Source organism: Lycium barbarum, chromosome 11, assembly GCF_019175385.1.
Source record: "Lycium barbarum isolate Lr01 chromosome 11, ASM1917538v2, whole genome shotgun sequence".
Taxonomy (NCBI): domain Eukaryota; kingdom Viridiplantae; phylum Streptophyta; class Magnoliopsida; order Solanales; family Solanaceae; genus Lycium; species Lycium barbarum.
Window position 1 is genome coordinate 8,175,268 of NC_083347.1, and position 72,089 is coordinate 8,247,356.

Genomic DNA, 72,089 nt, shown 5'->3' on the forward strand with positions numbered 1-72,089 from the left:
ACGAGATACATTGAGATAAAAAGGGTGAGATAAAAAGAAAACTGGCCACTATCAATGAAATGACAGGATACTTTCTTGTGTCTATGTACACTATTTGCTATAATTTGAAATGTCAACAGGGTATCTTACCCCCGTTTCTTCATCTTCGTTAGCATCCTTTTTGTTGTCTTCAGGGTTGGCAACAAAAGCCTTTTCTTTTCGACCTTTTACATCATTTTGAGATCCTACCCAAAAGAAATCATGGTCCAGACGCATGGGCCAACCTATCTGAAAACAATCTGGAGACCTGAAACAGCGAAGCAACCAGCAAATCGCAACAAATTCCCGACATATATTTAGGAGTCCCACAACTGAAATATAAGATTGGCATAGAGAGAAAGTCATCTCTACCAAAAGAATTCATTCAGATCATCATAGTTCCTCCATGTCGAGTGATCAGCTGTTCCATTTTCGTTTTTCTCTGCTTCCTTAAGTGTTTCACAGACAGTTAGAAACTGAAATTATGGAGATCAAAGGTATTTGCATGTCCAAACTTTGAAGTACCTCAGATATGACACGATACACTGGACACACTACATTGTTGAGAAAAGATTCTGAATCTCCTTGGTAAGCTGGCATGACCTTTTCTCCGGTTGTCATGCTTATAGCACCAGTTAGCATGCTATGCAGCTCATATGCCATCTGCAAGAGAGAATATGTTTATTGAGCATATTTGCATTATATTTAAACTAAAGGCAAAGAAAGAGAATATTTGTTGGATTTCGATCTCCAAAAGATTGTTGAAGTTTAAATCATGAATAAAGGACTCCAGGTGCTATAACATTTAATGGTGAAACTCATGATATTATGCTATATCAAGGATCAATGTGGATCCATCATTTTTTTTAGCTTAAGTCTGTTATAGATGGCTGATCATGCATGCCTAACTCTTCATAGTGACAAAATATTACTGACCATGAGCCATGGTTTTTATTTAAAAGAAGAGACAGATTTTAGCGTCTAACTGTATAGTGATTAATCATCAAACAAAGCAAAACCCAACAAACAGATGTTTCTATGAGCTCTTCTCTTTCCTTTTGTATTTTAATCCAATAAGTAAAAGAATCCATTCTCAAAAAATAACAGAATAAGAGGGAAGATAGTCTTAACAGTTTTCTTTCCACAGTTTGCCATCAACATTTTCTTGGCTTGCAGTTTCCAGTCCAAAATTGCATGAAAGCACTTTCTATATACATTTTCACCTCCATTTATTCTCATTTCTAACCAAATTTTGATATTTACAGCTACCTCTATTCTATTTACCAATACCGCAGAACCTGTCTCTGGGTGAAAAAATTAATTAGGCATCCCTTCTCCTAAAAATCAGGTCAGCGTGATGGAGCAAAACGCAATTAGACTCTTCTATGTCATTTTTAAAAAATAGTTTTGCGGCATTGTACACATTTATAGGATTCATCTTCAAACAAATAAAAGAAACTTATGCATTAATCTTCAAAAAGCAAAGGACATGGACTGATTATAGTAAATTCAAAGAATGAAATGTCCTTGAATACTTACTTATTTCCTTTCCTTAGATCCTTTAGAATCCGTTTTAGGTTAGTATCGGAAAATATAGCAATTTGCATCATAAGGTAAACACGCAGTACCATCACTGTACGACATGCAAGACAAGCTCTCACCTTCTCAAGGGTTTCTTCATAGAGGAAATTAGAACCAACAACATAAAGTATCTAACTTTTATTTGAACCTCAAAAAACAGTTTTCAGAGTTAAAACTACTTTCCCTTCTAGTCAATCTTATATGGAGTCACCTTTATAGAAATGGTATAAAATGTCAGCTTACATGGTGAAATATGTAACACAAGCATTCTGGCATAAACCTTAAATTAGCAGCCTCTCCCCATATCAGAAGATAAAGACCTATATACAGAAGTTTGTACTGCTGGGCCTCCTGTTTCAGATATGGCACCCTGAAGAGTAATGAAATAATGAAAAAGATGTTAGATAGTGACGGGAAGTAAGAAGAGAAACAACTACTTCAGAAAGCAACAGGAATTCAAAATCTATCTTACCTAATATTGCTTTTTCGTCCCAAAAATTTGCACCAATCTGTATAATTTTTAAAAAACTTCTTCATCAGCTCATCAACAGCAACATCCCCTAGCTAATACCAGGAAAACAAGCATAATGAATCCAATTAAATTGACACCTTAATTAGAAAGAGCCGGATAACACTAGTACAGCACCTTGGGTACTAATACTTGCTTTTGAGTCTGCCGAACATGCGTGTTAGCAAGTAATAAAATTAAATGCTCTCTCTGGTTGGCCACATTCCCTTTCTGACAAGAGAAAAGTGATATTAATTATGGATCCCATTATGGATCCCATAGACAGGGAGGATAAAATGCTTGAATTAGAAAGTCATGAAGTCCATAGGTTATGATGAAATTTCCAGCCTTGATAATGTTGACACAAAAAAGAAATGGGCAAAGAAAGAAATGGTGGTGGAGCAGAGAATGTATGAACTGAAAACGCTAGAAAGATTAGTACTTGAAATCCAAAGCAGAACTGGAGCCACTTGAACAAATCCAGGGTGGCTTCTTGTTTCAGACAATCTTCCAGGAAAGGCAAACCATGAACATCGCGAACTGCAGTAACCGCAACTTCAATCTGTGGAATATTAAGCTTATTACATACTACATATGAGCTGTCACAACTCACGGGGAAGGAAAGAAGACCAAATTGAACCAATGAATAGGCTTTTTTCGCCTAACATGGGAAAAAATGGGAAGCAAGTGCCACACTCAAAACCATTTAGCCAGTCAAACTCATATAATTATCTATACATACCTCTGGGAGTAGCATGATTGCATGATGAATTCCTCCCTGATCAAGAGGAAGAATGTTATATGACACAAAGAGTTCAGATTTGACATCGCTACTCTCACTCCCTGCTAGAGCCTAATAAGAAGACACATAGAAAGTTAGTAGCACGGAAACCAAGATTGAGCTAATCAAAATAATAAAGAGACGGAAATCGCATAAACAAAACCTGAACACCTGCTGCTCTGGACACTGTATCCAATACTTCAAATAATACTGAAGCAATGACACGTGCTTTAGTCAGCCTTTCTCTGTACAAGTAGAGAACAGAACACGAACATTACTGAAAATACTGATGAATTTAAGGACATTGGAACTTTTGGTGCCATACATAATTCCTAAAAGAGTGGAATCATTACCTATTTTCTAGATTACTCTCTCCACCATGTTTGATGATGAAGTGTTTATACTCGAGATAAGCAAGTCTAAGTTCACGTAAGTCAGTCCTTTCCTTCCTTTTCCTGAAAGTAACTTCATGATCCTGTAGTTGATAAAATTAGACAACATGGCAATCAATAGCATCGATCTAGGTAAAGTACCGGGAAACTATTAACTCTGTTCAAACAGTTTAAGATGGTAGGTCTGGGCATCAAACGAAATGGTGGTAAACGTAGACATGAAAATTCTTATTGTAAGTCTACCACAAAGAATTTAAGCAAAATTTGATATTGGCATTTCAAGCTCTGCTAGGGGGCTATAGAAGAGGACTTGGTCCAATGGTTTCTGTTTTAGAACAAAAAAGTGAAGTTTCTGTTTAGAAATTGAAATACAGATTATGAGTTGAAAATAACAAATATTAGATTTTCCAAAATATGTTTTTTTTTTTTCTCTTCTTTAAAAGCTTTTTACTACTTCAAGACATTAATGATGTCAAACATGACTGGGAATCCTGTGTTTCTATCTCACCACAGCAATCTTTAGAATCAGATTGAGTAACAGTCCTTTTTCTGAAGATAAGAGCGTACCTGTTCAAGCCGTTGAAGAAGCGAAGTTTTAAACTGTCGTACTCCTCGGCCATTCGAATACCTGTCCAAGTTATGCGCTACTTCGAAAGCATGAAAACGACCTGCTTAAGAAACCTGGATTAATAATCACTTATCACCGAAAATAAAATAAGAACCTTAACAACAACAAGAAGGAAAAATGAAAAATCCAAATACTGAACTATTTTGTTTTGGCACATTCATTTCCTTTGTGTACATTATGGTTGTGTATGGATGAGAAAAAGAAGTTTTGCCAATGCACATGCTACTTTTCACTTTTTATATTTCTCAAATTTCTATCCCTAACATGAAAACTAACAAAGCAAACGTAACAGGGCATACTGTTTGTGATATGCATAATCTCAACGATACAGAAATGTTTCCTAAGCAAACTGTAATTCGGACAACGTCCTTGTTGCAGGAACGGAACAATGTATGGTTGAAGGGAGATCCACATGCTTTTAGAGGAACAATTATACAAATTGTCAGATAACCAACAACTATTCAAGCTGAGTTGAAATTCTACAATTTTGACTCACAGTTATGTTCAATAACTTTACACTATAGCAAGTCAACAACAACAACTACACCTCAGTCTCATACAAGTCTAGGAATAACTTACATAGTACTATCTAAGAAAAATGTATTGGTAAATTGGAAAATCTTTAGCTTTTCACTACTTTGACTATTTTCGCATAAAACTACCTCTTCCAATTCAATGAATTACACGAATATTGAATAACACTCTGCCACTTTCACTATAACAGCTAAAACAAGCTATCACACATGAAATTTTTAGATAAATCCTTACAAAGGTAAGCCACACGAGGTTCCTCTGACTCGATAAGATTAGCTACTCGAAGAAATCTTTGAATCTCCGAAATCAGAGTCACTGGCAACTTCTCACTATCAAAGGGCTCAGGCACATGGTCACGCCCATAAGTGATTGATCTAGTGAAGGATCTTTCATTGTTTGTGGTATAAGCTCTTCTACTAGTACTAGCAGCAGAAGAAGTGCTTTCTTGAATTGGTTCTGCAGGAACAATTTCTGCCATTTTTGGAAAGCCAAGAAACACTTGGGAATGAAGAGAAGCAAGTATGCATGAGTTTGTTGAGAGTATAAAAATAGGATCTTGACTGTATATACATGTTGCTTGTTTGGTGTCAAAGTGTGAATTTGCTTTTTGGTTGCTTTTGGGATGTAATCTTTTTCACTTTTGCTTTTGCTTGCTGTGGATGTGTTGTGTTTTCTGAATGGGAGGGATCTTTTGGACTGTCGAAATCAAAAAAGGAAGTTGAATGAACTTCTGGGCGGGTATTTTATTGTTAAAATAATATAAAGAATGGGGCCAACAAACTCATTGTTCACCTGGTTAAGGCATGACATGACATGAAACAACCCAGAATTTCACAAGAAAACTCAACACTAAGTTTTAGTAATTAGGTTAAAATAAAATAACTCACCTTTTGTTTGGTTCTCCCTTTTCCTTTTTTAGTTTTTCTCTTTATCATCTCAACTTTTAGGCAAATTTAGTACATAGTTGAAACTACATAGAGAAGAGAAGTCATAACTCATCCCTTTGTAACAGCCCAGCCTCTAGCATATTGTCTGTTTTGATTCTAGGCTCGGACGGCTTTAAAACGTGTCACCAAGGTCTAAGACTTGTTTCCTTAGGAATATACTTTAGTATCTCTCATGTTTTCTCTTTGCCCACCATCGTCTAAATGATGTGGGATTCACCTAAACTCAATTGGACGCTGAAGATTGTCCCACCATCCCTCAAAATTACATGCGAAGTAGTTGTAATATCATCTGTAATAGCTCTATCCACCAGTGATATTGTCCGCTTTAAAACTAAGCCCACACGACTTTAAAATGTGTGTTGGGGTCTAAGGCTTGTTTCCATTTGCATCCAGCATCCCTCCCTGTTTTGTGGATGTAGGATTTGCCTAGAGTGTCACACCTTTAGATTGAATCATGTGATCTAGCAGTCAATGAAGCGAACAACTATCAAAATATTAGGTAATTTTTTCTCATCTACTAAGTTTTGAAAGGAAAAGTTATTACTATCTATGCTTATGAGGTAACCGATACTCGATGAAATTTTTAAAGATACCCACCGTCATGATAATCCTTTCAAATGTTTTTTTTTTAAATTTTTGTGATAAGAGTGATTAGCTACTTTACAAAATGAAGTATTATGTCTTGGCAAAGCTACTTTAACTGCTCAGTGGAAGAAACCATATAGGAAGAAGCCATATAACAGATTTATGGGTTACAACTTATCAGCCAGGCAAGATCCAACAAAATAAAGAGGAACAAACAAATAGGAAAGCCTGTGCTTAAGTGATACTTTCTCCATCCCATATTAGTTGTCCATGTCATTAAAAATATTCATTCCAAAATATTAATACATTGACAAAATCAAGATAAAATTAATTAAATTTTTTCTATTTTGTCCTTGACATTAATTATTTTTTAAAGTAACTAATATTGATTAGAGTATAATTTATTGGAAAGAGATAAGGGTAATGTATTAAAAATACACATTTATTTATGATTCTTAAAGGGCCTATAAAGGAGAAAGTTGTCAAGTAATATGGGATGGAGGGAGTAAAGACTAAAGACTAAGTAATTAAGCAAAAGCTAATAAAAGGGAAAAGCTTTATTTGGGTGGAAAAAGCTTCACTTATCTTTTTCTTTAATACTCACACCAAATAATTGACAGAAAAATGCTCTTACAATGTTTGAGTCCCGAGGGTGCGTGTGGGTATTCAGCTTTATTAACCTTTAATAAAAGGCTATGAGACTAATTTTTTTTGCAACTAAAAATTAGAAAACTATTTACATTATGGGGCAATCAAAAAGTACTAGCAAGGCATTGGAAAGGTAACTTGATTATGACTGCCTTTTGCTATTTCTTCCCTGTTAAGGATTAAAAAAGGTTCAGTGATAATCAGAGGCTACCTAACTGTTTTAAGAGTATTCGCCGTCAGAATAAGAAACTTTTATATCGGATTATTTTTATCGATAATCAATTTTATTTTCAGCAGCACAAAATTTCATATTTTAAAAAGGTACATGTAGATAGTAATAGGTACACACACGTGTCAACTTTAAGCTCCAAGCTAGTGCAATTTTTCTTTTAAAAAATGAAGTCAGATAGGGAGGCTTTCCCATAAAATCCACTGGGCCATCAATTGCATTGATATTCTTTGTTAAAACAAACGTATAGCAAATAAATAAACATTAGAATTTTTAAGGGTAAGAGACAAGTAGAATTCCTGTGGATGCAGATGAACTAGACGTTTAGATAGATGTGATCCCTCTACTTAATAAAAAAACTCGGGTTCAAATTCTGATAATGGAGAATTTTTTTGGTAGGAAACGGTTACTTCTATGTCATACTTCCTTCGGGGGACATTCACGCAAATGTCCCTATTTCAGGGCGGTCTTCAGCACTTTTCGTGCGGCAAAAATTTATATTTTCGTTCCCGCAAGTTATGCCGGACGCAATAAAACTTCAAAACTCAACGTAAAAATTGCCAAAAACACATCAAACTCTACAAAAACCGGCTTGTTGTTTAACTGAAAAACGGATGAAGAACATATGCCCCAAAAAGTGTAACTCCAGATCCTAGACACTACAACAAAATCTGAAAATACTACACAACTTATGCCGCATAGTTTAATTTCTAAAACTTATGCCTAGTGAAGAAAAAGTTTAGTTTCCGGAGATAAATGTTATATAACTTATGTCGAGCAAAGTAGGTCTTAATATTTTCATCAAATAAGCAGTAGGGACAAAAATTAAAGACCACAAATATGAGGGGCAACAATTAAAGACAGGTGGGCTTGAAGGGAAATCCGTGCAAAGACTTCCTTCAGAAGGGTATCAAAAGACAGGTCCATAATGAAACTCCAAGACAAAATTCAGAACATTCTATAGTGCCAACAAATTCAGTAATATCATCAATCTTCTCTGCAAAACAATCAGTCTGGGAGGTATTGACTTATATATCCATAAAATACGGAAGGAATTTACATCATATAAGATTCTGCAGCTAAATACAACCTTAATATTCTCCCCGCCCCCCCGCTATATATATATATATATGTATTACACGTTGACAAAAGCATAAAACTTAGCGTTTACTAAAAACTGAATTGTCTTGATACTTTCTAAGTAAAAGGATTTGCCAAAAGATACTAAGAGGGCTTGAGCCTTCACAGTATTTGCAGTCATTTATAGCATATTTAAGCCTATCTTGCTCCACATTTCTCGCAGAAAGCATAGCCATCACCGCAATGATCAGTCCAATACACATCCTTTGAAGTTGAGTTAGCTTGGTAAGGTCACCCTTGCTCTTCGTAAACCTATTTGACAAGTGGATCAAGAACTCTGCAATTGAGAAATATGACAGGTGCTACCCTAAGGATGTCAAAGCTTAGACATGCTTGCTGCTGGAATCCTGAAGTTCGCTATTGTAGTTTTCATGGCATCACCTTGCTCGACAAAGAGTCGTGCCATTTGTGTGAGAACTACCGTGTAAATAATGGTATATAGCTAAATTGGCAGCGATCTCAAAATACATTTGATCTATTAAATAAGATAGCTTGTGCAGCTCGTCGAATCATTCTCAAATCTTCTATTCTGAGGCTAAAAGCCGAGAAGCAATTATTACTAAAATGTGAATATTGTCTCTCTGCTGTAAATTTGATCTCTACAGGCAGTACCCAACTTTGCTGCATTAGTAAACTATATAGGTCTTCATTACTACAAGCTTCCTTTAATCCAAATCTCTCTAAATGGAAAACGAAAAAAGAAGTATCAAATTGTTGGAAAAATTGATAGTCACTCCGGTGAGGATCCAATCAATAATGGTGAGGTTCCGATCAATAATGATGTAGAGAAAATGAAGATATGAAATGCAGGAAGACAAACGTATACTTGGACCATTTGAAACATTCTTTTGCTATTTATAGGAACCTTGTATAGCCTTTACAGATCATCAAAATATAAAACAGAAATTTCAGATATCTTTTCCATTCTAATATGGTATCAGAGCAGGTGCTCTAATCCAGTGAAATTTCTGTTTTTTTAAATCTCACTTTTCACTCAGTTTTTCATTGTCCTTGAACACCAACAATGGCTGCTAACGCAGAGGTGATACCAACTGCTGTGGTTGCAACTGAAGCTATAAATGCTTCACACCCCTATTTCATTTCCCATTCAGACACACCAGGAATGCAGCTGGTGAATGCTCCATTTGATGGCAAGAGTTTTGCTGGTTGGAAAAGAGGTATGCTGATTGCTTTTGCTGCAAAGAACAAGTCTGGGTTCATTGATGGAACCTCACCAAAACCAGCAGAAGACTCAGATCTGCAGAGTGCATGGTCAAGGTCAAATAGTATGGTAATTTCTTGGATCCTGAACTCACTTTCTAAAGAAATTTCAGAGAGTGTGATCTATTTTGCTACTGCTAAAGAGATTTGGAGTGACTTAGAGGCCAGGTTTGGCCAGAGCAGTGGTGCAAAACTGTTCCATCTCCAAAAGGAATTAAGTGACCTAACACAAGGATCAAGTGACATTGCTACTTACTATACCAAGATGAAAAGACTTTGGGATGAGCTTGAAAGTCTAGACTCTTTCAACTGCAGCTGTGTGTGTACCTGTGAGGCAAAAGCAAAAATGATTAAGGCAAAACAGGATGAGAAGCTGGTGAAGTTCCTAATGGGACTGAATGACATTTACTGTGGTGCTAGAGGAAACATACTAATGATTTCCCCTCTTCCTTCTGTTGCTAATGCTTATGCTCTACTAATGCAAGAGGAGAAACAAAGAGAAATGCATTCTACAACTAAGTACCCAGGGGAATCCTCCTCCTCTTTCATTGCTGCTGGACAGGGTGGTCAGAGGCCCTTTTTTAATGATAACAAGGGTCAGAAAGGTGGTTATACCAACAAGAAGTCTACCCTTGTCTGCAGATACTGCAAGAAAGTTGGTCATACTATTGACCAATGCTACAAAGTTAAGGGTTTCCCCTCTAATTTCAAGTTCACAAAGAACAGAAACCAACAAAACTTTGCTCAAGGAAATGCAGTGATGAGGAATGGAGGAGATGCAGACCAATTTTTCTATAACACTGATTCTGGAGACACAAACAAACCACTAAGCCAAGAACAACTGCAGCAAATTGCTCAAATGCTGAGCCAAATGAAGCCAAATGATCAAAATCAAAATGCAGAACCAACAACTGAGGGTAATGGAAACTGTGTTGGTATAGAGCCTATTTCTTTCTCTTTCAATACAAATGCTCAAAACAGTCAAATAAATAGCAATTCATGGATCATTGACTCAGGTGCAACTGAGCACATGAGCTTTAACATAAATTTTTTTGTTTCTATTCATCCTTTGCCTAAACCTATCTTAGTCAAGCTTCCTAATTCCCAACATTTTAAAGTCGCACATGCAGGTTCAATTAGGTTATTCACTCAAGCTATAATTCATAGTCTTATTTATTCCTAGTTTTCATTATAACCTTCTTTCAGTTCATAAGTTATGCCTACAGTTTGACTACTGGTTAATGTTCAACTCTTCTCACTGTTTTTTGCAGGGCCCTTTAATGAAGAGCCCCATGGTCCTTGGTAAAGCTCACAAAGGCCTCTATGTGTTCAAGTCTCCTCCAGATTCAAGTCAACTACCAGTTTCTAAATCTTTCCAGTCTTGTAATGCTTTGTCTGTTTCAATGTCACAATCAAAAGGCACTAGGCCAATAGCTTTATCTTCAATTTCCTCTCATGAAACTAGCAGGCTATGGCATTTTAGGTTAGGCCATATGCCCCTTTCTAATATGAAAACTATCAATGAAATTCCAGTTTCTTTTTGTTCCAAATTTGATGTGCCTTGTACAATTTGTCCTTTAGCAAAGCAAACTAAATTGCCCTTTCCTAACAGTAGCATCACTACTAAATCACCTTTTGATTTGATACATATAGACACATGGGGACCCTATAAATCACCTACTTATGATGGTTTCAAATATTTCCTTACTATAGTTGATGACTATAGCAGGGGCACTTGGACTTTTCTCCTATCAACTAAAAGTAATGCATTTCCTATCCTCAAATCTTTTATACTCATGATAGAAAGACAGTTTGAAAGGAAAATTAAGCAAATTAGATAAGATAATGCTTGGGAGTTAGGATCCAGTCATGCATCCTCTGATTTTTTAAAGTCCCAAGGCATTATTCATCAAACTTCTTGTGTTGAAACACCACAACAAAATGGAATCGTGGAAAGAAAGCACAAACATTTATTAGAAGTCAGCAGGGCCCTCTTATTTCAATCTAACCTCCCTCACAAATTCTGGGGAGACTGTTTATTGACAGCAACTCATTTGATTAATAGATGTCCTACTAAACTGCTCAACTATCAGACTCCTTTTGAAAGATTATTTGGGACCAAACCAAAGTATTCCTCTCTAAAAACCTTTGGATGTCTTGCTTTTGCTTCTACCTTGGTTCAAGGAAGATCTAAATTGTGTCCTAGGGCTGAAGCCTGTATTTTCTTAGGTTACCCCTTTGGAAAGAAGGGGTACAAACTCACGAGTATTAAAAATCAGAGAATTTTTGTGTCTAGAAATGTGGTTTTTAATGAAACAGTGTTTCCTTTTTTCCAGAAACAACCTGAAGCACCTATATTTAATATTCAACTTGCAGTCCCTAGTCTCACAACTCTAGATCCAGTATCTATCCCTACTCAACAAGACCATAATAATCAATCCTCTATTTCTGATCCACCTTCTGTTCCCACACAGCCAGCAAATGATCAATTCCAGTATACTATATCTACTTCTCCTTCTGATTTCACTCATACTACAACCAACTCTCAACCAAATTCAAAGGATGCAGTTTCTGATCATACCACACCTTTCATAGTTCTAACTCCTACTCTATCACCTTCACCTTCTTCTAGTACTCCTACACAACCTAATACTGCCATCATCAGACAATCCACCAGAGCTACTAAAGGAAAAACTCCATCTTATTTAGCAGATTATGTGTGTGACACTCTGCACTTAGCAGATGTGTCTACTACATGTTTTCTTTCCCCAGTTTCCCCCTCTTCTATGTCATTTACCTCTCTTTCTTCTACAAATCAACATTTCCTTAACTCCTTATCTAATCTACAAGAACCCACCAGTTTCTCACAAGCCAGTTTACACCCAGGGTGGCAGGAAGCCATGGCCAAAGAGTTTGATGCTCTAGTTTTAAACAAAACTTGGGATGTGGTACCATTGCCTAAAGGGAAAAAGGCACTACCCTGCAAATGGGTATACAAAGTCAAGCTTAAATCTGATGGAAATGTTAAAAGACTTAAAGCAAGATTGGTCATAAGAGGGGACATTCAACAGGAAGGGATTGATTTTAATGAGACTTTTAGTCCTGTTGTTAAAATGACAACTATAAGATGTTTGCTAGCTGTGGCAGTTAAAAGAGATTGGGGTTTATTTCAACTAGACGTTGACAATGCTTTCCTACATGGGGAACTAGAGGAAGAAGTGTTTATGAAATTCCCTCCTGGTATGGAGGATCCTGATCCTACTTTGGCATGCAAGTTGAATAAGTCTCTCTATGGCTTAAGACAGGCCTCGCGCCAATGGTAGGCTAGGTTGACTTCAGCTCTCAATTTCAAAGGGTATTCTCACTCTCTTAATGACTACAGTCTATTTTTCAAGAGAAATGGTTTAACAATCATCATTTTAGCAGTCTATGTAGACGACATTGTCTTAACGGGCAATGATATGATTGAAATTCAGTCCATCAAGGCATTTCTGGACTTGGAATTTAAAATCAAAGATTTAGGAAACTTACAATATTTTTTGGGTATGGAGGTAATCCGAGAACCTCAAGGTCTGATTTTAAGCCAGAGAAAGTTCACTTTGGATCTGCTCAAGGAGTTCAATTGTTTGAACCTCAGACCAAATTCATCTCCTTTGGATCCCTGTCACAAATTAAGCCCAACAAAAGGGAAATTATTACCAGATGCTACTATTTATCGAAGACTAATAGGAAAATTGAACTTTCTGACACATACCAGACCCAATCTTTCTTTTTGTGTCCAGCATCTGAGTCAATACATGCAATCTCCTCGACAACCACATTATGATGCAGGAGTTCACGTTTTGAGATATCTCCTTACAGATCCAGGTCTTGGCTTATTCATGTCTTCTTCTCCTTCATTTGCGCTTATGGCATTCTGCGATGCCGATTGGGCCACTTGCCCTGAAAGTCGACGACCTATCAGTGGATTTTTCATCAATTTTGGAGATTGCCCAATTTCTTGGAAATCCAAGAAACAACCATCGATTTCACTCTCTTCGGCTGAAGCCGAATATCGGTCAATGCGTCGAGTAGTCGCAGAAATAACTTGGCTTGTTCGATTGTTTGAAGATCTATCAATCTCCCCATCTCTTCCAATTCCATTACATTCCGATTCACAAGCTGCAATCCATATTGCTAAAAATCCCGTGTTTCATGAAAGAACGAAACACGTGGATTTAGATTGCCATTTTGTTAGGCAACAGTACTTAGCCGGGTTGATTTCACTATCGTTTGTCCCATCTTCTTCTCAAATTGCCGACATCTTCACAAAACCACTTTCTGGTCCTCCTCACCGACGTTTATTGAGCAAGTTGGGTTTGCATGTTGCCCCCTCCAACTTGAAGGGGGGTGTTGGAAAAATTGATAGTCACTCCGGTGAGGATCCAATCAATAATGGTGAGGTTCCGATCAATAATGATGTAGAGAAGATGATGATATGAAATGCAGGAAGACAAACGTATACTTGGACCATTTGAAACATGTTCTGGGCCTATCTACACTTTCACTTTGGGCCAGCTACTTCTCAAAACTGCCAGACCACACAAAACTGGCCCAAAGTGGCAGCTGTCATACACAAGTATACACAATGTATACGTACATAGTAGATTCTAGAATTCTCATAGGTGTACATTCTATTTTGTATAAATACCACATAGATGAATAATATGATGACAAGTGTAGAGGTACATAGTACTATAGAATTAAATCAATTGTACAGTGACAAGTGTACAGTACTATATTTAGGAGTAGAGCAATGGTACATTGCCAAGTGTATAGGTAGTTAAAATTAGATTCCTTTCTTTTGCTATTTGTTAGACCCCATTTTAACCCAGGAGTTGAAGCGGAGTACAACATATTGGAGATTCCTAAATATGCTTTGTTTTAAGGAGTCGCCACCTAATTGATTTTACGGTGAATTAGGACACCTAATTATTAACTAAGATAAAGCTAGCTAAACCTCCGTTAATAGTCTGCTTAACCAGTGTGATTCTAGGTAAGGGTTCTATATTATCCTAAAGGGAAGGGGTTAGGCATCCTTTAGAATCCGTTAACTACGGCTATCCGACCAAACTTAGGTTAATTAATCAAGATTAAATATAGTGTTTAAATTTTAAGAAAATAGCTTGTACATATTACTAAGGTTTCAAAGGAAAATATAATAGTGCCGTTTGAATTAACTTGTAGAAAAATATAGTAATTTTATAAAGGAAATGCTGAGACTTATAAATGCTGTTAAAAAAAAAATTTGAATGAGAAGAGTAATGCTATTTAAAAAATATGACTTGTAAAAAATATAATAATTTGTGTAAAAGGAGAATTTAAATACTATTTAGAATAAGGTTTATAAATTGTTGCTAAAGCTTTAAACGAAAATATAATAATGCAATTCAAAATGAGACTTACAAAGAAAAATAGTTTGCATATAAGTAAAAGCTTTTTTTTTAAATATAATAGTTTGCATATAAGTGATAGCTTTTAAATAGAATGCAAAAGAGGTAAGTTTTCTTTTTCTTTATTTAACTATGTTTGGCTAAAATATGCATAATTGGGTGACTCTTAAAAGTGTGTTCATAAAATATATTTGAATTTATATTTACACATTAGTGACGTTTTGGAATTTCTAGGATAGTAAGAATAAAATATGATTCTTTTAACTCAATATGTATAGCCATGCTATTTTACAAATCAATTAAATAAAACCAGAAAAGAAGAGAATAAAACTTATGGAATTAATTGTTAGTCTTCCTTAAACCAACTACCCGTTACTAAAACTAAACCTACTGATTAATTAGGATTTATCTAAAACTAATAAAAAACAAAACAAACAAAGAGTTAGTTGAATAATATAAATTTATATGCACAAAATAAAACAAAGGGGTAATAGGTATCAAATGGGCCAGCCCATTCGGGGACTGCTGGACCCATTTCTGTTGGGCTTCCGCCCAGCAGTTTTTTTTTATTGCTGGGCTGCTGCTGCTGTTCCTGTGTATCGGGCTTTGGCCCAGAATATTGATTTCTATTTTTTGCTGTAGACAGGGATGGACCGAGAGAAGATCTCGTTGGGCCTTTAGCCCAACACCGGATGCGGAGAGGGACGAGTCCTTTGGACTCGTATGCAAGGTTCATGCGAAAAAGAATGAAAGACGGAGATTAGTATATGATCAACAAGGTTAAGCATACAAACATATAAATTCAAAACAGACTCCGTTAATTATATATGCTATGTATATCCAAGTGCATTTCACGAACACAACTTCAATAGGCATTGATATACAGATCTCAAACTGACATATACTTGCAACAAAAGCACAAAATTTAAGCAAACCCAAAACTGAAATATAGACTATGCTTTTCACGCAAATGACGTATATATATATATATATATATATATATATATATATATATATATATATATATATATATATATATATATATATATATTAAGTATACGTCGAGTATACATACGCATAATTCGTAAGCAGACAGCAATGGTGCGCACATACGCATTATTGGAAGTTAACTAGAGACTTACTTGGAGTCACACAGCATATAGAAAAGCAGTAGAGTAGTCAAAGAGATAAAGAAGACAAGTATGAGCACACATGTGAAGTTAGAAAAGCAGAAACAAATGGAGGGCCCGGAGTATTTATTCAAATCAGTGATATTTCACCAGATTATAGTAATCTGTTTTTTTTTTTTCTAAGAAGGCAACAAAGTTATAATAACAACCATTACATCAAGTGTAGCATATATGCTCATTCTAAAACACTAATCCATTAAGAATACTTTAAGAGTGATCAGCATGCTTGACAAACAAGGAAGAACCAAAAAATGCTACAGCTCAGAAGATATCCCAGCTACAGGAAAAACAAGTCCTGGACACCTATCATGCCCAATACACTTAGAGAAACATGTATATGGGAAACTTGAAGGGTCATTTGGAGTTTGCACATTCAATCTTTTACTCAGCTCTAATGCATTGTGATGTGTGATCAACTGATGACCAAACTGCAATCTTGTGACACACACAGAAAGAGAGCTGGAACTAAACATAGATAAAGATGCATATTCAGGCTTCAACTAAGACCAGTTCTAGAAGTGGGAGGCAGTTGATGGCACAATACAACAATAAAAGGAATCTGTATGGTTTAAGTTCACTTACTACTTAAATGTAATCATCAACTAGCCATTTCGAAATAGATGAGCATAGGAGTTACAAACACAGATTAATACAAGCAAGAGAGGAGAAAAGCATAACTAGTTATTTCAAATCTATTTTTTAATACATAGAGGACCTGAAGACTAGATGGGATTAATATCTAATTCTTATTTGGATCATGGTTAATGAATGAACCAACAGAAGTCCAAACCTTTGCACTTAGAGCATGCTTGCATGGACACAAGGCTTTTAACAGCAAGTTCTAAACTAGACAAAGTTAGGGTTCAAGTACCTATATAGCCAGTTAAAACTCTAGTTTAAATCTTCAACATGATCATGTCAAGCTATTTAATGAATGTCAGACACCAAATAAAACACAATAGGAGTGTTGCCAGCTCCAGAATATCCTAGAACAAGGCACTAACATGAACATGCATTTGGAGAGAATAACAGGTCATTTTTTAATGGCAATACCATCTGTAAGCTAATGTGGATTTTCTGCAAGCAACATAGGTGGCATATTTTAAATCAAACTTGACACTACCAGCTTAAGATTTTTTCTTTCAACCTCTCAAGAGAAATACTAAAAATGGTTTAAGGTTTCTAAACTTTCTTCCAGAAACAGCATTCGAAATTCAATGAAAAGAAAAAAAAAAGAAACAAGTTGGAGTTCTTACTTTGGGAGAACAAATATAAGCTAATGTGGATTTTCTGCAAGCAACATAGGTGGCATATTTTAAATCAAACTTGACACTACCAGCTTAAGATTTTTTCTTTCAACCTCTCAAGAGAAATACTAAAAATGGTTTAAGGTTTCTAAACTTTCTTCCAGAAACAGCATTCGAAATTCAATGAAAAGAAAAAAAAAAGAAACAAGTTGGAGTTCTTACTTTGGGAGAACAAATATAAATTAGTTTTAGATCAAAGCAGCCTCATACCAAACTTGTACATAACTTATTATCAAGGTTTAACATGCAACAAATTTAAGCTCCTTAAGAATTAACGTCATTTGAAATAACCATTCTATATTGACCTGCAACCAGACATATACATGCTTAACTATGACTTTATGCCACCAAATACCAAACAGCTATTTAGGAATCAGGTAAATCATCAAAACAGGCTACATAAGCATTTTCAGTGATTCTGACTAACCAAGACATCCAAGCCAGTACAATGCAATCAAACTATTCACTTACACAAATCGACGAATCCCTAACAGACAATGTGATAAATGCAGGAGCAGAAACAGCATACACTTCTATACTTTATATGAGCTCACACAATTCCAACAAAGCCATACACAAGTCGATTCTAGCTCATTAACTTAACTAACATGCAGCCAGATTCAAGTGATTTAAGACCAAACCTATACTTAATAAAATTTAAAACTAATAACATCTAACCCATGTCACATAATAATTTAACTGAAAACCCACTTAAACCATGCTTAACCATAAAACATATTAACCTAACAAGTAACCAACTACTAATGACGAAAGAAACCAAATGATAAAAATGCAAAATAAATGAAAGGGGTTTACTGACCTTTTGCAAGTGCAGCGAAATGGGTACGGGGCTTCAGATCTACCTTTGAAACTACCAAATCTGAGCTCGCGAGGCTTAGATTCCCAACACCAACAGAATCAGATAAAAAAAATGTTTGACGTATCTTTTTGACTCGATTATTACAACGAACTACAAATTTGATATTTGGGAAATTCTGTGCGTCTGAAGACTGGTATTTTTCAGAAGATTTCCGTTGATAACAGAAAAAAAAAAACTTATTTTTGTAGGGGGTTTTGGGGGTTCCAGAACTGTGATTCTTCGATCCTCCTTTTTCCTTTTTATAGCTTTCTGTTTCTTTTTTGTGCTGAGGAAAAGGGAAGGAGGAGCGGGAGAGAGAGAGGAAGTGGGGAACAGGGTATGGTGGGGGACAGCGGAGAATCAGGGAGAGAAGAGGAGCGGCGGGAAAGGAGGAAAAGAGGGAAAGAAAGAGAGAGCGGCGAAAGGGAGGGAGAAGCAGCGGCGGAGGAAAGAAAAAAGAGGGAAAAGAATGAAGGGGAAGGGTTTCCCTCATTTTGAGCGGAAATGGGCCGGACCCAGTCCATTTGTGGACTGGGTCAAATTTTGGACTGAGTATGGAAAGAAATGGGCTAGAATTAAAAATATAGACTGGTCTAAAAATTAGGATAAAAGATATGGGCTAGTCCAAAAATATTAGGAGTTAATCGGACTTTGATTTGGAATCCGATAAATCAAAAATACGGACTGAGTGCAAGAAATGGTTCAGCTTCTAAAATTTGAAATAAAGACCCATATTGATTAGTAATATACTGAGTATGACAAGATACAAAATGTGTAATTACTAGGACTCGGGTAATAAAATTATACGATGTTATGATAGCCGTGCAATATCATTTTAACAATAAATAAACGCTGTCATTTAATTGTGCGAAATACAATGCAATACGTACTGTTACATCCCGTATTGTTTTTTATACATTAGGACAACTCGGATTAACTATGATAATTTAAGGCCAAGACCATTCCGGGATTCGAAGTCGGGACTTTTGACCATTTGATTTTATTTTGAGATATAAGTTATATATGAAATTGTTGGCTTTGAACACTTAGGGAAAATTGGGACCACAATTCATAAAATTGGAATTTAAAATGTGGTGCCAAAAATGCCATGGGGGCCGTGTGAATTAAAAAGGGGTCCCACACATTGTGTGACCAATTTTAATTGGTCCAACACATTGTGTGGACCCAAGGCAATGTGGATATTTTGTGAACCACTTAAAAGATGAAGACCAAGTCTTCATTCCTCATTTATTCACTTCATCACTTAGCACAAAACAAGAAAATAGAGAGCTCCTAACCCCCACTGTTTTCGGCCCAACCTTAGGAAAACCAAATCAAATTCTAGCTTCCCAAAAATTATTTCCTTGGTGTTAACCCACTATATTGAGGTCCCTAAGTAGCGTGGAAGAGTTGTTCAGGTCATCCAACCATTAGTTGTACCCATTTGCAAACCCTAACTATTTGGTGGATTGAAGAAGAAAGGTATGTTTTGCTCTTGTTTTTGTGTTGTGAACATTTATTCATGTTATGGTATGTTAATAGGGATGGAAATCATGAAATATAGTATGATTGGAAGTGGGTTGTGTGATGGGTGTTCTAGCCGTGTATATGGGTGTGACAAATGGAATTGATGAATTAATTCTATATTATGTTAGATTGGTATCGAGTGGGGAAAAGAATAAAAATCATCGATACATGTATATGTGTAGTGTAGCCGTGTTTATAGCCTCCAAATTGTAGCAAAGAAGGAATTAATCTCGCTTAGCGTCGTAATGGTTATGGTGGTGACTTGTAGGTTAGAAATGAGAATTTAATGTCCCAAATTGACATAGTAAGCGTTGCGGACTGATTTGGAGAACTTTGTGCATTGAATAAAATTTGTATATATAAGAATCATTAACATGTGTATGTGTGTGGCGCGGGCGAATGTGAGTTTTATAATGTGTCGAAGGTCGTAATACTATCGCTTAGTATTTTAGTTATCGTCGAAACGAATTCTAGTTGGAAATAAGTGTTTAAGTGGCTCAAGATTGATGTTGAGAAATTGTGGGCTGTTTTGAGGCTAGTTGTGCGTTTGACGTAAATTGTATATTTTATGAAAATCATATCGTTATATTGTGGATTGTGGTACAAAACATGACCTGAAAATGAGGAATGGAAAAGGGGACTGTTTTCGGCCAAACAGTGGAAAAAATTTCGGGTCGTTGGAAATATTATGTGGATTGTTTAGAATGTCCTAGAATATTGTGGTAAACACTCGGGTGGATAATTAAATGTGTGAGCGATGTGGTGGCTTGAATGTGAGCCGTTGAATTGAATATTTAGAAAGTTGTCGAATGATGAAAAAGAGAGCTATTAATGTTATTTTGTCTTCCGAATTTATTATTGATGTTGTTAGGTTGGTTGGTTGGTTGTTGTTGTTGTTGATTGATACGGCCGAGTTAAATTCTCGGGGTAGCCTATTTAAAGGGGAAATGCTGCCCAAATTTCTGTAGAATTAAGGGCGAAATTGGAATTTAATGCCCAAAGAGTCTTTAGCTAATGTTTGGCATTTTATGGCTTATTTTTAGATCGTGGGCAGCCCGAATCATAGTTTGGACTTAGCTTGAGTTGGATCATATTGGAGAGCGTTTGAGGTATGTAAAGCAACCTTCCTTCTTTTGGCATGCCTTAGTTTCACATAGGCTAGATTAGAGCTTTAAGGGAATTCCAAATTCGAGATCCGAGCATGTTATGATCCATATATATATATTCTTTGGCACTCTTATGTATGTTTTTATGAAATATGAACCATGATGTATTTGAAGTAATCGCTTTCCGAAATTCGCATAGAAAATGTTCACTTTAAGGAATTTTGTAATCTCTGAATGCCATATTTTTCGCATAGAGGCTCGGATCGCTCCAATAATTTTTATAGGAGTTTGCTTGATGTATAATGTGTATGTTTTTCATAGGCGGGCTCAGTTCGGGTCTATACTCATCCGTGGGTCCCGCGACGCCCTTTATGTAAATTCGACAACTTTGAATCAAAAAGTGATAATTATTATTCCGATTTCGAATATGACTATTTTACTTATCCTTCGGATTTATAATAATGATTTTATGCATATGATTCCTCACTACTCCGCTCGTGCCTACTATGATATCGTTCGCCGGTTCCCGGGCCGGTTCTGTTGTCGTGCGCTTTTTGATACATTCCGGTGTTATGCTGTGTTTATGGTTCACCGTGCTCCTCGCTCGAGGGCCGGGTTCCACTTATGTTTGGCGTTATGCTGTGTGATGGGGATTCGGAGATTTGAAACTTTCTGGTGTTATGCTGTGTTGTGGCGCCATCGATAGGCGGGCGACCACATTTTTCAGTGCCCTATGCATAATTTATACTTTGGAAATAAACATTTTGATATGTATTATTTTCTGTATATCTGATTCGATTATTATTCAGATTTATTTCTGTACCTTCTGCTTTGCATACTCAGTACATATTTCGTACTGACCCCCTTCTCCGGGGGCTGCGTTTCATGCCCGCAGGTACAGACGCACAGCCTGGTGATCCACCTGTTTAGGACACCCTTTCTGCTATTCGGAGTGCTCCTCTCTTTCCGGAGCTTATACTTTTGGTATATATATTTATTAGTGCATTTGTATATATTCGTTCATGGGTACGGCGGGGCCCTGTCCCGTCATATGATTCTGTCGGTCTGTTTAGAGGTCTGTGGACATGTTTGTGGGTTAGGGTCTTTCTGTATAGATGTATGTACATGTCGTTTGGGCGATCCCATACGCCGAGGCGGCCGGTCCGCATATGTCGTTTGGGCGATCCCATACGCCGAGGCGGCCGGTCCGCATATGTTGTTTGGGCGATCCTATACGCCGAGGCGGCCGGTCCGCATATGTTTATATATTGCTTGGTTAGCCCTGTGTGGCTTTTGTTGGTATTTTCTGCGTGCAGGGTATATTGGATAGTCCGTAAAACAAAGGAAACTCTGCCGAAATTTTCTGGAAATTACCTAAATTTGAAATAAAGTCTTGTCGGCTTCCGCCATATACTAGAATGAGTTGATAGAATTTGAGATAATATTTGATAGATGGGTTCGGGTGCCCAGATCGGGCACTAGTCACGGCCTACGGGGTTGGGTCGTGACACGTACGCAGAAACTGGTAAAAATGCTGAAACGTAAAAAATTATAATAATACTGATACTAAAATGAGAGTAACGAATAGCGGTGGTAACAATGCTAATAATAACAATTAGTAGTAATAATAATGGTAATAATAATAATAACAATAATAATAATAATAATAATAATAATAATAATAATGATAATAACAGTAGTGGTGACGGCAGTAAAGATAATGACGGGATAATGAAATGTTGGTATAAATAAAGCTAATAATTATAGTAAAACATAAACATATATTTTTTTTTAATTTTCCAAAATATTAGAAGCGTAAATAGGTATTTCGGAGGAGAGGCGGGACAAAATTGGGTGTCAACACTATTTATAGGAACCTTGTATAGCCTTTACAGATCATCAAAATATAAAACAGAAATTTCAGATATCTTTTCCATTCTAATACAAATTAACTTAATAAAGCTGAATACCCCACGCTCACCCCATGATTCAAAACTAGGGCCGTTCAGGGTTTGGTTAAAAACCGATCCAAACTGAAATTCGAATCAAACCGATTAAATAAACCGACACTCTGTTGGGTTTGGTTTGGTTTTAAACTTTTAAAAACCGATAATATTTGGTTTTAGTTTTATTAAAATAAAACCGAACCGACAAATTATATACATATTTTTTATGATTATATATATAAATAATATATTAAGTTAGATCGAAAAAATGGGAAGCAAGTGCCACAATCAAAATCATTTAGACAGTCAAACTCATATAATTATCTATACATACCTCTGGGAGTTGCATGATTGCATGATGAATTCCTCCTTGATCAAGAGGAAGAATGTTATATGACACAAAGAGTTCAGATTTGACATCGCTACTCTCACTCCCTGCTAGAGCCTAATAAGAAGACACATAAAAAGTTCGTAGCACGGAAACCAAGATTGAGCTAATCAAAGTAATAAAGAGACGGAAATCGCATAAACAAAACCTGAACACCTGCTGCTCTAGACACTGTATCCAATACTTCAAATAATACGGAAGCAATGACACGTGCTTTAGTCAGCCTTTTTCTGTACAAGTAGAGAACAGAACACGAACATTACTGAAAATACTGATGATTTTAAGGACATTGGAACTTTTGGTGCCATACATAATTCCTAAAAGAGTGGAATCATTACCTATTTTCTAGATTACTCTCTCCACCATGTTTGATGATGAAATCTTTATACTCGATATAAGCACGTCTAAGTTCACGTAAATCAGTCCTTTCCTTCCTTTTCCTGAAAGTAACTTCTTCATCCTGTAGTTGATAAAATTAGACAACATGGCAATCAATAGCATGGATCTAGGTAAAGTACCGGGAAACTATTAACTCTGTTCAAACAGTTTTAAGATGGTAGGTCTGGGTATCAAACGAAATGTTGGTAAACTTAGACATGAAAATTCTTATTGTAAGTCTACCACAAAGAATTTAAGCAAAATTTGATATTGGCATTTCAAGCTCTGCTAGGGTGCTGTAAAAGAGGACCTGGTTCAATAGTTTCTGGTTTTGAACAAAAAGTAAAGTTTCTGTATAGAAATTCAAATACAGGTTGCGTACATAAAAACTAACAGACCAGACCAAAAATCAGGCCATACCGTTTATGATATGTATAATCTCAACAATACAAAAATGTTTGCTAACCACACTGTAGCTCGAACAAGGAATAATACATGGTTGAAGGGAGAATCACATGCTTTTAGCAGAAAAATTACATAAATGTTCAAATAGCCAACAATTATTCACGCTGAACTCAAATTCTACAATTTTGACTGACAGTTTATGGTAAAATGGAATAAGTTACATGGTGGGAGTACTAGTTAAGAAAAATGTATTGGTAGAGTTGAACTGGAAAGTCTTTAGCCTGTGGCTGCTTGAATCTTTTCGAATACACACACATCATCCTAGGACTATGAATTATACAAATTATATTTTTTACAACCCATGACTGACAAGAATAACACTCTGCCACTTCCAATATAACAAGCTATGACACAAGAAAAATTTAGATAAAGACTTACAAAGATAAGCCACGCGAGGTTCCTCTGACTCAATAAGATTAGCTACTCGAAGAAATCTTTGAATCCCCGAAGAAGCCAAAGTCAAAGGCAACTTCTCACTGTCAAAGGGCTCAGGCACATGGTCACTCTCATAAGTGATTAATCTGGTAAAGGAACTTTCATTGCATGTCGTATAAACTCTAGCAGCAGCAGAAGTACGTTCTTGGATGGGTTCTGCAAGAACAATTTCTCCCATTTTGGGAATGCAGAGGAGCAAGAATGCATGAGCGTGAGACTATAAAATAGGAATCTTGACTGTATATACATGTTTGGTTTGGTGTCGAAGTATGAATTTTGCTTTTGGGATGTGATCTTTTTCACTTTTGCTTTTGATTTCAGTGGATGTGTTGTGTTTTCTGACTGAAAGGGATCTTTTGGACTGTGGAAATCAAAAAAGGAAGTTGAATGAACTTCTGGGCGGGTATTTTAATGTTAAAATAATATAAAGAATGGGGCCAAAAAGCTCACTGTTGACCTGGTTAAGGCATGACATAACATAAGAAATGACTCAGAATTTCACAAGAAACTCAACACTAAGTTTTAGTAATTAGAATGCCATATCTACAGTTTTGTCCTACCATAACTCAAGGTTGCATGCGGAGTGGTTGTAAAATACCATACGTAACAACCCAGCCCACTAACAATATTGTCCGCTTTAAGTCTAGTTCGCACGACCTTAAAATATGTGTCAGGAATGTAAGGCTTGTTTCCTTTTATATTCAACATTACTCCCTGATTTGTAGATGTAAAATTTGCCTTGAATGTCACACCTTTAGACCTCTAGCAGTCAACGAAGTAAACGACCACCAAAACATTAGGTCATTCTTTCTCATTTGCTTAAATTTTGGTCGGCGAAGTTTTCCCATATCTATGCTAATGGGGTAAGCCGATCCACACACCACTTTAATAATCCTTTCTAATGATTTTCTTGATTTTTTATGATTATAGTGATTAGTTACGTTACAAAATGAAGTCTTATGTCTTGGCAAAGGTACTTTAATTGCTCAGTCGAAGAAGCCATATATCAGATTTATGGGTTACAACTTGACAGCAGGCAAGATTCAATAAAGTAAAAAAGAGCAAACAAATAGGAAAGCCTCTGTACTTAAGTGATATTCCCTTCGTGCTAATTTATGTGATATAGTTTGATAGGACACGAAGTTTAAGAAAAAAGTAAGATTTTTTAATTTTATGATCTAAAATAAGCTAAAGATATTTGTGTGGTTATAGATCATCTCGTTAAGCGTAAAAGGTAGAGTTTAAAGTTAAATTGTTTTCAAATAAGAAAATGTATCATCCTTTTTGGGACGGACTAAAGAGGAAAATGTATCACATAAATTGAGACAGTGGGAGTAAAGACTAAGCCCCCATTTGGCCATAAAAATTATTCACTTTATTCCGTAATTTTTTTTCACTTTTTTCCGAAATCAGCATTTGGCCATGAGAATTCCGAATACAACTTAAAGTTATATTCCGGAATACCAAAAACTCAAAAAAATTGTTTTTCAAAAAAAAATTCACTTTTTCCACTTTTTTACAATTATATTTCACCAAAAATTACAATTTTAAAAATTATGGCCAAACACAACTCCAACTCTAAAATTCCATTTTTTTTTTTTTTTTTTTTTTTGTGTATCTATGGACAAACGGGGCCTAAGACTTGGAAGCAATTAAGCAAAAGTTAAGGAAAGAAAAAGCTTTATTTGGATGGAAAAAGCTTCACTTACCTTTTTCTTTAATACTCACACCAAAAAATTGACAGAAAAAAATGGTCTTACAGCATTGAGTCATGGCGTGGGTGTGGGGTATTCAGCATTATTAACCTTTAAAAAGACAATGAGACTAATTTTTTGCAACTGCTATAAAAAACGAGAAAAATAATTAAGACTTCTCACTGATAGGCCATCAGACAATCAAAAAAGTACTAGTAAGACATTGGAAAAGTAACTTATAATATGACTGCCTTTTGCTATTTCTTCCCTGTTAAGGATTTAAAAAGGGTCAGTGATAATCAGAGGATCCCTAATGGTTTGAACAGTATTCACTGTTAAAGCAAGAAATTTTTGTATTGTCAGACTACTTTTACCTGAAATAATGGACCTATCTGATGGGTTCTCCGGTAATGGACATAATAGTGATAGGATTTCAGCGTAAGAGACGAATAAAATTTCTATGGTTGCAGATAAATTAAACATTCAGCGTGGACCGCCGCGGAGCATGGTGGGATTGATGTGATCCCTCGCTACTAATAAAAATCTCGGGTTCAATTCTGGCAATAGAGAAATTTTTTTGTAGGAAACGGCTACTGCTATGGCATGCCTTCAGAAAAGTATCAAAACAAAGGTCCATAGTGAAACCCCAAAACAAAATTCAAAATATTTTATAGTGTCAACTACTTCAGTAACATTATCAATCTTCACTGCAAAATAATCAGTCTTGAAGGTATGACTTACATAAACATAAATACAGAAGGAATTTACATCATATAAGTTTGCAGCTAAATACAACCTTCATTTCCCCATTTATAGAAATATATATACGTTGACAAGAAGCATAAAACTATATAGTTGATAAGAAGCGTAAGACTTAGTGTTCACTAAAAACTGAATTGTCTTGATATTTTCTAAGTAGGTGATTTTCTTTTCCAGTTTGGGACATTCGAGTCAAGGAAACATGGTAGTATCAGTACTTCTGAAGAGATCAAATGCTCTTTGAGACTGCTGCAGGTTTAGTATGTACCGTTATTTACTCTGTAGTGTTCACGCAAATGGCATCAATTTTTGTCGAGCAATGCAATGCAATGAAAACTACAATAGCTAGATTCCAGCAGCAAGCATGTCTAGCTTTGACATCCTTAGTATAGAGCAGCTGTCATATTTCTCAATCGAAGAGTTGTTGGTCAACTTGTCAATAGGTTTAAGAAGAGTAAGGGGGACCTTACCGGGCTAACTCAACTTTAAAGGTTGTGTATTGGACTGGCCATAGTGCTGATGGCTATGCTTTCTGCAAATACTAAGGATGTCAAAGCTAGACACGCTTGCAGCTGGAAGTTTGCTATTGCAGTTTTCATTGCATCACCTTGCTCGACAAAAAGAGATGCCATTTGTGTGAAAACTACAGAGTAAATAATGGTACATACTAAACCGGAAGCAGCCTCAAAATGCATTTGATCTCTTCAACTTGTGAAATAGGGCAGAGACGTCATGGGCTGTGATCACTCTGCTTCTGGTTGTCAAGTTCCTTAAATGTCACCATAATAACTGCTCTGACTAAGAACCTGCAACATGAAAAAATGATAGTTTAGTGCATCATTAGAGAATGCTGAATAGACTATCTATGGAATAAGCTCTATGTGCTCTGACTTATGAATGACAAAGTCACAACTATGAGATTTTGTTGACATAATGGATTGAACTTCTAATTCCATTTCTACTTCACTTGAAACCATTTGTGTTGAGTATCACCAATTATGGAGTTCTCCACTCTTGCACTTGTTTGTTGCCGCAACTAAAACTTGAGCAAGTGAAGTTGTGATGCTAGAGCTAATAATTCCAATCTCTGTCAATTAAGTTTTTTCAAGGACTACTACAATCAACACTACTGATTAAGAGGAATAGTACCTGCGCAAGATGATGGTAGCAATATCAAATATTCTGCATTCCAATGGGTATTTAGTATCTACATAAGAACCATGGAGGCGCACTCAAGGGTTTGGCCTAGCAGTCTATGAAGTGGCCAAAAACCACGGGAGACTAAGTTCAAATATCGATATAGAGAAAATGTTAGGTGATTTCTCTGTGTTAAATCTTGAGGGACAGAGTTACTCAATGCAGTTGGTGGAACATAACAAGTACCCGGAAAATCATTCGAGATACGTGCAAGTTGGGTTGGGCATCACCTTTATATAGAAAAGAAATAAGTCCAAAATTTCCTCTAAACTATACAACAACAACAACCACCCAGTGAAATCCCACAACGTGGGGTTTGGGAAGGGTAGAGTGTACGCAGACCTTACTCCTACCAAGGTAGGACGGTTGTTTCCGAAAGACCCTTGGATCAATAGACAGCATAAAAAGAGGTCAGATAAGGTCAAGAAATTCAAAGCGATATGGAAATGAAAATAACGAAAGCGACTAAGCCATGATGAAGCAGTTTGCAAAGGGACAGTAGTTATCACAGAAAAAATAAGATAATCAAAGTACTGGAAATAACAGATAGTAGCAGGAATCAAAGCACAAGAAGCTATAGCGCGATAATGCGACTACTAATATGAAAGGATAAACGAGACTATCTACTAGCCTTCTACCCTAATCTGAGTCCCCCATGCCCTCCTATCTAAGGTCATGTCCTCACTAAACTGTAACTGCGCCATGTCATGTCTAATCACCTCTCCCCAATACTTGTTCGGCCCACCCCTACCTCTTCTGAAACCATCCATGGCCAACCTATCACACCTATGCACTAGGGCATCTGTGTCTCTCCTCTTCACATGCCCAACCCATCTTAGTCTCGCTTCCCGCATCTTGTCTTCCTCTGAACTATGTGAAATGGTTTAATTTACCCTTCGTTAATTGTTTGGGTCAAATGAGCCCCGCCATTAGCAAAAGAGTTCACTTATGCCCTTATTCATAGATGGAGATTATTTTATCTAAATTAATTTCTAACTAATTTAATACCCATGCAATGCGTGGTCAATATTGCGAGAAAAAAACCAACAATATATGGTTAGGATGTATGCAAACCTTACCCCTACCAGTCTACCACGACGGTAAGAGACTGTTTCCATAGACCCTTGGCTCAAAAGGAATATATATATATATATATATATATATGTGTGTGTGTGTGCGCGCGCGAGAGAGAGAGAGAGCATACCTAAGCAGAAGAAGGAAAGGGACCATTTGATATCTTCAAAATCAAATTTTAAGGCGGACGGGATGAATTGTGTGAAGAAAAGAAGATACATCTAAAATAGTACCTTTAGTGCATGTCTTTGGACGTATTTTTTTTCTCTTTAATAAACTAGGGTTTCATTTTGCTCCCCTAACCGTCGCCTCCCTCCCCCTCTCTCATCTGTATCTGTCTCTCAATTTTGTATCAATCTTGCCATTTCTAAGTCGTAATCACCGCTATTTCTGTCTCAAGATTGATATCGCTTATCTCAATTTCCAGTATGTTGTTGTTGTTGGAAAAGGAACAGATAAGCGATATCAATCTTGAGACAGAAATAGCAGTGATTACGGCATAGAAATGGCTAGATTGATTGAGAAGATTGATTGGAAATTGAGAGACGGAGAGAAAGAGAGATGAGAGAGGGGGAGGGAGGCGACAGATAGGGGAGCAAAATGAAAACCTAGTTTATTAAAGAGAAAAAAGTCATTAAAAAAAATATTATCCTATTTGCTTGACCGCATTAAATTTTTATTAGTTGATCAACTGTGAAAGTTTAACCATTTGATCTACGAACGTTATAAGAAGGCCACCAGGGAAGAAAAAATTCATTTTCCTCCACCTATACTTGTTGTAAGATCCTATTTTATGTGCAACAAGATTCAAAGGCGATCTCCCAGGATAGGGGTAAGGTCTGTGTACACTCTACCCTCCTCGGACCCCATTTTGTGGGACTACACTGGGTATGTTGTTGTTGTTAAAATTCAAAGGCGGTTGATGAATTCATAAAATTTCTCGAGAATTGGTTTCATAAGCTACTCAAACTAAGGTTATCAAGTACAGTCAAACTTCTCTATAAAAGCATTGTTGGGTCCGAAATATTTTGGTTGCTATAGAGAATGGTTTATACACCTATAAAAGTATTGACATTTAAATAATTTTTTTTTTTTTTGATTAGCGCCGGGTGTCCGAGTCTCTTTGAGCCCCGACTAATCCCCGGGTGCACAAGCCCTCGGCAAGGAGTTTCCCGCAAGTGCACCACGGGTAATTCAAGATTGACATTTAAATAATATTGCGCTCTTATAGGCAAAAAAGATGCATAAAATCTAATTTTTCATTTTTTATTGCCAAAATTTAAGCTTAATCACATTTTGTATAATGAAACAAAATCTTTTAATGATGGAAAATATATATTCATATAATATTCTTTGTCATAAATAGTGTATATCAAAATATTCGGTCAAAATCTCTAGACCTATTATTGGTAATCTTAGAGATTCTATTTCTATTAAAGATGATTAATCATTATATTATCAAAAAAAGAAGATCGTTGTTATAGAGGGGTAATTTTACAAAGAGAGTACGTTGTTATAGGTAGAAAGTAGAGGTAAATATAACATAAAAAATCGGTTCCAAGAAAAACTTAGTTGCTATAGAGAGGTGTTGTTATATGAGGATGATGTTATGAAGAGGTCTGACTGTAGCAAATTATTGTCTTGGTTTTCAACATGTAGCTTAAATAGATTCCAGCTAAGGTTACCAAATCCACATACAAAAGCAGTTAAATATTAAAGAGAAGTAAAATGCTCATTCAAGTATTCATAGAAAGAGAATTACTTACCAAGATTAGAGAAAAACTTCTTCCAGATTGTTGAATAGAAAGATATGGGTACTCCAGATCTCTAGCTCTTCACACTATCACATTCATACCTCTTCTGAATAATATTAGCCATTTGTTTTAGACCCTGCAAGGAAAGAAAATTTGTTCTCATAAATAGGAAGACTTATAGTTTAACTTCTTAAAGGAAACCTTCTAACTTTTGAAAAGCTTCGTGAAATAAGAGCTCTATCTCAGAGAAACTATAAACTGCTCGGATTTAATAATTGTGATGAAGATGCTTTAACCTATTCACACAATCATTAATGACCTCTGCCACTCGTTCAATTAATTTTTCTCAAAAACCACAGTCCAAATAATCAGATGGAGAACGTAGATAAAATACCGAAAAGAAGAATAGATCATAGAATCATCCATTAAATTATAACAGAAATAAGGTTAAATACAAAGCTGAAAACAATGATCAAGGAAAAAGAAAACGATAGCAAGTAATTGCATACCAGCTTCTTCAAGTGGCAAAAAAGGTTTTAAATCTCCATATAGCTAAAACATGTCAGGCATTGGACTTATAACCACTTCAGAATGTGCTATGCTTGTACATGGTTCTAATACGATAGCAATCTGCAAAAGTAGCACAAATCTAAGATTAGCTTAGCTTACTCAGGAACTCAAAGGCAAAGCACCAAATCCCATCTTGATGTACACTCATTACAAGTTTACAACCCCATAAAATTTTTCTTACAAAAAACTTGTGAGCAACAGAAGAAAATGACTGAACTTCGAGAAAAGATGTGGACTTGAACAGGGTAAGACATGACAGAGAAGAACTGTGGGAATTAAGTGCAGCAACATGTTTTTTAATTGGAAAAATTTGAAGGAACAATTGACTTTAATCTTAAATATATTTCAAAGGTCACAATTCAGTTTCCAATGGATTTCGTGACATTTGAACAGAGTTTAAGGTTGAGTTAATTTTAGAACAGAAGCAGAAAGGAAACTAAAATGACGAAAGGAAAAGAGACCATGATGAAGATTGGATTAAAGAGAGAATTTGGAAAAACGAGAAGCTCTAGAGAAATATCAAAAAGTGAAAATATCATAGATTGAAATATAATGAACAGTAATATCTACGCAAGAGCTGAAGCAACTCTAGGAATCAGTAAAATATTTTGTAAATACCTGATGAAGCCACCATGTGGATATCTGCATCAAACATTTCACACCTATCTGGATCCTTCGTATATTTCTCAAAAGAATTGTCAATATGGTCCAATGATGAGATGAAAGATATAAAACAAATATAAGTAAATGAACTATCTATACAGTGTCATTGCACTATGCTTTGATGTTCCATAGAGTGTTTTAACCTGAAAAAATAGATAAAATGTACGATAGAAGAGCATATATGAAACGAATATCTGAGCTTTCCTTTACCGCACTCTGAGTATGTCTCTGGTTCTAGGGCATTACTGCTCCTCCGATGGAACACTGCTCGATGTTTATAGATGGGTATTCATATGCTGTAAACGTTACATATGAACAATAAAGTATTACCTAAAAGATTCATTTCCAAAAAAAATTATGTCACACGTTCTGGCTGTATTTTCAGAGAATATCTTATGATTGCAAAAAAATGTTATCGGGATAATATTTTACTTTCAAGCAGCTCAGGCTCCTCCCTAAAAGAATATTCATACAATAGATAAAGCCTAGTGAAAATTTATCAACAGTTACTAGAGTAATAACTAACAACACAAAGTTCCATTTTCTCCAAAAGCAATGCACGAATACAGATGGTGACTAGAAATCGACCAAAATCGCCTAGTTTTATCATACAATACAATTCAAAGTGAAATATGCAAAGCCATTGCTGATACACTTTCTCTTCTAAAATGGAATTGACCCTTTCTGCCCAATGTTGATATATTACTCAGAACTTTCAGCACTCTCCTCCACCTCACCACCTGAAATGCAGCAAATTAACGAGTTAGAAAAAAAGTTCAAAAGAAATTTCAGACCCAAAATGAGGCAAAAACTAACTAGAGTTAATGGTCAAAAACACACCTAAACTATCATTTTTTCGCGAGTTTCATACCTCACCTATCCATTGCTCCTTTACCTCTCTAAACTATCACTCCATTTGTATTAAAACACAAACTCGATGCTGAGTTGGCCAAATATTTGGAATCAATTAACATCAGGCACGTGGAGTCCAACTCAGCATTGTAGTAAAGGGAACAATGGATAGTTGAGGCAAGAATTTCATATCTCAACTATCCATTGTTCCCTTTACGTACCTAAACTATTACACTCTTTGTATTAAAACACAACTCGATGTTGAGTTGGCCAAATATTTGAAATCAACCGACAACAGGCCACGTTGAGTCCAACTCAGCATCGTAGGTAAATGGAACAATGAAATAGTTGAGGTATGAAATTCGCGAAAAGGTGATAGTTCAGGTACGTTCCAACAACAACAATGTATTCCCACAAGTGGGGTCTGGCGAGGGTACAATGTACTCACACCTAACCTCTACCTTTGTGGGGTAAAGGCTCAAAAGAGACTTAGTCAATGCAGGATTGCAAGATAAATAAGACAGCAAAATATCAAGATGCAAACCAAACGAAGCTAACACATAGTAATACACACATAAGGTGTGTTTTTGATCACTAACTCAATTAACTAACTATCTTCTTCTTCTTCCTCAAACTCCCATTCATTATCATTATCATTACCATGTCGTTCATTCAAGAACTCCACAACTGATTTAGTTAAAACACACCTCGATGCTACACGGTACCTAAATAATACTACTCAATAAAATAAGACAGCAAAATAGCAAGATACAAAACAAATGAGGCAATGGATAGTAAATAACAATGCAGAATTGCAAGTTAAATAAGATAGCAAAATATCAAGATGCAAAACAAACGAAGCTAACACCTAGTAATACACACATAAGGTGTGTCTTTGATCACTAACTCAATTAACTAACCATCTTCTTCTTCATCCTCGAACTCCCATTCATTATCATTATCATTATTGTGTCGTTCATTCAAGAACTCCACAGCTGATTTAGTTAAAACACACCTCGATGCTACGCGGTACCTAAATAATACTACTCAATAAAGTATGACAGCAAAATAGCAAGATACAAAACAAATGAGGCAACAGATAGTAAATACACATTGTAGAATAAGAAACTACACGCTAACTAAATAACGAGCTAGGAAAATGTCGAAAAGAAATTCCAAGGCCCAAAATGAGCACAAAAACTAACCATCTTGTTCTTCTTCCTCGAACTCCCATTCATTATCATTATCATCGTTCCCGTATCGTTCATTCAAGAACTCCACAGCTGATTTGGTGAACACCAACTTCTCAGAATCCAAAATATCAAACAAATTCAAAGTTCTTGGTGTCAACATCTTCAATGTCCTAATATTTCTACTAGAAAGAATCACATTTTCATCAACTTCAGTCATTAAAAACAAAGCTTTCTCTTTAGGATCCAAACCCCATCTCCTCATTAACTCAATAAACTCTTTAGTCTTTGGTTTATCAAACTTATCACCAAATTCTTCAACAACAATAGCATTTTCAACAGCACTTGAAAGTGCAGTTGAAATAGCAAGTCTTTTTTCTTTCTTGTTTATCTTAACTGACCAATCTTTAGGCTTAGGCCCAAACACAACACCACCACCGGGCCTCAATGGTGTTCTCTTCGAACCTTGTCGAGCCCGGCCCGTTTTCTTCTGTGGGTATGGTTTAATACCACCACCACGTACTTGAGCGCGTGTGAGAGTTGAAGCAGTACCAGCGCGTGCGTTACGGAGGTCTGTTGTGAGTCCACGGTGGACGACGGCGCGTGCGGTGTCGAGTGGGGCGGATTTTATGTTGAGCGTTGTGGACCCCACTTCGGTGCCATCGAAGGATAGAATTGGAATTGTGGCTGTGGCTGTGGCGTTTGCTTCTGAACGGATAGTGGTGGTGGCAGTGAGGGGTTTGAAAAACACGCGCTGCTTTTGAGAGTGGATGTTGCTTTTGGGGTTAGAGAGGAAAATGGTGGAAGAAAAGAAAGATAAAGAAGTAGACATTGTTGTTGTTGTTGTTGTTGATGTTGTAGTGAAGGAGCAAAATTGCAAAGCTTAAGGATAGGGAGGTGATAGAATGTGTTTTGTTATCCACAAAGGATGGAGGCTATTTCAAAGTGCATTCATATTCTTTGTTCAAATATAATTTAGCAAGTATCGAAAACGGAAAAGTGTGAAAATATGACCCTAAAGTATATGTCTAATTGAACACATATATTATTGTTAATATAGTGATGTAATAAGCAAAATTGACCAAGTGTGCCTTTAAAGTATTGCGAAATTGCGCAGGAATGTTAAATCATAACGGACAAAGTATAAGCTCAATTTCGTATACCTTTTTCGCTTATTAGTCAATTAATCGAGTTAATTGGGGGATTCGGTTAAATTGAGGATATATTTGGACCCACGATTAAATAATAAGGACATATGTGAGCTACACTATTAACGAAATATTTATTTATTCAATTTACAATACTTTAAGAACATACTTGGATATCTCTTGTAGTCTCGTGTAAAAAAAAAAAAAAAGGTTTTTAATTAGAGGGTAAGAGACAAATAAGTAGGCGTTTGGCCATAAGAATTATTCAATTTATTCCGGATTTTCTTTTCCACTTTTTTCACTTTACAGCGTTTGGCCATAAGAATTCCGAATACAACTTGAAGTTGTATTCTGGAATACCAAAAACTTGTTTTTAAAAAAAATTCACTTTTTTACAATTACATTTCACCAAAAACTATAATTTCAAAAAATATGGCCAAACACAACTCCAACTCTAAAATTCCAAAAAAAATGTTTTTTTTTTTTGGTATTTATGGACAAACAGGGCCTAAAACTTCTATGAAATGTGTTTTTCATTTTTCCCCTTTCAATGCTAGTCCTATAGAAGTTCTATAGTGCGTTTGACTAAGTTTTTCAGAAGCTAAAAAGTTAATTTTTCCCTCAAAAGCACTTTTGACACATTTGTCTAGCATAACATGCTGTTTTAATATTGATTAGCCAAACGCAAATTACTATTCTTCAAAATTATTTTTTCAAAAGAAAATTTTGGTAAAAAACACTTTTCGGCATAAGTAGATTTTGAAGTTTTGGCCAAGCAATTTATTAGACCCAAACAATGAGAGAAGAGAAAAGAAAAGAAGAAAAGAGAATGAGAATTCTCAACTTTGACGAAGTGGGTTTCACTTTCAACAGCATGCCCTCGTGCTCAGCTACACCATCATGAGCCCAGGACCTTCATTTTAATTGAGGCCTTTTGCTGCTGCATAGCCCATAGGAGAAATCTATTGATTTCCTTTCAATTTTGTATGATATATGCTAAGCCCAATCCTCTGGTTCCTAGCATGAGAGCTAGTCAGCCTGAGGAGCTTTTGGGCCGCAAGCTGCTAGACTCAATTAAATTTGGGGAAAGACCACACATGCCCCCTTAAATTAAAATAATTATCCGCTCATGCCTCTATTATTTTCACATCCTCAGAAAAAATCAAAAATATTTATTTGAGATGCCCCTAGTTATGATACCAACATGGTATATAAATATACTGAGATGGTATCATGCAAGATACTTCGGTCCTTCTCTTAGTCCTTCATGATACCATTATGGTATATAAATATACTGAGATGGTATCATGGATGATCATTTTCATTTGTTCAAAAAGACACTTTTCTGAAGAAAAAAAAAAAACCCTCTATGATACCATCATCTATATACATATATTGTGATGGTCTGAAAGACTGCTTCAGTCCTTCAATGTGACACTCCTCAAGACCATGGTATATAAATATACTGAGATAGCATCATGGAGGATTGTTTCAGTCCTTCTATTAGTCCTCCATGATACCATCGTGATAGATAAATATACTGCGATGGTATTACGGAGGAAGGGATTTGGCCAAGGGACATGTCGGGTAAATATTTTCCGCCGGTGGGGGTAGAAGCGAAATTATTTTAGAAGGGATATGGAGCGGGTAAATATTTTATATTTTTGGGGGATTCAGTGATGTTTTCCCATTAAATTTTGAACTCATAATTTAATTGTACAATGAGTTCTCTATAAGAATTTTAAAGCGTGAATACATCAAATTTAAATTTGTATTTGCTTCTGAAACAAATGTTCGACTTACAACAACGGCTAAGTTAGGAACTTCCTTAACAGTGTTCAAGGGTGTTTATATTTGTATAGAAATAATTTTTGACCGTGTATTACATAGTTTTTTGACAAAAAGTGTTCAATTTGTAGCTATGCCCCTGCTTTGCGGAGGCCGGAGAGTCAAGGCACACTAGCCTGAACTTTGTTGTGCAAGTCGCAACCATATGAAACCTTGAAAACAAAATATGTTGCTTGCTACAACATGTAAATATGATCTGATCATGTTAAAATTTATTTACATCTATTAAGTACACCACTTAAACTCCATTTCGTAAATAAAGGAGGAATTTATATCATATTAGATTTTCTAGCTAAATACATCCTAAAATTAGATAAGATATTTCACATTAAGGATGGCCATTCTGCACTGATATCTAGAAGAAGAAGAAAGTTGATAGGTCCTTAAAAAGAAATTTACATTGATTTGGGATTTACAAATGCCATGGCAACTTCACATGATTATTATCTCAATGACTATTCATAAAGCATAGATTCACAAGGTTCTTCCCATGACAATTCGCTACATGCACCAAGAAAGTTTGTCAAATCTTCAGTATAATAATCAGTGGACCAAATATTCATATCATCATCGCTTGGAGTGGAACAGTCCATGTCTGAATCAATCCAACAATCATGTTCAAGATAAGACAAGTTAGTTGAATCTTCTGCTTTCATTTGCTCTAAGAAAATTGAATCATTGGTATTAACACCAGTAGTATTCTCTCCTTCTAAAGACTCAATCACACTTCTTAATAATTCTTCATCACCTGCCTCAAATTGTGGCTCTTCAAGAAATGACATGAGAAGATCATCACTAGAGTCACTTGTTGAGTATTCGAAACCATTAAGGTCACTATAATTTGAGAATTGCCCGAGATTTTCATTTGTGCATAAGGCTGACATGTTGAATATGGGATAAATAAAAGGTTGAAATTGGAAGAATCGGAGAAGATTGGCTGCAATTGACAAATAAAATTTAGAGAGGAAAAAAGAGTGCAAATGACTATATTTCTCTGAAGAAAAATTGGCCTATAAGTATGCATATAAAATTCGACAGCTTTGATCCTAACACATGGGGTGGATCCATTATTGATGATCTAACAAATCATGTGCGTCTTAGATTCTAGATTGACAGATTGTACATTTTCGTGGAACTCAATTACTAATCAAATAATTGTAGACGTGACATTGAGTTGTCCTTTAGTACTACAGAAACATAGTTGTCTTCATTTTGCCAAACATGATTTTCGTTGCGGTTAGGGTGAGTTGTCATTCAAGAATCAGGAAGGGACTTTCAAAATAATAAGCACATGTAGACATCATATGAATTATTATTGAATTAGAGAACATTGTAATGAACTTGGAATAAATTGTCTGTCTTAAGGCTCAGCACTAATAATACTGTTTTATTTGACACGGCAACTGTGAGACAACATAATTCAAAATTGTGTTTTCTACAACTTCGTTTCCTTTTTTTTTTCTTGTAACCTTGGCATGACAAATGAAGAACATTTGGATGACCTTTAAAATTATGATAGGGCCTTTACAGCAGAAGCTTCTTATTATTGAATCTCACAAAAACCTGAACAAAGTTTTTAAACTATGCAAGTATCAAATGTATCTCTAGGACACACAGATAACTAATGAGAAAATGTGGGAACATTTCCAAGTTGGAGCACATTATTTTAAATATTTTGTTTTTTTATTGACGAAGAGCGGAAGAAGGATCAGATATATTGATTTTAAAAAAATTGATAGGTCAAGATTGTTGGATGTGTGTGAACTAAAGTCCCACAAGGAAGGTAGAAAAGAAAAAGAAGCTACTAATAAGGTATTGGTTACTCTTAGTGGTGTGAGGTCTTTGTAAAACAGCGTGCAAACCTGACCCAAAGCGAACAATATCACATTATGCTAAGAGTATATTTGGGTTGTTTTAGCCCAACAATTGATATCAACGCCAATGATTCGGCGAGACAAGTATAAAAATGACGGAGTAGTGCATATGTAAGGCTCGGCTAAGTGCCTTTGCCCATCTACAAACATGTTTGCTACCTTTTACATGTAGCTTTGCAGACGCATATACAACCAATGGACCTCGGCGATCATCAATACTCAGTTGATATGGATGGCACACAGACACATAGTTAATATCCAAATTAGCAATGAATGGTGATGGGTCATGTGAAACTTAGTTCAAGGGAGAGCTTGTTGGGGGTGCGGACAAGGTTCCACATGAAAAGTAGAAAAGAAAAGGACGCGCAACTTATAATTAAGGTGTTGAATATTTTTAATGGTGTGAGACCTTTGCAAAAAATCGAGCAGGCTTGGTCCCATGATGCTAAGAGCATCTTTGGGTTATTTTAGTCCAACAAAGATAACTCCACTTTCTACTAATGTAGGAGGTAATTTTGTTATTTACCTGAAAGTTCAAGGATGTAAATTGAAATTTACTCTTTTTTCTTCTAGTATAGTAATTTGAGACCTCAATTGTTGAGTGATTAATAAATGAAAAGCATGCAACAGGTATGCCCTCAAGTTTTTTTACCTACAAAAATGGAGTAACGGTGTCTTTATAATTGTGCAGGTGATATGCTCAACCTATGATCAGGATGGTTGCTGTTAGGTGGAATTTTCCTGCACTTGGAACTTGGAAATTGAACACTGATGGATGCTCCAAAGGACATCCAGGGCCAAGTGGAGGGGGTGGACTAGTCAGAGACCAAAGAGGCAATCTTATAACTGCTTATGCATCCTACTTGGGCAACATTACAAAAAATATGACTGGAGCATTAGCTCTTAAAATCGAAATTGAGTGGTGTCTGAATAATGGAGTGAATAAGCTGAAAATTGAAAGTGATTCAAAATTACTGGTGGATTGGATACTAAACAAGTCCAAGCCTCCATGGAACTTGTCAAATATAATAGAGCAAATCCAACACAACCTTGAATCCATACAAGAGAAGACTATCAATCATTGCTGCTTCATAGAGTGTAATAGAGCTGCAGATAGTTTGGCAAACGCTACTTCAAAACTGTCAAAAACCGACGAAAAAAACCGACGGGAAACCGACCCTGTACGGTCCGTCGATTTACATAGCCTCGCTTTTTGAAAACCGACGGACCGCGTCGGGTTTTTGCGACGGACTGTGTCGCTTACATGGTTTGTCGGTTTTTATCCAATAATTTAAAAAAATTAAAAAAACCGACGGACTAAGTCCGTTTTTTTAATTTCAGATTTTTTATCTTAAATAAAAAAAATATAAATTTTATGAAAAAACCGACGCAGTGGGTCGGTTTTTTATTTAATTTTTTTATTTTAAATAAAAACCGATACTGTGCATCGGTTTTCTCGAAAATTTTAAGAATTAATTTCCAGAAAACCGACGGACTGAGTCGGTTTTCTGGAAAATTTCCAAAATTAATTTTCAGAAAACCGACGGACTGCGTCGGTTTTCTAGAAAATTTCCTGCATGTAATTGCTGCATTTTCTGCAGCCACACCTGCTCAAAAACCAGTACCAAAAGCTGCTCAAAACTAGTATTAAAATGCTCCAAATCAATTCTAAAAGAGCTACAACACATAAAATCACCCTAAGTAACAATCAAACACATCAAACACTATCTAAACACATTAAATACGATCTAAATAGACCTTCAAAGTTCAAAAATATTTAAATGTCCAACCAAAAGTACCATTAACTAGTTCTACATAGTTTTAACATAAGTCCATAAAGCATAAAACATAAGTCCATTATGAAATCCAAACTAAAACATAAGCCCCACGACTATATAAATGAACCCTAACCGCTTCCGGTTTCAAATACTTCTTACATCGGCAACGAGAACAAGCACACCTAATTACCCCTTCATTTTGAAAAGGGTGAAGTGACATTGCATGTGTGTAAACTTGTCAACAAATTCATCGTGTACACCCACACGATCACTATTATTTATATTATACATCTACATACGATCCATCTACAAAAATATACCCACAAATTATTGAGGTTATAGAAATATATTTTAACTTAAGAATTCTAACTTAAAATATAACTTAAGAAAACACAATCCTAACCAATTCTAACTTTGAATTCTCAATAACAATTCTAACTTTAATAACTTATGGATTCTAACTTTAATATAACTTTTAAAAGCACAAACCCAACCAATTCTAACTTTGAATTCTCAATAATAATTCTAACTTTAATAACTTATGGATTCTAACTTTAATATAACTTTTAAAAGCACAATCCCAACAAAAAAAAACTAGTCAAATAAAATATACATTTTTGCACGAATTCAACATCAATAATATTACAAACAATGATAACTAAGCTAACACAAATACATTGACAATGAACATAAAATATAGCACAATCTCAAGCAAAAAAAAAAAAAAATGAAAAGTAAACTAGTCAAATAAAGTTTACATTTTTTCACAAATTCAACATTAATAACATTACAAATGATGTTTAACAAAGCTAAATAGACTAACATTAGGCCTAAAATCTACAAATAAAACTAAAATTGAAAGAATTTTAAAAGCTCTAATTTAAAAGAAACTACCTCAAATTACAAGTTAAAAACGGGGCTGGGGTAGGTGGGGTTGGGCAGCGTAGGTAGCGGCGGGTGGGCGGCGGCTAGCAGCAGGTGGCGGGCGTGGGCAGAGGGGGGTGGGCGGCGGGTTAGGGTTTTTTATTTTAGAGAGAAGTGGGGTATTTTTTTTTGGGGGGGGGGGGGGGGGGGGATGGCAAACGATATGCCAAACCCGTTTCTATCATATTGTTAAAAAAAAAAAAAAACCGACGAAAAAACTGACGCGGTCCGTCGGTTTTTTTAAAATTTTGACCAGCCTTTTACCAAAAAAAAAATTAAAAACCGACGTGGGACGTCAGTTTTTGTAAAAAAAATTTGGCGGAAATATAATTTCAAAATTTTGAGGAAAAAACCGACGTTGTCCGTCGGTTTTTTAATTAAAAAAATAAAAATAAAAATAGAAATACACAAAACCGACGCACTGCGTCGGTTTTTCAAAGCGACGCAGTCCGTCGGTTTTTTGTCCGTCGAATTTTGCCAGTTTTTTAGTAGTTGAACTGAGGCCTTAACTGTGGAGGCAACACTTGGATGAATAGTTTTCAGCAGCTACCAAGAATTACTAGGGGAGATCAAGATAGACAAGATGCAATTACCCTCGTTCATAAAGTCTTTTCTAAAAAATTCTTTTCATGTTCATAGATCAATGTATAGGAACTATCTTTTTGATGTACCTTGACCCCTTCAAGCTTTAGGAATGAGGAGATGAGTCATCTCCTCCACTTAGATAATTTTTTTAGAGCTTGAATGAAATCCTACTTCAAATGAGATGGAGTATGTTCCATCAAAGTAGGTGCAAGGGATTATTATCCTCTGTTAATGTTTTGCTGATATGAATAAAATTAAGTCATACTCCTAGTATGGGGGTGGCTAATTAATTTACTAAAAAAGATAAGCTTTAAAATTCAGATTTAATTTTCAAGACAGATTGAGAAAGCACAAGTTACACAAACCAATTAAGTTGTGGGACAATTAATTAGATGCAATAGTACTTCTTTATTGAAAACTGTGAAATGTGAATCAATAAAACAATATGATAAACAAAATTTACAGATGAACTAGCAGTAATGATTCGAATCGAATCAGATATTTTACACTAAAGAAAAAGGGAAAGGAAAATTAAACAAGGTTCTCATACTATTGGCCAATATCTACCATTGACAAGTCAGTTTGTAGCCATAGAGAATCATATATTTCCTCCTCAATAGGAATGCATGTTAGTATTTGAGAATAATCACTGCCAAATTGAAAATCAACCATTTCATTGTTATTGGGACTAGTTGAAAGTGACATCTCCATATCCATCCAGCTAAAATCAACATCAACTATTTCTGAGCTATTTTCATTGCCCGTATCGTAACAATCTAGATTTAGAGCAGAAGGGTTATTCATGATGGTAATGGGATATTTAAGCTCTGCTTCTAGAGATTGGATTAAACTTCTTAATTTCTCATCGTCACAGTATTCCATCTGGGGTTCATCAAGAAATGACATGAGAATGGCGCTATCAATTTCTGGTAAGTCAGTGTCATCATGAGTGTCAACATTGATACAGACGGGGCAGTTTTCTGATGCCAAATATGTCATGATCTATAGAAGAGAAATTTAAGAGAAAAGAAGGGTTGGGAAATTGAATAATGAATTCGAAGAAGTTTAGAATAACAAGGAGTTGCTTGAACAATAATGGTACGTGTTTGACAAAACTTTAGAATGCCTATGTCAAGAAAGCAAAGGTTTATATATAGATCAATTTCTTAGGCTAGCAGCAAGTAATAAATAGTAGTAATATTAATAACGAGTATCTTATTCAGTTCTCATCCACTACTTTGAGAGTGGAGAAGCTGGTGGGACAACTAATTTTAGGATTCAAGTAAATCGACTATACATATTTTAATAGGATATTGGACAGCTTTGTCTCATGTCAGTGCAGTTTTCGGCCAACATGATTGTCTTTGATTATTGGCAAATGGCACCCCATGCTTTAAGAAATGTTTTGGGTACTTTGCATCTTGGGATTTTATTTGATTTCTTCCTATGAGTGATACACGGTACATGTACATGAATATTAGATATCCCTATCGGCGCTAGTGATTAAAAAAATAACTAATATGACGATGCATTATTTTTCAAGTGTCCCACTACTGAACCCCAATATATTCCACTACCTTAACATGATTTCACTAAAGATATTCAAAACATAACTAAGTAAACATACCAAGGAGATTCTAACATATTTTTATACAAAAAAGACTCCCTTGCTCCCTTTCCTAAAGGCCTATACTGTTTCCCATTTAAGAAAAGTATTTATTGTATGTACTTCCTCGGGATTTAACGTTTCTATCAATTAAATTCTATCTTTTTTTTCTTCTTCTTCTTATGTTTAAAACTTTATTAATTTGCCAAGTGTATGGGAGGTAAATGGTAATCTCCAAGAAAGGGATGGCATGGTCCAATGAAGATGTTACCGTACAATAACGGACACCTAGTACCAGAAGCAAGCTGGATACAGGGAACATGAATATTAGTTATAGAATAAGAAACTTTAATTAGCTCTATTATTTGAAGGACATGATGGAGAATGCAGACCGATGTACACTGAATCAAAATTCTGAACCTGCCGACTATTTATATATGGCTATTACATAATGTTTATCGAACACTTTGACCCATTATTTTTAATTTGAAGTACTTTGATGTGGTCCATTTCATACCTGCAGACATGAGAAAGGCAAAAAGATTAAAAGGCTTAAATAATGAAATAACAACAAAAGATAGTAATGGTGAACCATCACGTGTGGGTTCGCCTTGCCCATGATGTGCATGCTGCCGTGACATGATATACTACCAAATGGAAATGGACTATTTTTCCAATATTGAGTGATCTTAATTATTGTACCATCTCCTAGGAAAATTGGTTAATTTATTATGAGTATGGACACTACTAAACAAAAGTGAATTTTAGAGGTATGTTTCTATCAAAACATCGTCGGAAATATGGATTTTCAACAAGCTAATTTCCGACTGATTCCACCCAAAAGATCCGTCAAAAATTTGCGTTTTTTTAGTAGTCATACTTAGAGGAAGAGTAGAATCCTTTCTCTATTTTTTTTGGTAGAGAAGATCTTTACATTTTAAATATTACTTAGTACTAATATGTTTCATTACAAAATAAGAGATTACTGCAGAATAAGAATCTATATGATGTGGAGTAGTCATGGTTATCAAATAGTAGCATGGTTTATTTAAGATGGTCTTGTAACTTGTAAGTAATATGATCATTTTTAATAAATTAACCCTTGTTACGAAACTATAACACGCTTGCAATCGTATTTAAGCCCGTCAATCGATTCGGTTTTACCGGTTCAAACCGCTAACCGGACCGGTAAAACCGGTTAATCGTTTATTATATACCGGTCCGGTTTCAATTTTTTTGAAACCGGAACCGGACCGGTTAAACCGGTGGAATTTTTTTATTTATTTTTTTAGTTTGTAGCCGTTGGCAGGCTGGCAGCCCAATGGACCGTTGGGCAATGGTCCATTTGCAAAAATGGTCGTTGCCAAACGGTCCACAACTCATTTTTTGCCCCCCCAAACCCCCCAAACTTTTTTTTAACACTTTAACCCATCCCCCACCCCTATATAAACCCTTCTCCATTTCCATTTTAATCCACACCAATTCACTCTTCTCTTTCTCTCAAATCTCAATCTCTCAATTATAGTTACTTTGCAACAATTAGCCACTTTAAATTTCTCTCATATAAATATTATAAAGTCTTATTATAGTTTCAATTATTAATTTTGCAATTATAATATTGTTGGTGGAGTTGGTGATTTTGCAACAATCCGAAGTAGCTTTGGTGGATTTGCAATTGTAGCCTCCTTCACTTTGTTGAAAATTAGTCCGGCAATTTGGTACCTTCGTTCCAACTCTATCTTTATTTTTCGCAATTTAATTTACACAATTTAATTCTAGCAATTTAATTTGTTGCAATTCATTTTCTTGTGATTTATTTGAGTGTGATTTAAATTAATTCTATTTAATAATGACGAAGAGATTTAGACGTGGTGTCGGTAGTAGTGGTATTGTTAGGCGTGGGCTTAATGAGGAAACATTTGTGGAAGAAACACCTAATTTAGGTATTGATATTGGTGGAAATAATCCACTTTTAGGTCATGAGGTAATGCAACAACATTATATCGACACTTTTAATGAAATTGATGATGATGATGATGATGAAACACAACCCCCCCCCCCCCCCCCCCCCAAAATCCCATAGGAGATACATCTCCTGCACAATCACATACACAAGATAAACCGCCTAGAACTCGTAAGTCAACTGCTAAAATTTGGAAATTTATGACTAAGGAAAGGGAAAGCCAAGCAGCTAAATGTACCCTATGTGGACAAGTATTTACTTTTAAGCAAGAAACTAGTAAGGATGGTGGAACGGGTACACTAAATGGTCATATGAGAAAGAAACATATGGATGTTTGGGGAGAGCAAACGGGTTCAAATGTGGGGGTATTCAAATGACGATAAACCCACGAACCGGTAAAATTTTTAAGTATGACAAGAAAAAAGAGCGTGTAGAAATAGCTAAAATGGTAGCTTATGATTGTTTACCATTTTCCTTTCCTTCGGGTTTGGGGTTTGTTACTTACATTCAACGTTGTTATAATCCGTTATTTGAGGGTATTCCTAGAAGTACTTGTAGAGCGGATGTTATAGATTTGTATAAAAAATATAGATTTTATTTGCGCCATGTATTTAATTCTTTAAATTGTAATGTTTCTCTTACCGCTGATTTGGGTCTTAATCTTAACAAGTTAGATTTTTTTGCTATTACATGTCATTGGGTTGATGACAATTGGGTTATGCAAAAAAGAATTATAGTTTTTTTATATGATGAAGGAAAAGGTCGTCACGATGGAAAAATTTTAGCGGATTCAATGTCTACTATTATGAGATTTTTTAACATTTACAGAAAAACACTTTGTATTGCTTTAGATAATGCTTCTAATAATACAAAGGCGATTGGTCTTTTAAAAAGAGAACTAAACCCTCCGCTAAGAAATATTTTTCATGTAAGATGTAGTTGTCACATTTTAAACTTAATTGTTAAAGATGGTCTTGTGCGTTTTGACGATTCTATTCAAAAAGTTAGAGATGCGGTTGCGTTTCTTTTTTGTAATGCTAATAGGGGAAGAATTAGAGATTTTAAGAATGCTTGTGTGGAAAATAACTTTAGACCTAGGAAAATTCAAGTAGAAATTGAGACTAGGTGGAACTACACTTACATTATGCTACAACAAGCATATGAGTATAGGATTCCCATACAACAAGTTCACAACAAATATAATATTAATAGTGATGATTGGTTAAATTTTACGGATTGGGAAGATGTTAAGGAATGTGTTGAACTCTTAGAATTTTTTTATAATGCAACTCTTGCTTTTTCTAAACAATTATATCCCACGGTAACCGGAATTTTAGCTTACTTAGCGGAAATAGCTAGAGTTTTACAAGAGTATAAATATAAACCCGGTTATCAAACGGCTATTTTTGATATGACAACAAAATTTAAGACGTATTTTTTCCCATCCCAACTTTATTTATATTGGGTTCTCTTTTAAATCCTTGTTTAAAAGTGTCTTATACTAAAGCATTGATTGGTCAAATTTATACATTTTTAGAAATTGAAGCGGGAGTTCAACCATCTTTAGCTCAAGCCGAACTCGCTATTGATGACGAGTTTAGAAAAGTTTTTACTCATTATTCTAATTTGGAAGAACATGCTACACTCGTTGCTCCACGCCTTACTACTTCTCAAAGTAGCAAAAAGGGCTTGTCGGGTTTAAAAGTTTTACATTCACATCCAACTCCTTCTTGTAATGCAAACTTTGATGAATATCATTTTTATTTGATGCAGCCAAATGTGAATATCAAGGAACTAGATGAGTTGGACGTCTTAGCATGGTGGAAGAAATACAAGGCAAGTCATCCGATACTCTCAAGAATGACTCGAGATATCCTTACGGTTCAAGTATCAACCGTGGCTTCGGAGAGTGCATTTAGCCAAGGAAGACAACAAATTGGAGACCATAGACACTCGTTATCCGGCTTTAGCTTGCAAGTACTAGTGTGCATTCGCGATTGGATTAGATCGGAGCGACGCAACCAAAACTTAGAAGCGGAGGAAGCCGAAGAGGAAGAGATTGAAGATTTGATAGCAAGTGGACCGGACCAAATGGAAGACTTTGAAGATATCTCCATGGCCGAATATGATATGGGGGAAATTAACCAAATGATTAAGAATTGGTGATTTTATTATTCTACTATTTCTTTGCAACTCATGTATTATTTGCAAGTTAAAAAAACTACATCTTGCAAATAAATGTTATCCAAGAATGAATAAAATATATGGCTCATTTAGCTTTCTTCTATTTACTTGTGTTCATATTTTTACTTATATTAAGTTAGGAATATACCTAAAATATACTAAGAATATACTTATAATATACATCTACTTAAATTAAAAACTAGAAAGTTATATACTTGAAAAATAACTAAAATATACGAAGAAATTAAGAATATACTTATAATATAAATATACTTAATTTATAAAATACGAATTTGTAAACTTAGAAAAAAATTAAGCTATAAATAACTTAAGTTATAATATATAAGTATATATAGTATACATATAACTTAAACATATATATATAAGTTATAAGTCAATATAGTATACATATAACTTAAACATATATATATATATATATATATATATATATATATATATATATATATATATATATATATATATATATATATACACACAGACACACATATACGTATATGTAGTATAACTTAAGCATATAACTTAATATATATATATATATACGTATATGCTGCCTGTATTGCTGTTAGTCAGTTAATATATAAACCTTACTTATAAATAAATATGACATATGTAAATATACCTACAATATACTAATAAATACTATAATATATATATAATATACAACAAAAAAAAAAAGAGGTTTTGCCACTTTTGAACCGGACCGGTCCGGTTTCGGTTATTTAACCGGTAAACCGGAACCGGTGGCCGGTTCCGGTTTTGAACCGGAAACAGGCCGGTTTGTTAACCGGTTACCGATCCGGTCCGGTTCAAACCGGTTAACGGGCTTAATCGTATTCCGTAAGGAAGGAGGAAAATACATTAAATTTTACCATTTTTTCTTTAATCATTTTATACAGGCATGAATCTTTGATAGCAACTTTTCCGGTTTCCCCCGGTAATTTAGTCATTGAATTTTGGTTGCATTGAGGCAGTAATGCTGTGGCTTGGGTCGAATGCTAACCAATAAAATAAAAGTTATACATCATCTATAAAATAATCTCGTGTATGTGTGCTTCTGGTGTGTCACGTCTTTGTGTATCTTTCGAATGGTGCTGTCAGATTCTTGTATCAACTGCTTTACATGTTGTAAATTATCAAGGGTTTTCCATATATTAGCTATTTTATGGAGAAAGGTAAGTACAAGTGACTTTTGATAAGCACTAAATATTAGTAATCTCATAAAATTGATAATTGATAAACCTGCTATCACATATTAAAATTCAGTGATCATAGTATATAAAAATTATATTAACATTCAAAAAGAAGAAGATGACAGATTTCTAGGTGTTTGGGATCTGCGTAGGATTTCATTGTGTAGTATTATCGGGAAACCTTTTGAATTTGTATACAAAGGGTCTAATGCACAACTATCATGAGTCATAACTCATATAATAGAGGTGCTTATAAAGTAGTTTATTCCAACTTTAATATTGTACGTAATAGTTAACTCTAAATCTAATTCTGATAAAAGTTGCAAGATTTTCAGCTATCGAAGTTCTTTTTTTCCCTCACACCTGATTTCATGAATTTACATTTGGGCAGAAACTCTATACATTTTGTTCTTGCCACAAAGAATGATAATCATTTTCCTCAAAGGAAACGGTACAAGGGTAATCTTGTCCGTAGTTAGTGTCTAGGTTCCAAAAATTCATTTCATCACTAGGGTACATAGAAGCCATCTCCATTTCCATCCAGCTAAAATCAAGATCATTTGATTTTGCAAAATCTTGACTTTGATATTGACCATTAATATCCCACGATCGCATATCTTCGATGTTGTAATTTCTCCCTTGCTTATCTTCAAAAGAATTATCATCATGCATCTTAACAAGAAGTTCAGATACATCATTAAAAGTGGGACGAGATTGGTCCTGATTAATTTCGGCTTCAAGAGATCTAATTACGCTCGTTAATCTCTCATCATCAAGATGATCATCACCCAATTGATCACCTTGCATGTCATCAAGTAAAGACATAACAATGCCGCCGTCGATTTGTGAGACCTCGAAGTTGCTCAAGTCATCACAGCCGTCGATCCATGTCCAGTTCTCAGCAGCTAACAAATTAGCCATACCTTAATATCGAAATTAAATAAAATTTGAATTCTAATTACTAGTACTTGAGAAGTTGAGATGGAGAGATTTAAATTGATGATTCTGACCAAAACTCACAATGGCTCTCCTATGAAAAGTTGCATTTAAATAGGCCACACGAGACCATTATTCAGCCTCCATTAAAAAAATAAAAAGGCTAAAAATGTCATCTCACATCCCTTAAAATCCCAAGAAATTAAAGTTAGTCAAGTGGCATATCCCACGTGGTCTGTTTCCTAATCGACCCACCATCAAATAATTGTACAGTCCTGATTAAACAAGCAAAAGGTGGAAATTAAAATGATATACACTTAATTATTCAACAGAACGTCCTTCCTTTCTTAGATGATCTTTATCTATAAATTGGAAAACTTAATTAGAGCAATTTGTAATATCTAATTATCTATTCATGAAAGGCATATTTGGTACTAGTCAAACGACTCGTTATAATCATACTGAATGAAGAACTGTTTTAATCGTGTGATTAACAGGGAGGCACTAAATTAATTATAGTACCAGTTATAATGATAACACCTATTTGCAGGGGTAATGGCCCCACTAATAGAAAAAACTAATTAAAGAGGGCCATACATATATCTCGGAGATTATGCATGACCGAATAAGAATAAAGCTATATATGTATTATTGCAATAAGGGATTAAACTAATTAATTAAGCTGATAAATGCTGGCCACTAATCTTCATCCTGATTCATGATACTAATGTATGATCTCCAAGAATATATGGTTTCAACTTTTAAGGGAGTTTCCACTTTCCGATATGTTTCCTTTTCTGATAAATAGCATCTTGAGTTTAATTAGTGATTGAATTTTGAAGCACTTGGACCATATTTAAATAGATTATTGATTTCTCTCCCTTGCGTGGGAGGAATTAATAAATTCCTAATTAGTGGAGTAGGAAGTCTCCCGCCTAACAATTTTAATTAGAAATATGATCTCAAATATCCGACGAACTTATTCAGGAGCAAAACATTAATATTGAAACTTATTTATATCTTTTTTCTATAGAATTAGTTTATAAACATTTGGATTAGTTTAACCATTACTTTTAAATGTTGACTTAAATGTTCAGATTCCGTAATCCTTACACATATACAAAGAACAAAATAGTTGTATCACTATGAACGGAAGATGAATAAGAGAATATGTCACATCCACAATCAATCGTATCTTGAGAAATTTTTTGTATGAAAAATATCATACATATCAATAAGTGGCAGTTATTTGGTTCGTGACGCATTATGAACAGGAAATGTTTAGACAGGGTGTGCCCAAAGTCGATTAGATTCTTAGGGGTCGTTTGGTGCATGGTATAAGCTGGAATATTCAACACTAATTTTTTGTACCATGTTTAGTAGAAGATATAAAAGATTGGTGCACCATGCATGGTCTTTAGGTCAGCAGAATATAGCGGACTCTAATCTTGTTAATTTGTTACTTGTAAAACTTGACTTCCCAATACAATATTGGGTGCACATGTTTCCACCACATATAAAATAATACTACTGGGTGTATTTTCAGCCGAAACAAAAAAATTGGATCAATGATTTCTTCTTATTTGTTCAAGTCTTAATTGACAGTTACTCGGGTAACGTGAAGCTAGGGTGTCGCAACGGAGTTTATCTGGATTTCTTTTATTTGAAAGCATACTATATATATAAAATTAAAATTATTTTTAGATATATATTGAATTTCCTTGGCTTCTTCGCGTGATTACTTCTTTACATTTTGAATATCCTTAGTACAATTTTTAGCTCTGTCACTGAATATAGGTGCTGATGGGAAGTAGAAGATACCACGAAAAATTAATCGATGTGTGTGTAAGCTGACTCATATACGAATGTTATTTAAAAAACTGGTGTATGAAAAGTTCGATGTGATACTTAATTTTGTCTTTAAAAAAAGAAAAAAAAGAGAGGAATCTTTAGCTTTAGAAGTTAGATCGATCAATAGAATTGGGTACTACCAGACTACAGGTCGCTAATGACATGAACCAAAAAAAAAAAGAAAAAGAAAAAGAGAACGTGTGATGTTATCCCCTCTACCCCCAAATACTAACGCAAACTTATTGTTAGATGATACAATTAGTTTTCATTAATTGGTTACATAAGAGTTTTTCAATCTATAAAGATAGACAAAGTGACGTGGTACCTCTCTATGACCACCATTCATATATATTTTTTTTTTTTTGTTTTTTTTTTTGTTTTTGCCTTTTTTCTTCATTTATCTTATTTTAACTTGCTCAAAAAATCTCTAAATTAGACTAATGGTGTTAATTGCCATTCATTCTCGAGTTATTAATGCCTATCATGAAAGCTGCAGTTGCTACAAAAAGATATTCAGCATTTTTTTTTTTTGTAATAAATATTAGCAGAACTAGCTCTAAATTAGATTAATTAACTTTTCCCCTCCCTCAAGCAATGGTTTCTTTATTAGTATATATTTTTTATATTAATGTGACTTTTCCTATTCTCCCATTAACTTTTCACTAATATATTTACGTGTCTTTTCCTATTCTCTCATTTAAGGTATTCACACAATAACTATCAAATTAAAGAGTATTAGTTATGGTGGATATATGAGCAAAGACAGGAACATATCCCTTTTCATCCATCAAGAAAACAGAGGGAATTTTGCGCTTTTTACCTGGCGAAAATTGATAGATGAAATATTGAAAATCAAGAGGAAAGTCAGTCAATCGAGAAAATATTTTGCAACCATTCTAAATATTCATTCCTTTTTTCCTTTCTTACTAGATTTTTATTAATATTTTGTTTCTTTCAAATGATTTTGCTTTGTAGATGTGGTGATCCATGATTTACAATGTTAACGAGGGAGGTTTATCTTTCTTAGATGCTCAGGAGCAGGTAAGGTATATTTTCAAGCTTTCATTATCCAATTTAAGCATTGTTTGTATTATATATATATATATATATATATATATATATATATATATATATATATATATATATATATATATATATATCAACCAACATTTATATTCATGCTTTTATAATAATACTAGTCTCTATGAACGTGCCCCGCACGTTATCCCTGTCGATCTCTCAAAAGTTAAGTGGTGTTATTTGAAATTACATATTATTTATTTTATAAGATTCTAAAAAAGTATTTGCTTGTAACCACTTAATACTTCTCATTAAAATATTTTTTTGGTATACATCCTTTATGTTTTTACCTACGTGAAAGAACATGTTATGACTAAAATAACTCAATAATATAATAGGAATTGAGCTCGTGACCATATATTTTATTTATTTTCATTATGCTCAAAATTTCTATTACACAAGATTAAAAAATATCAATCATTTGTTTGCTGAAGAAATTAAATATACTCTGAGAAAAAATATATGTGGTAGCATGTTCGTCCATAGATATTTCATGCGAATTACATGGATGAGAAGTTTCACTCATCATAGGTGAGAACTCAAAGTTTTCATACCCCACTTAACCAAGTGAGACAACAATATAGATGCACATACTCTTATCTTAATAGAATTCGAGCTCTTTTTATTTTATGTCTTATATGTTCTAGCACGTGTAACTCCTACAATAAAATTTATATATAAAGAAAATAAACTTTTAACACAATACATAATTTTAAAACATTTGTTTAAGTTACAAGTAAAAATCTAAGCAAATAGAAAGTGCAAGTTTCAGGTCTTTTGTTAATAATTGTGTGTCCGGGCAACTTGCGTATTTTGATTAATTTTACGGGATATCTGTTACCTCCCACCAGCAGAGATATCGACTAATTCTATTCACCAAAATTTGATAGATAAGAAGAAATCACCTACTATTATTTGTGCCTCAACTGAAATTATACCACTTTTAAAAATAATAATATCAATCTCATACTTCTCCCACAACAAATTTTAATTGGGCTGGAATTTCATCTTTTTGTCGGTTGTTATTTATCAAATGGGATTATTATGCTTCAAAGTAGAATAGTTAAAAGTTGATGTTGAGTTAAAGCACATAACATTGACGGTTAGATACTAAAGTACAACTCTATATGAAATTGTTAACGCACGCAACATTGACAATAAAACAATTTTATATTTACAACTCGATATGAAATTGTTGCAACAACACACACGAATAAATCATGACATGCATTGTGTGGTTTTCAATACCTACCTAAAGAAGATTATTATGTCTTCACTTATAAAAGAATATTTTAAATTAATAAATGAGAAAGTGAGAAAGTACTAATAATTATATATTTATTAGATAGTCTCCAATTCGTTTAAATATTTGGTGGCTGAATGAAATTGGTTGTGCCCTTAAATGTTAGGAGGACTGTTGCTTCCCATAAGAAAAACTCAGTTGGAAGATCCTAATTTTCTTGAAATTCAGAATTTAAGTGTAGTTAGACTTTCAATTAATCTATAAATAATACTATTAGAGAGATTTGTAAATATAGCAGGTCCCTTAAATTTTGATATTACATTGTCATTAGAACTCGCAAAATAAGTGAATAAACCTTTAGGCTAACAAATATTATATTACTTGTACTCTACAAATAATATTTAAATTGAAAGAAAAAACATTAAATATTGAATAATTATATAAAATAACAATTGTGATTCCATTAGGCACAAATATTTGGTCTCATAATCTCCCATCGACACAATGTTCAGTCTAAGAATACGGTATAGTCCCCTCCATTTTTTATTAATTTGATAAACCTTACAAGACTTTGATTTCCCAAACAATATAATAATTATCTAAAGTCAATATATATATATATATATATATATATATATATATATATATATATATATATATATATATATATATATAAAAGAAAATTATTGTTAACAAAGCACATGGGTATTTATTGCGGTATAATATCTTTATATTATTTGATATTATTTGATAGCATATTTGTAGAGAGATAATTACCATATATTAGTTAGTTTCCTTGTTTAACTAAGATTTTAGTTTCCTTGTTTCACTAGAGTTCAAGATTGTATCCTATCTATATTCTCTCTTGGTGAATGAATGAAATAAGTCAAGATTGTATAGTTTCTACATGGTATCAGGCCACACTTTTTTTTTCTTCTCTTCATCGTAAATTTCCATGGCCGGTGACGCCGTACCTCCTCCACCACCACCCAAAATTGAGTCTAATTCTCCCTATTTTCTCGGTCCTCAAGACCGACCCGGGGACTATATCACGCCTACTCGTTTCAAGGGCGCATCAAATAACGCTGCCGTCGGTCAGCACTTTACTTCCGATCAATGAAAGGCTATTACGGGATTTTTTGGTAATGCTACAATTCTCGAAAATCGCTTGAATGGTAAGTTTGATGTTTTTTCTTGGATTATTAACACTGGTGCTACTCATCATGTTACCGGTGAGAAATCTTGGTTGTTTGATGTCCATACTGTTGATTGCCCTATTGGTTTGCCTAATGGTGAAAAGGTGCTTGCTTCTTTGGAAGGTTCTGTTCGACTGTCAGATAAAATCACCTTACATCATGTCCTTTATGTGCCTTATTTACGTTGCAACTTACTCTCCGTCCCCCAACTTACTGATAATTTACATACTATTGTCTCTTTTAATTCTTATATGTGTGCTATTCAGGACCCACTGAAGGAGCTGATTGGAACGGGAGTTAGGAGGGACGGACTATACTATTTTAGCAAATCGGACGTGGTGCAACATGTGTCTACTGTCGTGGCAACGTTCGCATTGGAATTGTGGCATCGACGATTGGGGCATCCTTCCGAGAGAGTAGTTAAGTTGCTTCCTCATGTCAGTAGTGATAAGAGTAGTTTAGCAAAGGATTGTGAAGTGTGTTTACGTGCTAAGCATCCTAGAGACAAATTTCCTTTAAGTGATAATAATGCATCTAGAATATTTGAGAAAATACATTGTGATTTGTGGGGCCCGTATCGCCATGTTTCGTCGTGTGGAGCTCGTTATTTTTTAACAATTGTTGATGATTTTTCCCGAGCTGTTTGGATTTACTTGTTGGTTGATAAAACAGAAGTGTTTCCGACGTTTATGGCTTTTGTTGCTATGGTTGATCGACAATTTAATCAAACAATTAAAGTTGTACAAAGTGATAATGGTACAAAATTTAATTGTTTGATCGATTATTTTTCCGCCACTGGTATTTGGTTTCAAACCTCTTGTGTGGGTACTCCACAACAGAATGGGAGGGTAGAGAGGAAGCATAAACATGTGTTGAATGTTGCGAGGGCTCTCAGATTTCAGGCCAATTTACCTATTTTTTTCTGGGGTGAATGTGTTCTTGCTGCATCTCATCTCATAAATCGTACCCCCACACCCAAATTGAAAAATAAAACACCTTTTGAAATTTTATTCAATAAACCTCCTTCTTTTGATGCTATTCGTACTTTTGGGTGTTTGTGCTTTGTTCATAATAAAAAAACTCAGAGTGACAAATCTGCTAGTCGGAGCAGAAAGTGTTTGTTTGTGGGATATCCATTTGGTAAGAAGGGGTGGCAGTTGTTTGATCTTGATACGAAGGAATTTTTTGTCTCTCGTGATGTAAAGTTTGTGGAGGATGTGTTTCCTTTTGCTTGTCCGGAAGATGTTAATATTTCGTCTAGTTTTTTTGATGAGGGTGCTGAAATTGATCGTGATTTTATGGTGTACGGGGATGAATTAGGGGGCGAAGTTGATAGTTCGGAGGCTGCCGAGCAGCAGTCGCAAACCACTGCCCAACCAGCGCCTGTTGGCAGCCAGGCCGAGCTGCAGCCAGCGGCCGCTGTCCAGCCCGCTGGGAACCCAGCGCCAGCTGGCAGCGATGCTGAGCGGCTGCCAACAGCCACTGCACAGCCCGCTGGAAACCCAGCGCCCGCTGGCAGCGAGGAGGGCAGCAACACCATACCCCAGTCACGAATGTGGAAGGTGGCTTGGGGCGTGGTTTTCGGGAGAAATTTCCCTCTGTTGTGCTTCGTGATTATGTGACACACTCAGTTTTTGCTAATAGTCCGTCCCCTACAACTCCTGTTAACAATCAATCCTCAGGTACTCCCTATCCTTTGGCACACTATATTAATTGTGACAATTTTTCTGTAAATTATCGTAAGTTTCTTGCAGCTATTATTTCGGGTAAGGATCCTAAGACCTTCAAAGAAGCCATGAAACACGAAGGTTGGAGACATTCAATGAAAGAAGAGATACGTGCATTGGAAGACAATGGTACATGGACTTTGGAACAACTTCCTTCGGGTAAGAAAACACTTGGTAATCAGTGGGTGTACAAGACCAAGTTTTTGTCAAATAGAGATGTGGAACGGTTCAAATCGCGCTTGGTTGTGTTGGGAAATCATCAACAAGCGGGGATTGACTACAATGAAACTTTTGCTCCGGTCGCCAAGATGACTACTGTTCGAGCCTTCCTAGCCATTACAACATTCAAAAATTGGGAACTTCACCAAATGGACGTTCATAATGCCTTTTTACATGGTGACCTTGATGAGGAGGTGTATATGAATCTCCCTCCCGGGTTTGAAAGTCCAGATCCTACGTTGGTGTGTCGTTTGCGCAAATCATTGTATGGGTTGAAACAGGCCCCTAGATGTTGGTTTGCAAAATTGGTGACTGCTTTGAAAGGGTACGGTTTCCTTCAATCTTATTCTGATTATTCTCTTTTTACATTTACTAGAGGGAATATTCAGATTAATATCTTGGTTTATGTTGATGATCTTATTATTTCTGGGAATGATTCCGCTGCACTTGCAACTTTCAAAGCCTATTTGAGTGATTGTTTCAAAATGAAAGACCTTGGGTCTCTCAAATATTTTTTTGGGTATTGAAGTAGCTCGTAGTTCATCAGGGTTTTTTTTTGTGTCAACGCAAGTATACTCTTGATATTATCTCTGAAGCAGGATTGTTAGGTGCAAAGCCAAGTGGGTTCCCTATTGAGCAAAATCATAAACTTGGCCTTGCAAATGGAGATTTGTTGTTAGATCCGGAGGTCTACTGTAGATTAGTCGGGCGTTTGATTTATTTGGGGGTCACTCGACCGGACTTGGCATATTCTGTTCATATTTTATCTCAATTCATGCAAGAACCCCGGATTGAACATTGGGAAGCGGCCTTACGAGTGGTCCGTTATTTGAAAGGCACACCAGGACAGAGTATTTTGTTACGTGCCGACAGTGAGTTGACTTTGCAGGGATGGTGTGATTCTGATTGGGCGGCTTGTCCGCTTACTCGTCGTTCGTTGACAGGTTGGCTAGTATTTCTAGGTCAATCTCCCATCTCTTGGAAGACAAAGAAGCAGCACACAATTTCTAGATCTTTTGCAGAGGCTGAATATAGGTCCATGGCTGCGGCCACTTGTGAGTTGAAGTGGCTGAGAGGTCTGTTGTTGAGTTTAGGTATACAACATCTCAAGGCGATCAAATTGTTTTGTGATAGTCAGTCCACTTTGCACATCGCAAAAAATTCGGCTTTCCATGAACGAACAAAGCACATTGAGGTAGATTGTCACTTTGTTCGTGATGCAATTAATGAAGGTTTGATTTCTCCGTCACACGTTTCAACATCTTCACAATTGGCAGACATTTTTACCAAAGCTCTCGGCAAAAATCCGTTTGACTTCTTGCTTTCCAAGTTGGGCATTTTTGATTCCCATGCTCCAACTTGAGGGGGTGAGGGGGGGGGGGTATTGCGGTATAATATCTTTATATTATTTGATATTATGTGGTAGCATATTTGTAGGGAGATAATTACCATATATTAGTTATTTTCCTTATTTCACTAATTACCATATATTAGTTATTTTCCTTGTTTCACTAGGATCTTAGTTTCCTTGTTTCACTAGGGTTCAAGATTGTATCCTATATATATTCTCTCTTGGTGAATGAATGGAATAAGTCAAGATTGTATAGTTTTTACAGTATTCCAGGGAAACATACCACTAAATTTTAAAAGGAAAAACTAACGAAAAACATAAAACAAAATTCAAGAAATATTACTAATTTGATTCCTTATTGCTGATCCCTTTTTCTTACATGATAAATACGTAGCCTTCTCCAAAACCAATTCCTTTTTCATTCTGAACTCTTCTTCTACCACAATTGAATTCCTATTCTACTACAACTCTTTATCTTTAACGTGTAAAATTTTCACTTGAATCCTTTTCTTATGACTTCTTGTAAAAAATAATTTAAATAATTAAGGGTATAAAAGTCATTCAAGTTTATTTAAAGGATATTTTGATCAACCAGCATTTATATTCGTGCTTTTATGCGACGATCTAGGATTTGAAGCCTATGGGCTCTTATAACGACCTCAAGTTAACATACAGTAACAATTGTGTTCACAATTATATATTTATAAAAATTTAATACATATATAGGATCTGAACAAATCACGTGAACTATAAACTGCACTACAAATCCTCGTATCCAACCAACAATTATTACTGTGATATATGACTCAACACATGTCCTATATTAATTATCACTGTGTATGACTCAACACATGTGCTATATTAATTATCATGTGATATATGACTCTCAATGCGTATTTAGATGTGTCGAGTCATATATCATAAGTGCGTTGCATGTGTATCTCCTGTCTAATATTATAACACATATATAAAAATGATAAATTCCTACTTGCATGTTGACCTAGTAATAACAGAAATATGGCCCTAAAAGATAGACAAACGCATCATAACCTACATATATGCATTGGATAAATATTACATCATTTACATGCATCGTGTTCTATGATTTTCAAGCTCAATTAGTTAGTCCAACAAAAATAGGATTAGTTAGTAAGCTTTGTAGGTAGTTCAGAAATAGGATTTGTAAGTTTTAGAAGTAATAGACGACATTGTTAGTAGTAATAAAGTTAGGTAGTTGAATAGAAATAGAACCAGTAATTATTAATGTTAGTAGTAATAGTAAGGGAGGTAGTTCATTCGAAATAGAATTAGTAATTAGTAACATTAGTAGTAATAGTAAGGGTATTAAAGTGGTTCAATAATTTAAGGTTATTTTGGTCAACCAACATTTATATTATTCATGCTTTTATAATAATATAGATAGTCTCTAAGAACATGCATTGCATGTTATTCCCTATCAATTATTACAAAAAATAAATAAATATATGTTTGGTAATTTTACTTGTAATTGCATTATATTTATTTTATGAGGCACAAAAATGTTACTAGGCATCAATTTTAATAGTGAGGTGAAAAATGTTATTAGAAAATTTAACATTCCCAATTTTATATGAAAAAAAAATGTTCTATGACTACACGTAGAAAATATCTATGCCACGAACACCATATTTTGAGTTTGCTACCTGATTTAGTCCATGTTTGTGTATAAACACCTTTTATATACTATTATACACTTTTGTACAAGGTGGATACGTTATGCGTGTATAGTGCTTTCCCCTGTGTATAATATTGTACAATGCTGTGTAATATTGTATATTGGCTATGTGGAGTAATATTTTATGGTGGACTGTATATTTTTGAAAATTATCCGCCATATCTTGACAACTAACTTTTAAAGTTTTCAATAATATTTAATCTTTACAAACTATTAAAATAGAAATAATAAAGATTCGACAACCTATCAAACTATCACGAACTGAAGTACTAATAACATGCCACTACAAATTAAAATCAAAGCATCAAAACACGTACAGTGAGGAAAAAATCGAATCTCACTCTAATTCTAATGATATGTATCCTTCTTTGATTATATTTATAAACTCATCCTTTGTGTTGTTAGATAATTTTAAAAAATAGAAGAAAACCTAAAAGAACCTTTCAAAACACACTCAGAACTCAGAAGATCGAACTCAGTACCCCTCTCCCCCAAATCCCTAGTCCGAGAATGCCTAATTTGTAGGAGTTGTACTTTAGTTAGGTTCCTTGTATAAGTACTTTTACAAATTTGGACATTAATATTTATAGGATAATTAGATTTTAAGGGCATAAAAGTCTTTCAATATTTAAAGGATATTTTGGTCAACCAACATTTATATTCATGCTTATATATATATATTCTCAGATTTTTATAGTCAATTTGAGTATTTTTCGGATACTCACTTTCCTTATTCTGTATTAACGATTCTTTTGCTTATTATTTTATAAGTCAGATATGATTTTTTCAATATTTGAATTTTATAAGATTCATCAAGTTGATACAAGATGAAAGACTTTATACAATATGAGAGTTGGATCATATCTTTGATGGAATGAACAATGGGTAATTATTTCTTCTAAACATACACTTTGGTATTTTAACCTTTTATTTTATTTTATATTATTACCAAATTATTTTCTTTTCTCGATCATGTTTTGCTTTTCGCAAATTAATGTGTTGGTAGTTTATTTTTTTATATTTAACCCGAGTTCTTTCTTTTTACTTATGTTAAAAAACTGTATTATTAAAAAAACTGTAATTGCCTTATATCAGAAAGCCAAAGTTCTCCTAAGATTTTGTCTTAAAATGTGGTTGACCAAAAAGTTCTCTCCATTAAGTGGCATCTTCTCCCCTTCTGGGAGTCACTTAAGTAATTATAATTTGGTATGTGCTAAAATATATCACTATATATACTTAAATTGGTAATATGTAGCTACTATTCTTTGATGAGGTAAGTGTTACTAATGTAATTAAAATATACATATTGTTGAAGATGGGGGAACTTGCGACTATGACTATATTAGGAAAGGTTGATCAAATATTGGCACAAAAAAGAATATCTATGATTGTTGCTCTAAAAAAAAATAAAAAATGAAGTATTTAAAAAATAACCTAATCAGAACGAGTGCATTTTTTTTTATTTACCTGTTATTACAATAACTCAAAAAGTTTGAGGGTCTCTACCTACTAATTGTTGCAAGTTTCGGTCGATGTTCTTTTTAATCTTATGTTCATGTTCATGATCGATAGTGATATTTGCTTTCATTTCAGATGAGATGCATGGTAGAGAATTCGAAAACAATTTTGCAACCGCGCGAGGTGCATATATATTCACTAGTAAATATGTATAAAAACATACGGTAAAATCCCACAAAGTGGGGTTTGGGAAAAATATAGTATACGCATACCTTACCCCTATCTTGAGAGGTAGAGAGGTTGTTTCCGGTAAACTCTCGGCACAAAAATAGACACTAATGTTATAAATTTCATTCATTGTTTTATGAGTTTAGTAGACGTGCAGATTTAAACATCAGAATAAAAGGCTTGATTTTGACCAACCCATCAAATCCATTAGGCACCACTTTGGGGTATTTATTTTTAAATAAGAAGAAGATAAAGAAAAAGAAATAAGAATGTAACAGAAGAATTCTTTTGAGAAATACATATATTTACTACTGGTCTATTTTGACAATACTTTCAGATTGAAAGAGTACACTGGAACAGAACCATCTAAACTTCATTAAATGCAAAACTACAATTGTACACAAACTCGGTAATTGAAATGAACTATATAACCTAATTAAATGAATGAAAACCATCTAAAAACTTTGAAAATTGTAAATTGACATCAAAGTAACGAAAGCAAACAGGGACGAAGTCATTTTCTTCTTTGTTCGCGTCCAGTTCCGTATAGAGAGAATATCTAGAGCTTGTTTGGATGGGCTTAAAATAAGCAGCTTATAAGCTGGAAGCAACTTATAAGCTGGAAACAACTTATAAGTAAAAAAAAAAAGTTGGGATAGACTAACTTATTTTTTTGGCTTATAAGCTGTTTTCAGCTTATAAGTTACTTTAGATAAGCTAAGCCAAATTGGGCCAATTATTTTTTTGGGCTTATTTTATTCACAAAATGACTTTAAGCTGGCCAGCCAAACACTCAAAAAAATTGAAAACCGCTTATAAGCAACTTATAAGCCAATCCAAATGGGCTCCTAACCGTCACCAAATCTTTAACATACACATTCATGTTTTTTTTTTTTTTTTTTTTTTTTTGGGAGGGGTGCTAAACTTAGCTATGAAAGTCTGACTAGTTTAATCTGTTCTTCTGGGTTCAATTCATTTTAATTCGCCTAATTCAACTTCTCTATAAATAAATTAGGTTGATATGTAGCCTAAAATTGATTCACGAGGAACCTTAACAAAATATTTTCAAAATCCATTCATTTGTTTGGTATGTTATATATAGTCATAATAAAGGATTTAAATTTTTTATAAAAGTACAAATAAAGAAATAACAACTTAGTAAGAATTGAACGTGTTAGGTTATGATCCGCTTTTTAGCCCAATTCATTTCAGCCCTGACCCACCAATTAATCTCTTAGCTTAGGCATGTGCACATCCACCAAGGTCATCGTTACCGTCTTGTGGGATTAAGTAATTACACTTAACTTTATAATTAACTCGATTCAAATATCAAGAAAATTTACGGGGTTTAGTGGGATTCACAAAATGACCCAACCAAAAGATACATGAATTTCAATAAACTAATTATACGATGCAACACGAGATCTTTTCAAAAAATGTTCAGAGGATTTATGAACATGTTGTAGGGAAGTGGTACGGCAAAATAACGTGGGAGCTCATTGAATCTGATCCCATCAATTCACGATTATTTAGATGAAAATATTTCGTTACTTTTTGATATTTGATTTGTTAAAAGTACACATTCAGTGTTATTAATCATGTATATATCATTTTTAAGTGGTTATGTTTCTTTTCATGAATATATGTTACTTGAAATTTTGTGATTTTCATGAAAGGATGCGATGATTGAAATGCAGCGAACTTTGAAAATATAGGACCGGTCATGAATGAGTGTCTTTCTTGGTTTATAAATAGAAAAACCAACCGAATATATATATATATATATATATATATATATATATATATATATATTCGTTTACCCTTAAAAATAGTAACAATTAAATTTATAAGGGGTTAATAGGATATGTGGTTTGATTAATAGGTTACGTATAACAATAGTAAGCAAATGATAAAAGTATATTGATGAATAATAGTAAATAAAGCTTAAGAAACCAAATTTGTGAACTCTAAGAATAGGTCCGGTTTTGGAGATTGCTTTCTTTAACCGAGCCAATCACTTGAGAAAGTTTCACTGCCTCCTTTTCAGATTACAAGTGTGTAGAATAATGAAAAAGCTGACCCTAAAATGAAGGGGGTACACCCCTATTTATAGCTACAAATTAGATGGGCCTTAGTACAATCTAAAAAAGGCCTTTCAAAGAAAAAAATAAAATGGATAAGGCTGTACGGTCATTCTGACATCTGTTCTGTTGTCAGTGCAAATGGCGGAACGGTCCTGTGACGCATGGCCTGGCCCATAACGGATACTCCGAGCCTATGTTGAGCATGTTCGCTTTAGGCTCAGGTTTTCTGTGCTTATCAACATACCCTCGGTTTTGACACTCAGTTGAATGAACTCACAACCCCTCGGTCCTCATTTCCTTCGATGACCAATGACCTCATTCTTCAGGCTCGGGTTTTCTGTGCTGTAATATTTACTCTGGTTCTTACTGAATACAAATTGCTTTGATTTTTACCGTATACGATATTATTATAAAAGAGCTTGCAGTAATGATGTTCAGATTTATAAAGTGAATTCCCAAACATAGAATGGGGTTCTAGGAATTCTTTTCAATAGTACTAGCTAGTTGCAGAAATCATGATAAGAATATGTTGTATCATGGGATAATACTTTTCACTTACCTAGTAACAAACTACTCCTATGAGAGTGCTTGTAAATAATTATCTAAAAGGAGTGTGCTACACACATGCACCTCAAAACCTTATCAATCTTCTTATTTCTTTGATTCCCTTTCTTCTTTCTATACACCATTTTTTTCAAGCAATATTTTTCAAAAGGGTGGAGTTAATCAAACTACTAGTCTTAATTGATTTAGTAACTCGTTTTAATAAAATTCCGTCCACCTGCTTTCACCTCTACGGTGATAAACTCTAGAGTTTAGCGACCTCTACCTTGTATATTTCTTGAAAATAAAAGATACAAGAGTCAAGAGGGGCCGGGATTGATTTAATAACTTACACTACTATAATGACATGTATTCATAAATTCAACGTGTTCAACCACAAAATTGACAATAAACAAAGAAGAAGAAAAAAGATCCTACAAGAATGGCTATCCTGATTCCCGTAGAGATTGTAAAAACTAGACGATACTTGTCAAAAAAGAAGAAGAAGGAGAGATTAACAATAACAAAATATTGCACATATTTATATAGCTTGGACACTGGAAGAAAGAACTTTAATCAATCGCATGCACACGTGATATTGCTTCTCATGCACTCTCGTATCCACCACTGCCGTAGTTACTGCCACCATCACCGCTATAGTTACCGTCTCCGCCACCTTCTTCTCCTCCGTTATCACTAGCATCACCGCCACCATATTCACCATCAGCATATTTGTAGCCACCATCACTATACACACCCGTTAACGTACTATTACCCCCGTTTACACTCTCATTATTAACGGAGTTATTCTCACCACTCCCATAGTTACTACCCCCGTTATCACTACCATATTTAACGGAGTTTTCTCACCGTCGTTCCATCCATTGCCATAATGATCACTACTGTATCCACTACCACCACCATCATCATCATTTGTATAGACTGTGGCCGCTGAAGTAGTGGATCCTCCAAGAGCAACCATAGAACCTATTTTTGTTGCACTTTTTTGGGGGTATATATAATATTCATCATCTTCTTCAACGTCAGATAAATCAGGGTCCAACGGAGGAGAATGGGGAAAGCTCCAGTCTCGCCTTAAACTCCGATCCCCTTCAAAACCTCTGCCACAGAAACAAGAGAAAAGGGATGCCATATGTTGTGTTATTAATTGTTCATGTGTGAAGAAGGATAATATAGCACGAGTCAACATTGTTAAGTAGCACTACGTTGGATTAAAATATTGGAGGCCTTCAATTATATCCAGTGATACGAAGTTATCAAGTTGTTTAATACTAATAAGTAAGTAATAACTGTGCAAATAATGGGGAGATTGTTTATTTGTATTTGGTGAGCTAGTCAATCACCGCGGAGTTTGTTTATATTTTTGTGCTTTGTATAAAATTAGCAGTTGTTGGGAGCTGAAAGCTTGGTTTCAGTAGAAAATATAATACCTGAGCTGGAAAGTTTTATCCTGTATACCGAAACAAGAACTAGTAGTAATAAGAGAAGGAAGACTGGAAGAGGACTTGGTCAAAAAAACAATACTTAAATATATTGGCATACGTACTGTAACTCATTACCTAAATTCAGCCACAATTTATGATCAGCAACTAGTCATCAATTTTCTGCCAAAGCTGGCATTTGCTTCTTGGATATTGTAATACTAAAGAGCTTAACTTATATACATCTTTTTCACTATCATGGTTACCAAAAAATATTTACAGGTAATCATAAGAAAAGTGAGAGTTGTATAATCTTAGAAATAAATAGATTGTTGATTATCACAACAAGTAAAAGTGATTTGATTGTATAAAATTTCTTTACATCGCCGGTAATTAATGGAGTATTAGTTGAACTCATAGAAATGCTTATATATATACTACATAATTTTCTCAATTTATTGTACAAATTACATATCTTGCATACGTACCTATCGTGTCAACTACTCACTTGAACTCTTATCTTATCTACACTAAACCAGTTATAAACTTAAAAAGAAAAAGAAAAGTAAAAGTCTAAATTTCTCGGAATTCTCAAACTTCAACATTTCACCAAAATAACAAACTTAAAATGAAAACAATACCAACAAATAAGAAAGGAAAAAGACTAGCCACATGTGGCGTAACATTATCCTAACAGTTCGTAATTTAGTAGCTACAATTTGACCGAGTCAACTTCCACCACCACCATCACCACCACCTCCACCATCACCACCACCATCACCACCATAAATAGCTATGCTCGTCAGAGCTGCTGACATGGCAGTAGCGCCAGCCCCGAGGGCAGCACCACCGCCACTCGCGTCATTTCCATTATAATTCCCTCCTATTCCACCAGTATCATAAGTTTGACCAGATATAGATGCTCTATTTCTTTGCCTTGCATCGACCATTGCAGGACGATGTTCACCATGCTTCTTCTTCTTATTGTTGTCTCTTTTATAACAAAAAGTAAAGAAAATAAAAGATGCTATAAACGCAGAAAGAAATATGATAATTGCTATAACATACACCTCCATAATGATAAAAACTTTGAAGATTTTTTGGACGATTTTTTTTGTTCTTTTGTAAAAATGGAGGCTTTGGATGTTGGAAGTTCGTGAACTTGATTACCTGACACTTCTACAAGAAAGCCGACGAGTGCATGTGAGTTCAATTAATTTAAGTTTCGTCCAACGTGGGTTAGTTGACTTATGTAATTGATTGATATTTCTTTAGATGATAACTGGACAACACGAGTACACGACAACTATTTTAATCTTTTATTAATCAGGTTGTATGATTAGTGTTTATTGTTTTCTTGTTCGTTTCTTTTTCCATGTCTTCTGCTCCGTTCATTTCAATTTATTTTATCATGGTATTTAACTAGACATAATTTACGATTAAGGCAGCGGTTATAGGTTTATAACCGCTGCTAAATACTATTTTATAAATTTAGTTAACAGCGGTTTTGGAGAACTTTTCGTTGTGTTTTGGTGATCTTTGTTGAGAGAGACTATTAGCACATATTTAAAGTACTTTTAGAACTTATATGGGCTTAAATAAAACCATAATTCATGAAATTTTCTGTAGTTATAAAAGCATATCATTATGAATAAAATAAAAAGTATAAAATTAAAGAATTCCTAAATATAAGATTTAGTTCTTTTTGAGACCAATTAAAAAGAAAAAAGTGCTACATAAACTTAATTCTCCTTTATGAAAACTGGAGTTTTCCAAGAAGAAAGTAGTTTCATGTTAATATTCTCTGGTATTGTGGCAAGAAAAAAATTCCATAGAATTGGTTGTAGGCTTTTGAAATATATTGGATGAGTCTATATAATTTTTGGGCTTAAATTCTATATAAATCTAAGAATTGAATATTGGTTCCCTTGAATATTCAGGTTCAATATATATGTATTTAATTTAGGGCCTAACTTTTATGGAAAAATCACACAGCCTAACTAAATAAGACCCCATAATATTATATATATAAATATTTTTCTTATTTACAAAACATAACATATACTCCAGTATTTGTTTTGTCGAAAGAACCAACAGCCTCTTATTAACTACCCATCCGGCCCTCTCCATAGTAGGCTCGATACATTTTCTCTTTGCAAAATCTCCTCTATCCATATCCACCTTCACATTTGTTATCAATATTTAAAGCTTCAACTATTCTGTATTTGCTCTCGATTTTGATCTGCTTTCACATAATCTCTGGTCTCAACACTTTTTGGTACCACAAAGCCTCATTTGTTGCCATCTATATGTGATAGATACTCGCTGCAGTGATTGCCCACAGAAAAACTCCGCTCATTTTGCATTTTGCCCTTCTTGCAATTCTTGTCCACCACCCTTGAATTTCCTGATTCACCATAGTAATCTCCAGCCAATGCAGCATGTTTGCAATACAAGGCACACTGGAAACACATATGCTCTATAATATCAGTATATTTTCCACATAATAGGCATATACTATTGTCACCGATGCTCATTTGCTTCAGTTTGACCATTGGCAGCAACCTCTTGTGCATAGTGATCCAACATATGAAGTTATGCTTTGGTAAACTTGTCTTGTTCCATACTCCCCTCCAATGTGGAGTTAAGACTTGTCCCTCATCTACATCTATATCCACTTTGAACAGTATATTTCTGTAGAAACTATACAATCTTTACTTATTCCATTCATTCACCAAGAGAGAATATATATAGGATACAATCTTGAACCCTATTGAAACAAGGAAACTAAGATCCTAGTGAAACAAGGAAACTAACTAATATATGGTAATTAGTGAAACAAGGAAACTAACTAATATATGGTAATTATCTCCCTACAAATATGCTACCAAATAATATCAAATAATATAAAGATATTATATCGCAATACCCCCCCTCAAGTTGGAGCATGGGAATCAAAAATGCCCAACTTGGAAAGCAAGAAGTCAAACTGAGTTTTGCCGAGAGCTTTGGTAAAAATGTCTGCCAATTGTGAAGATGTTGAAACGTGTGACGGAGAAATCAAACCTTCATTAATTGCATCACGAACAAAGTGACAATCTACCTCAATGTGCTTTGTTCGTTCATGGAAAACCGGATTTTTTGCAATGTGCAAAGCGGACTGACTATCACAAAACAATTTGATTGCCTTGGGATGTTGTATACCTAAACTCAACAACAGACCTCTCAGCCACTTCAACTCACAAGTGACCGCAGCCATGGACCTATATTCAGCCTCTGCAGAAGATCTAGAAACGGTGTGCTGCTTCTTTGTCTTCCAAGAGATGGGAGATTGACCTAGAAATACTAGCCAACCTGTCAACGAACGACGAGTAAACGGACAAGCCGCCCAATCAGAATCACACCATCCCTGCAAAGTCAACTCACTGTCGGCACGTAACAAAATACTCTGTCCTGGTGTGCCTTTCAAATAACGGACCACTCGTAAGGCCGCTTCCCAATGTTCAATCCGGGGTTCTTGCATGAATTGAGACAAAATATGAACAAAATATGCCAAGTCCGGTCGAGTGACCCCCAAATAAATCAAACGCCCGACTAATCTACTGTAGACCTCCGGATCCGACAACAAATCTCCATTTGCAAGGCCAATTTTATGATTTTGCTCAATAGGGAACCCACTTGGCTTTGCACCTAACAATCCTGCTTCAGAGATAATATCAAGAGTATACTTGCGTTGACACAAAAACAACCCTGATGAACTACGAGCTACTTCAATACCCAAAAAATATTTGAGAGACCCAAGGTCTTTCATTTTGAAACAATCACTCAAATAGGATTTGAAAGTTGCAAGTGCAGCGGAATCATTCCCAGAAATAATAAGATCATCAACATAAACCAAGATATTAATCTGAATATTCCCTCTAGTAAATGTAAAAAGAGAATAATCAGAATAAGATTGAAGGAAACCGTACCCTTTCAAAGCAGTCACCAATTTTACAAACCAACATCTAGGGGCCTGTTTCAACCCATACAGCGATTTGCGCAAACGACACACCAACGTAGGATCTGGACTTTCAAACCCGGGAGGGAGCTTCATATACACCTCCTCATCAAGGTCACCGTGTAAAAAGGCATTATGAACGTCCATTTGGTGAAGTTCCCAATTTTTGGATGCTGCAATGGCTAGGAAGGCTCGAACAGTAGTCATCTTGGCGACCGGAGCAAAAGTTTCATTGTAGTCAATCCCCGCTTGTTGATGATTTCCCAACACAACCAAGCGCGATTTGAGCCGTTCCACATCTCTATTTGACAAAAACTTGGTCTTGTACACCCACTGATTACCAAGTGCTTTCTTACCCGGAGGAAGATGTTCCAAAGTCCATGTACCATTGTCTTCCAATGCACGTATCTCTTCTTTCATTGAATGTCTCCAACCTTCGTGTTTCATGGCTTCTTTGAAGGTCTTAGGATCCTTACCCGAAATAATAGCTGCAAGAAACTTACGATAATTTACAGAAAAATTGTCACAATTAATATAGTGTGCCAAAGGATAGGGAGTACCTGAGGATTGATTGTTAACAGGAGTTGTAGGGGATGGACTATTAGCAAAAACTGAGTGTGTCACATAATCACGAAGCACAACAGAGGGAAATTTCTCCCGAAAACCACGCCCCAAGCCACCTTCCACATTCGTGACTGGGGTATGGTGTTGCTGCCCCCCTCGCTGCCAGCGGGCGCTGGGTTCCCAGCGGGCTGTGCAGTGGCTGTTAGTAGCCGCTCAGCATCGCTGCCAGCTGGCGCTGGGTTCCCAGCGGGCTGGACAGCGGCCGCTGGCTGCAGCTCGGCCTGGCTGCCAGCAGGCGCTGGTTGGGCAGTGGTTTGCGGCTGCTGCTCGGCAGCCTCCGAACTATCAACTTCGCCCCCTAATTCATCCCCGTACACCATAAAATCACGATCAATTTCAGCACCCTCATCAAAAAAACTAGACGAAATATTAACATCTTCCGGACAAGCAAAAGGAAACACATCCTCCACAAACTTTACATCACGAGAGACAAAAAATTCCTTCGTATCAAGATCAAACAACTGCCACCCCTTCTTACCAAATGGATATCCCACAAACAAACACTTTCTGCTCCGACTAGCAGATTTTTCACCCTGAGTTTTTTGATTATGAGCAAAGCACAAACACCCAAAAGTACGAATAGCATCAAAAGAAGGAGGTTTATTGAATAAAATTTCAAAAGGTGTTTTATTTTTCAATTTGGGTGTGGGGGTACGATTTATGAGATGAGATGCAGCAAGAACACATTCACCCCAGAAAAAAATAGGAAAATTCGCCTGAAATCTGAGAGCCCTCGCAACATTCAACACATGTTTATGCTTCCTCTCTACCCTCCCATTCTGTTGCGGAGTACCCACACAAGAGGTTTGAAACCAAATACCAGTGGCGGAAAAATAATCGATCAAACAATTAAATTCTGTACCATTATCACTTTGTACAACTTTAATTGTTTGATTAAATTGTCGATCAACCATAGCAACAAAAGCCATAAACGTCGGAAACACTTCTGTTTTATCAACCAACAAGTAAATCCAAACAGCTCGGGAAAAATCATCAACAATTGTTAAAAAATAACGAGCTCCACACGACGAAACATGGCGATACGGGCCCCACAAATCACAATGTATTTTCTCAAATATTCTAGATGCATTATTATCACTTAAAGGAAATTTGTCTCTAGGATGCTTAGCACGTAAACACACTTCACAATCCTTTGCTAAACTACTCTTATCACTACTGACATGAGGAAGCAACTTAACTACTCTCTCGGAAGGATGCCCCAATCGTCGATGCCACAATTCCAATGCGGACGTTGCCACGACAGTAGACACATG

The 72,089-nt window shown here is 35.2% G+C and overlaps 4 protein-coding genes and 1 long non-coding RNA gene across 7 annotated transcripts in view; all 5 read right to left on the bottom strand.

Moving 5' to 3' along the window:
* Positions 1-5,375, bottom strand: part of LOC132617072 (putative callose synthase 8) — a 16,707-nt gene extending 11,332 nt beyond the window's left edge. The window contains exons 1-12 of one of the 3 annotated variants that reach the window (XM_060331962.1): positions 4,677-5,356; positions 3,848-3,948; positions 3,242-3,363; positions 3,052-3,133; positions 2,850-2,960; positions 2,550-2,669; positions 2,246-2,338; positions 2,072-2,163; positions 1,843-1,969; positions 544-681; positions 391-467; positions 130-286 (exon numbers count right to left, since the gene is read on the bottom strand). In XM_060331962.1, coding sequence (XP_060187945.1) covers positions 130-286; positions 391-467; positions 544-681; positions 1,843-1,969; positions 2,072-2,163; positions 2,246-2,338; positions 2,550-2,669; positions 2,850-2,960; positions 3,052-3,133; positions 3,242-3,363; positions 3,848-3,948; positions 4,677-4,920 — 1,464 coding nt within the window. In that variant the 5' untranslated portion in view covers positions 4,921-5,356. Of the gene's footprint in view, positions 1-129; positions 287-390; positions 468-543; positions 682-1,842; positions 1,970-2,071; positions 2,164-2,245; positions 2,339-2,549; positions 2,670-2,849; positions 2,961-3,051; positions 3,134-3,241; positions 3,364-3,847; positions 3,949-4,676 lie in introns of all 3 variants that reach the window. The other 2 variants (XM_060331963.1, XM_060331964.1) reach the window with 2 other exon arrangements.
* A 21,216-nt stretch (positions 5,376-26,591) lies between these two features.
* Positions 26,592-31,897, bottom strand: LOC132616810 (uncharacterized). The gene is made up of 3 exons (XR_009573399.1): positions 31,233-31,897; positions 30,736-30,859; positions 26,592-27,504 (listed from the first exon to the last, which is right to left on the bottom strand). It is a non-coding gene; the product is annotated as an uncharacterized LOC132616810 (long non-coding RNA).
* Positions 31,898-32,474: 577 nt separating this feature from the next.
* Positions 32,475-35,022, bottom strand: LOC132616809 (large ribosomal subunit protein uL4c). Its single transcript, XM_060331490.1, has 2 exons — positions 34,014-35,022; positions 32,475-32,696 (listed from the first exon to the last, which is right to left on the bottom strand). Exons 1-2 carry the CDS (start codon positions 34,828-34,830, stop codon positions 32,659-32,661), a joined length of 855 nt encoding a protein of 284 aa, XP_060187473.1. The 5' UTR covers positions 34,831-35,022; the 3' UTR covers positions 32,475-32,658.
* A 7,514-nt stretch (positions 35,023-42,536) lies between these two features.
* On the bottom strand, positions 42,537-43,316 carry LOC132618241 (uncharacterized). The gene has a single exon (XM_060333300.1). The coding sequence runs from the start codon at positions 43,152-43,154 to the stop codon at positions 42,705-42,707; it is 450 nt and encodes a 149-aa protein (XP_060189283.1). The 5' UTR covers positions 43,155-43,316; the 3' UTR covers positions 42,537-42,704.
* Positions 43,317-65,354: 22,038 nt separating this feature from the next.
* Positions 65,355-65,902, bottom strand: LOC132619390 (glycine-rich cell wall structural protein 2-like). Its single transcript, XM_060334311.1, has 2 exons — positions 65,607-65,902; positions 65,355-65,517 (listed from the first exon to the last, which is right to left on the bottom strand). The coding sequence occupies exons 1-2, from the start codon at positions 65,900-65,902 to the stop codon at positions 65,355-65,357; spliced, it is 459 nt and encodes a 152-aa protein (XP_060190294.1).
* Between the last annotated feature and the right edge of the window lie 6,187 nt (positions 65,903-72,089).

Bases quoted from the DNA above. Each gene is read 5' to 3' on its own strand.
- LOC132619390 (XM_060334311.1), bottom strand. From the start codon at position 65,902: ATGGCATCCCTTTTCTCTTGTTTCTGTGGCAGAGGTTTTGAAGGGGAT. The intron at 65,518-65,606 runs GTTAAATATGGT...CGGGGGTAATAG, and splicing joins AACGACGGTGAGAAAACTCC to TACGTTAACGGGTGTGTATA.
- LOC132616809 (XM_060331490.1), bottom strand. From the start codon at position 34,830: ATGTCTACTTCTTTATCTTTCTTTTCTTCCACCATTTTCCTCTCTAAC. The intron at 32,697-34,013 runs GTTAGTTTTTGT...GCTGCATTTCAG, and splicing joins CGAGGAAGAAGAACAAGATG to GTGGTGAGGTGGAGGAGAGT.
- LOC132618241 (XM_060333300.1), bottom strand. From the start codon at position 43,154: ATGACATATTTGGCATCAGAAAACTGCCCCGTCTGTATCAATGTTGAC.